Source organism: Panulirus ornatus, chromosome 27, assembly GCF_036320965.1.
Source record: "Panulirus ornatus isolate Po-2019 chromosome 27, ASM3632096v1, whole genome shotgun sequence".
Taxonomy (NCBI): Eukaryota; Metazoa; Arthropoda; class Malacostraca; order Decapoda; family Palinuridae; genus Panulirus; species Panulirus ornatus.
The window spans coordinates 3878879-3950967 of record NC_092250.1 but is presented as its reverse complement, the minus strand read 5'-3'; the positions used below and the strand labels follow the sequence as shown (position 1 = coordinate 3950967).

General features: G+C 42.7%; 1 protein-coding gene across 1 annotated transcript; it reads right to left on the bottom strand.

Moving 5' to 3' along the window:
• Nucleotides 1–22551: 22551 nt before the first annotated feature.
• Nucleotides 22552–64064, bottom strand: LOC139757552 (putative neural-cadherin 2). The gene is made up of 26 exons (XM_071678143.1): nt 63727–64064; nt 51021–51149; nt 46705–46820; nt 45527–45691; nt 42230–42367; nt 39914–41465; nt 36971–37204; nt 36029–36204; nt 35637–35783; nt 35300–35476; nt 34623–35025; nt 34140–34342; nt 33625–33788; nt 31222–31390; nt 30523–30792; nt 30172–30336; nt 28795–28934; nt 28113–28458; nt 27686–27931; nt 27057–27395; nt 26641–26953; nt 25807–25996; nt 25415–25647; nt 24754–24990; nt 23954–24181; nt 22552–23439 (listed from the first exon to the last, which is right to left on the bottom strand). Exons 1-26 carry the CDS (start codon nt 63938–63940, stop codon nt 23216–23218), a joined length of 6918 nt encoding a protein of 2305 aa, XP_071534244.1. The 5' UTR covers nt 63941–64064; the 3' UTR covers nt 22552–23215.
• Between the last annotated feature and the right edge of the window lie 8025 nt (nt 64065–72089).

Sequence of the window (72089 nt, the reverse complement as noted above, 5' to 3'; positions counted from 1 at the left end):
GCGTTCTGGCATCATTCAACCCATCACTATCACACGTCTGAGCCTCTGATATCTCCACCATCCTACCCCCGTCCTGCTGCCCCCATCCAACTACCCACATTCTTCTGTAATAATCAGTCTACCTCCTGTTAATACCTACCTCCCTCTCGCCTCGCTTCAACAACCTCCGCACTCATCTTTACAAACACGCTATAACCCAGACTATGTCACCCATATCCCCACGACCCTCTCCTCTCCATCTTCCCTCTACTCCGGTTGCACAAGACTCCTTTGGTAGTAGCGTAGGTCTCAACACGACGCAAGATGAATACAATAAATCACATATAAACAAAGTGCTAGACCTGCACACGGTACTTTGTCTTGAGTTGAGCATCAGAACCATTACTCGCAACGTGTGTAGTCTCCCCTGGGAAGCAGAGAAATGTTTAACTTTACACTATTGAGTATCGGGCACTTTTTCCGATACTACACAATGAAGTCCAGAAAATCCGATGTCGATTCAACGAGCGAGCTCCTCTGAGTTATTGTCGAAGTGAACGTGACACACAGCCACACAACCAAAAACCACACGGAATTGGAGGTAAATCTCACAGTTAGAGCGAAGGAGTTATTTCTATCTTTCATTAAAGTGAACATTGGGATTTAAAGATGAGTATCTGGGAGGATTATTGTTTACCTACAACTTCACACATTGATCGTGAGTCTTTTGGTTCCTTTTGTCTCGTATGCAATGGACGCCTGAGGCTAACCTAAACATAACAGTGACAGTTTGTTGCCATCCTGTTTTCCCTCTTAGGGTAGCACAAACTTCCTATTCAGCTTCTTGGATATGAGAAATAATAGCCTTCGCATGCCCCCGCTACCCATATCATTCTGAGAGGATCTTCTATTGCGAACTGAAGCAATAGATACCGACCTCTCTTGTCCGACGATGTGACCACACTCCGCTGGTAGGAGACAAGAACATCCGTCTAGTATATGCTAATGAGTCAGTAGGAGTAACCTTCTAGTTACTAAATCAGGTGTCAGGTCAAGGTGGCAGGAGAGACGAAATATTAATTAAACACGCACACAAAAGAAAAAACGCTATAAAGAGAGAAAATGTTTTTACAGTGCGTTGTTTTTCCACCCGAGATTTGCTAGTAGTTGAATATTTTGATACTAAGCCTGCATTTGAACGAAACATAGACGTCACTGTAATATTGGATGTAGCAAAATCCAAAGAAAAGATTTGTGATGCTGGGTAGATGGAATAAACTGCACCAGGAAGTGGTACAAGTGGACAACATACAGGAGTTGAACAGGCTGTAAGATAATACTGTTCAGGAGATGGATCTCCACGGGTGTAAGACACCCCCTCCCCTCCTAGTACTGTACCAGGTAATCACTTAACAGGTAGTTATATGACATGGTATGCCAGCCTCGACCTTTTGATCTCTAGGTCATCCTTCACTTGAGATTGGGAACAGCCTATGAAGCCCCACCTGCTTGCTGCTCCTCCTGCTTGCTGCTCCGCCTGCTTGTGTTGTGTATTATTCTGTGCCATAATAAAGCATTTCAGTTTTCTTGGAACTTTGTATTATCAGCCATTTTTCATACTAAGCTCAAACTTGCTAACATTGAGTCATCATGTTATAAAAACAGACAAGCAGACGGACAGACAAACTAGACAGGAGCCATATCTTGGGTGTGCTCTGTGTATGTACCGGGTAAATCAAATTATTGATGGGTAATTAGTAGTGTAAATTCTCATCAGCTTCACTAGATTACCTTATATTTACTCTTGCCCTCCAAGAGGTAAGGATCGATTGCTGATGCTGTTGACACAAGGTAGCGTGCGAGACACGTACCCTGGAATGTGAACCAAGGAATAGAATAGATGGAGGTATACACACACACACACACACACAGACACACACACACACACACACACACACACACACACACACATGATATTCTTATATGGGCTGGAAAGATTAAGAAGACCCATTGATTGGCCGCACCTTACAGTGACCACCATAGAGGACCGGAACTGATCATGAGTAATGAAACGTACGTGGACACCGGTTGCTCTCAGGTCATCCTACCCCTAGCAGAGAGAATTTGGCTTCATGTAGTATTATCACAAGAACCATATACGCACTGAGAGTGTTGTGTGGAGATGTTGCCTTACATACAGATTCTTACCAGTAATCTTTCTGTATTGTTAGAGACGTTTATGGTAAACTGGAAATTACATGGTTCGTATTCTTTGCAACAAAACACATTCTCCTCACCAATCATTCTTTTCTAGTAAAAATATTTCTATCTACGAAAGGATGCACGGACCACAGTAAACCATCTTACAAACCATTTTCAGTTTCAAGTCAGTGTTTCCATTCTCTATAGAGAGAAAAAATAGTGATATTCTTATCATTTAACTAAAGTTATTTTCCTTATGACATCTAATACATTACGGAAATATGTGGAGGAAGAAGATGCTAAAAGACATCATAGAAACATGACTTGGGATTTCGTCTCCTCCATCTTTCCTTCACAGGTCGTGTGTGTGTGTGTGTGTGTGTGTGTGTGTGTGTGTGTGTGTGTGTGTGTGTGTGAGTGTGTGTGGTGTGTGTGTGTGTGTGAGTGTGTGTGTGTGTGTGTGTGTGTGTGTGTGTGTGTGTGTGCGTTTTTTTGTGTGTGTTTGTGTGTGTGTGTAAGTTATATATCCATTCATCTATATTACAAAGTACTTTGTATATATATATATATATATATATATATATATATATATATATATATATATATATATATATATATATATATATATATATATATATATATATATATATATATATATATATATATATATATATATGCATATATATATATATGCATATATATATATATATATATATATATATATATATATATATATATATATATATATATATATATATATATATATATATATATATATATATATATATATATATATATATATATATATATATATATATATATATGTATATATATATATATATATATATATATATATATATATATATATATATATATATATATATATATATATATATATATATATATATATATATATATATATATATATATATACATATATATATATATATATATATATATATATATATATATATATATATATATATATATATATATATATATATATATATATATATATATATATATATATGTATTCCTATGAGTCCATGGGGATAATGAAACACGAAAATGGGAACTTTCGTGTTTCATTATCCCCGTGGACTCATAGGAATATATATATATATATATATGCATTTGTAGCTTATTTACTTACATATACAGGAAAGAGAAGGTGACAACATCGAAGCCGACATATTATCAACAAACAGGAAATATAATCAGAGATTTGGAGAATCAAGAGACTGAAGACAGGCCATCCTGCGCGGCAGCAGCCTCGTGGAAATTGAGAGGAAATGACCGCATGATTGCATGGCAGAGTTTGTTCCAGTCGTCTTGAATCTGCCGCTCATGAAGCTCGAAAATTCTCTTGTTTCTTATGACATTATCTGTTTCCATTTGACGTCAAATAGTTTATGTTTACATATATATATATATATATATATATATATATATATATATATATATATATATATATATATATATATATATATATATATAAACCAGTTCAAAATGATGGACTTAAAGTGAATGAAACTTGGAGATGCAGCAATAAGAGCAAGCGGATGCAGGAATAATGAGCAGCACACAATGTTAGGTCACACACCTACAACATGAAGAGGCTCATAATACACACACATGAGCTCACAACCAGGGAAAAAACTCCCGTTATTCAATGATACAAATAATGAAAAGCTCTCATCCTGTGATTGAAATTTCCTGTTTCTCCATTTTACCTACCCTGTCCGGCCCTCTCCCATTTCCATTCACAACAGCTTCATAAAAATGGGGAGGGGTGCTGTATGCCAATAGCACTAGCCCATCCTTCATCATCTCCAACACCAGCATCCCCATCACTAGCGAGCCTCTAGCACCACCTACTCTACTTCCAGTGAGTCTTCACCACCAGCTATTCCACCACTAGCCAGTTTCCAAAGCCAGGAACCCACCTTCCTCTCTCCTACCCCACAACACCAGCATCCCCGCCACCAGCGCCGCTCCCCAGCTGAATCCATGTCTCCCTGGTAGCTCCTACTCTCCTCCCACACCCAAAAGGACCAGCCAAAATCTCCATATCTTGCTAACACTAGTTTAGACAATCACCCTCTGCACCAGCCTCACGGCAAATCCCACTCGATACCAGAAGGATTACAAGCTTGCTTCTCCAGCGAGGAGGTGATCACAGACCGCTTCCATAAACCATTTCCTGCTGGATTAAGAGATGCAAAGAATTTACCTCAGCTAAGTGTATTGATTCCGATCTCCTCCTCTGAAGTAGTATTTCTTTGTGTCTTCTCACAGTCATGTGATACGACCTTCCTTACTAAGCTAAACTCACATAGCCTTACCTTCACCTAACCTGATTCTATTTCTCCTACCTCTGCTTGACCTGGACTCTGCTTTCCTCGCTTGATTTCCTCCCTTCTTTCCTTTAAAGACACATTGTCTCACAGTAAGGGAAGACAAAAATTCTTTAAACTGACTTGACACCCGAACGTGGTTAAATATGTGTGGTAGAGGAAGCCAGGGAAAAGTGTGAAAGTTTTTGGTGAACGAGATGACACGTCGTATTACCTAATGCAGGAGCAAGATTAGGACCTTGGTGACCTCTGTACCAGACCTCATGTGACGTGTTACCTCTCTATAGTACCTAACTCCACCCTACCTGCCTGATGTCCTAAGACGTAACCACTTACTATGCAAATTGGAATTACAGTGCACAGCAGTAGGCCCTGGGGAAGCTAGTGAGGTAATTTGGAAGCAGCAGATCGTAGACAGGCCACGGAAGAGAAACTTGGTCCACGCTCAACGAACTCCCGCTATTCCACCCGTTCTTCAACGAAGCAAACTTTCCTGAGGCAGAGGAACGCTTGCTGCTCCTTCACAGTCCTCTGCCAACCATGTCGCTGCTGCCAGGCACTCGGCCGCGCCACTGTAGCACAGTGAGACAACAATGCTGCACCTCCCCTAACGGAGTCGTGTCTTCTCTGACGGCGACGCTCTTGTGACCAGCAAGGTACAAGAATGAGATAGAAGACGTAGAGCAGACAGCTGACATACAAGGAAATGACGTAGCTAAGACGCCATTGGCAAACAAGCGTTACCTGTAAGCATTAAATCCTGTAACCGAGTAATCTTAAACATCTTCATCAGGTGTTGAGAATAATCATTAGATTACATACAATCTTACTATGTATATGGCCCGTTGTACGAAGAAATCTTCCCCTGGCCTTCCTCACGATAAGTTTACAAATTATATAACAGCGTTTTTCCATGCAAAATGTATAACACCGAAACCTTACACACAAAGTATATAGAATTTTCAGTTCATTTTACACATGAACAAATGTATGCATAACAAAAAATTCCCCTGACTTGCATGACAAGTTGTTCAAAATTATTCATAAATCGTGGTGGTGATAGTGGTAGTGCATGGAGATGCTGGTGATGGTGATGGTAGTGATTCTGACGTCGGTAAATTGTAGCAGTGGTTGTGTTGTGGTTGTTATCGTGAAGGTGATCTACACATGCTTGAAAATTTCTGCAGCAGACAAAGCAGGCACCAGTTTGAATCATTTTCACCAAAAAGAAGAGAAATTGATCACAAAATCACATTTTTAATTTCTTGTATTATTCAGTCGCCCCTGGACGGCAGGCTCCAGGTGATGGAGGAATAGAATTATTCACCGTAGGCGAGATACACAACCGTCCCCTCCCTGATCCCAGGGATGTCGCTGCCGGGATATAACCGTATTAGTCCCCTCGTGGCTGCAGGGTGAGGCGGGCTTTTGATGGTAGTAGTGGCTGTTGTTATGGGTCGCATCGCTGCTGCTTTATGGCAATAAATGGCAACGCCTGATAACACATGACCTGATGACACATGACCTGATGACACATGACCTGATGACACATGACCTGATGACACATGACCTTTTGGCTTATGACGACGTTACCTGCTCCAGACGAGTAGTACTCTCCGATCCTCTTTGTATATATATATATATATATATATATATATATATATAGAGAGAGAGAGAGAGAGAGAGAGAGAGAGAGAGAGAGAGAGAGAGAGAGAGAGAGAGAGAGAGAGAGAGAGAGAGAGAGAGAGAGAGAGGCCAACCAGATACGAGGATTACCTTGATGTTAACAACGGTGCTGGACAGTAGGTAGGGATGTGTGGGTGGTGGAGGGGAGGTGGTGTTGGACAGTGGGTAGGGATGTGTGGGTGGTGGAAGGGAGGTGGTGTTGGACAGTAGGTAGGGATGTGTGGGTGGTGGAAGGGAGGTGGTGTTGGACAGTAGGTAGGGATGTGTGGGTGGTGGAGGGGAGGTGGTGTTGGACAGTGGGTAGGGATGTGTGGGTGGTGGAAGGGAGGTGGTGTTGGACAGTAGGTAGGGATGTGTGGGTGGTGGAGGGGAGGTGGTGTTGGACAGTGAGTAGGGATGTGTGGGTGGTGGAAGGGAGGTGGTGTTGGACAGTAGGTAGGGATGTGTGGGTGGTGGAAGGGAGGTAAGGGTGAGGCGGGCGGGCGAACACGGAACGTTCCCTTCCCGGGTGGTCCGCTATTCTGCCGGAAGGGATGGCTAAAACTGGTTTTGGGACGCGACTCTCATCCCTATGGGCGGCCCAGAAGGTCGACTATCGCCTGATGTACAGGCTTCCCGCTGGGTTTACAAGCTATTAATCGGTCGACAACAAAGGAAAGGCGCTAGACCATGAAATTATAATTATAGGTTAGGGACCACTTAACGCCCAGGGCCAGGGTTGTCATCACCTGTCCCTCTAGTGCCCACGTATGGCATGCAAGCAGGAAGGAATCAAGGTAAGAAAGATGTCTTTATATATATATATATATATATATATATATATATATATATATATATATATATATATATATATATATATATATATATATATATATATATATATATATATATATATATACATATATATTCAGTATTCTTTTCTTTCTTAGTTTAGTTCTCTCTCTCTCTCTCTCTCTCTCTCTCTCTCTCTCTCTCTCTCTCTCTCTCTCTCTCTCTCTCTCTCTCTCTCTCTCTCTCTCTCTCTCTCTCTCTCTCTCTCTCTCTCTCTCTCTCTCTCTCTCTCCCTCTGTTTTTGTTTTCCAGACACTTTGAATTATCTACTGAGGTTTGCTAAACATAAAACATACATAGAGAGATTCTTATTATTCTTTCATTCAATCTATATCCTTCTCTAAAATGAGGAGACTTCCATGTCAACACTGATCTGTGGTGTGACAAAAGAATCCCTCCAGCAAACTGCAAAGGGAGACCTCCTCTTACTTAGCTGTCTTCTGTACTGAAACATTACTGAATCTCATATGAAAAGTTTGCATAAGTCTTTGGTATGTGTACAAAGTATGCTGCTGACATACTCCGGTAATATACAATGGAAACGCTTAAAGGAGTGTTCTAAACGAGAGGTACAGAACAAATGTTTTTCATGAATAACTTATGATTTGAACTGATCGTAAAATTTTCCCTCAAATGTAAACCAGTTGATGTACGAGACCTAACTGTGATCAGGTAAATTCACTTTTCTTTCTTTCCCAGTTCGTTCATGAACTATATTTCAGAAATAATTCGTCTGATGTGTGTTATTTAAGATGATAATCGGTGAATTATTCACTGCCATCAAAGTTACCGATAGACTCTACTAAGTCTAAAGGTAACTTTCAAAGAACTTAGTATAATGTAGCCACAAATCTGAAATATCATAGTTACGGAGAGAACCCGAGAGAATAGCACAGTAAAATCAACAGAGAAAATGAAAACTCTACTGGACAGACTACTATAAACTGCGTGGTTGAAATGTTTAAGGAAAAGGTAACTGATTTGTATCATTTAACAAAATGTCGATATATAAAGTACATAAAACTGCTGGAAATAGAAAGTCCTTGTTTTCCTTTTTCTCCTTGAATCTATAAGTTGAATAACCATTCTATTGTGATCTATGTCAGTTCTAAACCCTTTACTATCCAAGAGAAAACTATAGCATGGTTGATAGAAAACAAGTAAAATTCTGAGGGGTAAACCTGTGCATTATGTAAAGCTTAATCAAGATACCAACTGAATAAAGTAAAGCAACATTAAGCACGGCAGAAGTGCTCCTGCATTCATGTAAATATTACTTCATCTATGAGAGATAAGTAATACGTGACATGACATACAATATATAATACATTCATAAAGTTTCTGACTATATGAGAAGTGTTGTAGATATATTAGTTGACCTGACCATGGCTGATCAGAATGGTAAAAATCAATGGTTGAATTATGATATAGAATTAGTTTGGTGAGCAAAACCAGCAGTACTCTCCTTAATCACTTGTAATTAGGCCAATGTTCCCCCTAAACTATAGTAATTAGGCCAACAAAAACCAAAGATTAAGATACATACATCATGATTAAACTCGCTATCATAGAACCTTTTTTATTTGAAATCTTAACGACCATAGACATTGCAGCGTGGCACAACATAAGGGCCAGTAGTTCCTGCAGAAAAAACAATCTAAGTTTCCAGTAATGCCCGTGAAGTTTTACTTCAATGATCCACAAACTGTTCCACAAATCATCAACCTAAACTTCTGAGATCAATGATCATCACTTCATTATACCTAAAAATAGGAAGATCGTAGACTAAGAGAGGTTGCAGCACAAGTTGGAAGACAATAACACTGCCTTATAATTCAGCCGATAGTTCTACGTTTTATGCTACGCGGGAGAGGAGGATACAACACACATCTGTCTACTCTGCAGACTCTTTAAGGGAAGACATTAATCAGGAAGGACATTCCTCTGACAGGGAGTTCGTGAATTAATCAATGAGTGAGACGATGATGTTGGTAACATTAACCACGGTAACGAGTAATGTATTTGATAAAGACAATCATAACTGAGTAGTACTTCCTTGGTTGTCTGCTGTCTACAGCCTGATCCATGATAATGACTAAACCATGAATAGATTTTCCACATAAGGGAAAGATTGATTAGCTTCAAATTTTCCTTCTGTTGAAGGAAATATGACTGAACAAACTGGATGTATCAGGATGCATCAAGAAGTATGAGGATGTATAAGGATGTATCAGGATGCATCAAGAAGTATAAGGATGTATAAGGATGTATCAGGATGGATTAGGATGTATAAGGGTGTATTAGGATGTATCAGGATGCATCAGGAAGTATGAGAATTTATAAGGATGTATCAGGATGAATCACAATGCTTTAGGATGTATCAGGGTGTATCAGGATGTATTAGGAAGCCAAACAAACGCCATATAACTGTTAACATCAGATAATATTTAGTTATGGAAAACACTACATTTATATTGTGTCGTGCCTAAAAGGTGGTTTCGCATGTTATAAAAAAAGCCATGAAAAAGCTGTCACGGAAACACTGAATTTTGTTTCAAAAATGTCATGGAAACGGCGCCGAATATACATCTATATTTTTCTCTTATTTTCAGTGGGAACTCTTGAGTTGAGGTGTGGTGGTATAGTGAAGGGTGGAGGATGGCAATGTGGTGAAAGGAAGTGGTGGTGGTGGTGGTGTGTGTGTGTGTGTGCGCGCATGAATGGGGTAAGGGAGGGAGTTTGGAGGGATCGATGAAGCGATGGTGGTATGGAGGGAAGATGAAAGCAAAAGGAAGCGGAAAAACGAAAAAGGAGGAAAAAGGAAGAACGGAGGAGAGGAAGGCTGGTGGTGGTTTATTTGAGGGAGTCAGAACGTTTGGTGACGTAAGTAAAAAGTGTTGCCACGGAGGCTGTGGTGATGCTCTGTGAGGCCGGAGGGAGGAGGGAGTGTGGTGTCCTGGGAAGCTGGAGGCAGGAAGCAGTGTGGCTGTGAGCTGTGGTATGCGGCAAAGTACAGCACGAGGGTATGGAGGGACAGCGGGTGTGGTGCGGGCTGGGACATGTATGTTCAGTGTCTACGGGGAAACATAGCGAGACAATAACCCTCATCGTGGACGTCGCGCAGGTCTTCTCTTCCCTCCTTAACTTAGACTAAGCTTCAGCACCTGGTCAGACACTCACGCCATCTCCTAAGTTACGGTTCATTCATTACAACACCACATCACTGGATGTACGTTTGGTCAAGTTCCCTCATCAGGTTTGCATATCATTAGTTGCTTCATCATAGTAATTTTGGTTCTCACATATAACTTGTCTCGCCCCGAAAGTTAATGTTGGCACGGTATATGATGAACTACTTTTCCTGTATGGATCAGAGCTGCAGTTTTAATTCTATACATCTGAATTCATGGATGATAAACATCTCCCAACAAATGAGATTCATTTTACATCGGACGTAGAAAATAAAGCTGTAGTCAGAGATACACGTTCTCATATGTAATATTTTCCTTCATACCTCACTCACACACAACACTATCACCACCTTTCCTAATATCACTTTGTTACCCTTTAGGAATATTGGGAAAATTAGGATAATAGTTGCAATGACTACTATCTGAATGATTAATACTGAGTCATGGTAATATTGCTATTGAACATATAACAGTGGTAAACATTTGGCTACATTTACATTTTCAACAGGAGAGATTTTCGATGTTTCTTTTTTTCTTATAATTAATCACAATTTCACCTTCATTCTCGTTCTGCAGTCATGTTCTTCTCTATAGGTATGATAGTTCTGCAGTCATGTTCTTCTCTATAGGTATGATAGTTCTGCAGTCATGTTCTTCTCTATAGGTATGATAGTTCTGCAGTCATGTTCTTCTCTATAGGTATGATAGTTCTGCAGTCATGTTCTTCTCTATAGGTATGATAGTTCTGCAGTCATGTTCTTCTCTATAGGTATGATAGTTCTGCAGTCATGTTCTTCTCTATAGGTATGATAGTCTCACAAAAGATTCTCGAAACGATTTATAAGGATTAATGTAAGGCATCCTAGATCAGGGAGCCTTATTGTGCCACAGGATTAATGTAAGGCATCCTAGATCAGGGAGCCTTATTGTGCCACAGCATTTATCACCACAATGATCGTTCCCTCCCTCCAGCCTCGACCAACACCAGATGTTTCGCCAGGAGAGCTGGCAGCTGGTACCTTGTAGCTGGCAGCTGGCCTGCTACGTCAACACTTTAAATTTTCCCCTGATCTTTTGATTTTTTGTTTTGCACTGAAGCTTCGTATCTAGAACTCTTGTTTTGGCAAATCTCTTTCTCTTTACATCAGCCTAAAGAGGAAATTCATAATGCCTCGCACACACTCTGTGTGGAAAGTAATGGACATCATGATGTCCGTGGAGGTGAGAGAGATGCAGAAAAACAGATAGAGGAAAAGAGAGAAAGAGACCGATTCACAGAGACAGGAAGACAGACATATGGAACAGAGGCGAAAACAGAGGAGAGAAAATGGGTGGAGCAAGGCAGTAACGTATCCTCTGTTCGGCAGGTGAACAATTTTCCCACCAGCTACTCGCCATGGTTCACAGATGACCTTGTCCACAAAACATGTGACTCATCAATCACAGTCTCTCCTGCCTGCATAATGAACTGGTAGTTGATATATTATCCACGTATTTATGGATACAGACTACGTAAATACCTCTACAAGAGACGTTTCGTCAAGTGGGTCAAAATGTGTCATGTCAGTTGCTGTAAAGAAAGATAGATACAAGAATCAACCTCGTCTTGTGTTTATGGTTTTGTAAGACTTTCCATTCTTCCTCCTCCTCTGATTATCATTTATCGTTGTGTCATATTTATTACCATATCTTGTTCAATACACATACTCACCTCTGAGATATTAATGTTTTATTCCAACAGGTACTTTTTTCATTACAAAAGCTCAATTCGCATTATATGGAATGTTCTAATGTATGAATTATCAATGTGTCTAAGTAATATATTGTTGTGTAAACCATAAATTTTCCCGCACATCACTTTGCTTTTTATCGTTTTCAGTATCCTTGCAGTATACATGTGTCGGTAAATATTTTGTAAATACCAAGAATACATAGATAAGTGTCGTTAACAGTATACTTATACCTATTTATTGTATGGGAATACATATCGTATGGGAATGTAGGTATGGGAGTAAATAGAGAACGGCCTGATGGTTTAGGTTAGAGACGGCCACAGTAGCTCACCCAGGCTAGAGCTGCGAACGCTTGAGCTGAGGGTCTGTCATCTCTGCCTCCCGCGGGACTTTCCCTGCCAGCTCACCTCACAACACCACACGTCTTGCCCAGTGTGTTATGCATATACTGCTCATTTTGATCTTGTTTTTTTCTTCTTCCATAGTGTACATATATCAAAGCTAGTTTTTTCTGAAACTTTTTAGTAATCCTTCTTTTCTTTACCATTAGATTAAACTGAATTTCTTTGACAAAACGTATGAATAGAACCTGTCAACAGAGTGCGACTTTAAAGCTGAAGCGGAGAACTGTATGTGTTCTAGTGACCCAGGAGCGTGCACCGTCCACCTGGTGGACAGAGTACAGAGGGACTGTGTACATGACTCGGGAAATGTGGACAGACTCACTTGACACATTGGTGGACACGCCCTCGGGGACGTTTCACCTTCGGTGGTGACAGGGTGCGACCCTGGCGATGTGTAAGAGGTTATCTCAAGTCTGTATTTGTCTTCCTGTGAGACTTGTGGTATAACTGATGTTCATGTTACAGCGAGAATGTAGATGATCAATAGATATAGTGCATACCAGAATGGCGATCCCACAATTCATCACGAAACCTCTTAATACCTTCATACGTCCTATGTATCGGCCGAAAATAAGATTAACATCCTAAATATAATACATTTATGAAATACAACTTTGTCATGAATTCAGAGGAAATTTTTTCATTCACAAAAGATGAAAATCTGGAGACTAGCAACAGGTCTATGAATTGCGTTAGAAAAAGTCTGACGTTGATTACATGAGAGAGTAGAGCCGGAGCCTATGCATACCAACTGAAATTCATTCTATTACGAGACACATAATCCAGGAAAGTATTGCAGACTCTCTGTACAAACCATCTCTGGAACCGGGTCTTGAATACCTCACAAATACCATAATATGTGACAAATAAAACTCAAGATAATTTCAATATTTCTTCTCTATGGTTCATCCTTTGCTACACCAGAACTATACAAGGAAGAGAATTCTCTCCAAGTTTCATTACACAGAAGAAAATTGGATGCGCGCTTTGACCCGTCATTTCTATGCGGGTTATCACTTATGCTTATACCAGGGACCCACGAGCTCGACCTTGAAGATCCTCAAGTCGCTGTGGCTGTGCCTCGCGAAGACTTCAGGAGCTTAGATCCCGCCTCTCTCTATCCGGTGGGGGATGTGAGTGCGTTCGTCTCACTGCGAGATGACTAAGATGACTTCCACGACGAGATAACAGTAAGGATTACCCTTGCCTATGACTACACTGCAGGCGGCCTCACATATATGAACAGGAAGAGTATCATGAGTACACTGATGTGAATAAGGAGGCATCATTCGTCAGGTTACAGGGTTCGTCTGAACACTGACTTCAAGTTTAAGCAGAAGAATCAAATCCAGTGGTGACTGTGTTATGAACTGACTGACGTGTACTACCAGCAGCTGGAGAGTTTCAGTAAAGGGCGAGACAACACAATAACCTGATGAATGTCTTCCACTATAACTGACAGAAATGATCTATCCTTGATGTGTATTAGCATACTCATCTAAGCATATAATGGTAACGCACACACACACACACACACACACACACACACACACACACACACACACACACACATACACACACACACACACACACACACACACACACACACACACACGGGCCGCATAGGTTCGATTCCTCGATGCGGCAGTCGGTCCACCGTCGTAATCTTTGGAACATACTCTACCATCATACATGTAATTTATCATTTGTGTGCTGTCCACATCCATAACTTCATCGTTCTATGAATTTCATTCTTCAACTACACTTAGACTACATGAGTTTTTCCTTATATCTTTTCTAATCAATTTCTTGATTAGTTTCATGTTATGGCTTCTGGTCGTTGTATCCGTACATCATGTGAAGAATTCGTCATTATTGATTTCATCAAACTCGTTACAAACTTAAGGTCACCCTTTGATCCTGCCTTCGTCAGGGTAGGCAGCTCTAACACCTCAAAACGTTCCGTCACCCATTTCTCTTAGATCTGGTCTTATTCAACGAGACTCTTAACAACAGCAGCCCAAGTGCATGTTTAATGGTTGATGAGACCTTTGACTCCATAAGATAAGAAGTAAACGAGAGAACAAGTAAGAGTGAGTGTGGCGTATTGTACCAAGGTACGTGCGTGTTTACCAGTTGTGAAGATAATCAACCCAGATATCAAGGAATGACACAAAACCTTGATGGTTGGTTTAACTGAAGAAGAAAAGACACAGAAACAAGAGAGAAATACCAAAAATGATATATCTTCCACAGTCAGGGGAATATAAACATATCTTACATAGTGAAGGGAATATAAACATGTCTTCCACAGTGAGGAGAATGCAACATAACAGAAACTTACATTAATCATAAGTTTATGAGACACCTGAGGTCTTGAAGATTGTACACAGAAAGGGATACAGACGAGGACACAACACTTTCTTCTTTTTAACTAATTTTGTGTCTTATGCTGGTACAAAGTTAAACAAGGCTAACTTTTCCAATCTTAGAAATTAAGGCGGGACTGTTGTCAAGTTTTGGTCCAGGAGTTGGTATTGTCTGTCTGGTTCAAAACTTCGCTCCTTTGTGGTCTGGAAGCTATAGAGGGACAGTAGTATGCTGTTGTGATATTTGGAAGGCAATTCTTATTACGGGAAACTGGTGTATATGTCCATGAAAATTAAATTCACACAAACCATAATGAAGGTACTGACTTACCAAGTAATCATCACAGAAAATGGTGGAATATTTAGGAAGAATGCACAGGGCAAGTGACTGAACGAGAGAAGCAAACATGATATGTGGGACTTAGAAAAAAAGATAAAAAAGTAGTAGAATTACAAGCTAATAACCATTCACTAAACGTCTTATGTGGCGTCGTGGTAAGCTGAAGGGAGACGTGAGGGCGTTACATATACTCCCACCAATCTGTCTACAACCGTCTTGTTGATAGATATATGGAGGACGAGAGTACAATGTTCGTGGGCCTCAAAACTCATTCATTCAGTAGCATTTGCATGCTCTTAAAACATGCCCGGACACACACACACACACACACACATACACACACACACACACACACACAGACGCACACACAAAAAAAAAGAAAAGAAAAAAAAAGGAATGGTTGACTTGGTTACTTTTAAGTTAGTTTGATGACGCTGACAGTGAACGATGCCAAGACAGAGGAACAAGAGACTATAGCAGGATGCTTAGCAAGAAGCTATATAGAACAGGTTCTAAGAAGTACACTTCCACCATCATGGTATTGAATGAATGAAATAAGTCAAATGATGATATGTGAATTCTAACAGTATGCAAGATTTTAAATGTTTCAATAATGGAGAAACTTCAAGAGATGAAGCCCCACAAATATCACACAAATATTACTTACATAAATACACACAGGCGCTCAAAAATACATGCATATATTTATGAAGTAATTCACATATACACATAGAAATTGTACACGTATGTATTAGAATATCATAATATCTTTATTCTCTCATACACAAGAGCAAAGCGATTACAAAATTTATAGCACTTCAAAAAATCATCATGAAGAAAACACAATGCTTTAACTTCATTCTTGTCACGATGAAGCCGACGCAACTGTGAAACAGCCTACCAACCGTGATGAAGTCTGCCACAATAATATCATCAACATGACATGTTTACCGTCGAGGCTGAGGACCGTGTGTGGGGGAGAGGAGGATGTTGCTCAGTTGATTGCTGAAGGTTCCTGCCCCCTGGCGCCATTCCAGCTCCACTCATATTTGCACCACTGGAAGGGAAGGGGAGGACTGGAGAAGACACATGAACAATATCTCGCTGCTGATGTTGCTGCTATTGTTGCCTTTCACACAGGCTGCTGTGTTTATTGGAAAACAGCTGAGACATTTACACGCTCAGCGGGGAAGTTATGAAGGTATGTGTGCGGCGGAAACAAATGGCTGTGATGAGTTGAAGGCGGTGGGAGGAAGCCCGTAAACCTGGACAAGTTGTGGTCACGGGTGTACTTCTATAGCCAGTTGGACGAACGAGTCAGTAAAGTGCCATGCAACCTTAAAAGTCTGCTACCTATGCAGCAGCAATGGTTCATACTTATTCAGAGAAGAAACGCCAAGAATACTTTAGATGTGTCCTGAACTCACCTCACTGGAAAAGTTTTATGACTTGGGTGAAAGTTTAAGATCGGGTTGACTAAAACGGATGATTCCAGACCGGAGTTTGACTGTTTTGAGCAGTTACCGGGGCCGGTGTTTACGAAGACTTCCTTGAACCGTTATCGACCAGATGTTTTTGTTGAAAGTGATTGAGTCGGAGAACTGAGAAAGCGACAGAAGTTTGTTTACTCATCTTTGTTTGGACTGACTTAACTTCTCTGAATTCCGATCTCGTCTGGCTGAAGTCTGCTTAATGAAGACAGTGTCTGTTTAGCGAGGAAATTGCTCTATACTAAGACGTGCTGAACGCCATGTTTTACTTATATGTTCCCATGATATTTTATGCCAGTTTTGTGTTGACATTAAAGAGCATTTCCTTTCAGTGAAGTATTTCCTGTGCAACACAAGTATGATAGTTTACGACAGGGAAAGTGGCTGGGGTGAGAGTGAGATACAAAGTAGGAAAAGGGTTAGAAAAAGAATGGAGCGAGTATATGGTTGAGAAGGGTGATGGCCTGTGTGTGGGGAAACAATGTGTCTTAACAACACAGGAGATGAAGAGCGTAATGGACCGAAGGAAGGAGTGAAGGGGAGGTGTAGGGATGAGGTCTCGAGGAGAGTGTAGGAAAAGGGATGAGGCCAAGAGAAGTGGTGACCGTCTGAGGGAAGGGATGAGTTTGAATGAGATAATAAGGTGAGGAATTAACTGGGGGAGAGGGAAATTGTGAGGCAAGAAATGGAACTGAGTTACAGGGAGGATGGGATGAGAAAGAAGTTCGTGTTGAGGATGGATTGTGGGGAGGAGCAGGGTATTATCAAGGAGTTGAGTGAGGTGGGCGATGGCACGTATGGTACTAAGGAAGGATATGGAGCAATGCATGGACACGGGGAACATCGGAAGTGAGTCAGAAGTACAAGGGAGTGAATGAAGAAAAGGAGACGAGGAAATGAGATAACTGAGAGGAAGATGGAGGAAGGAAAGATGTATGTTAGATAAAAAGGTATCCATGGCCAGGGGAAGTAACAGTAAACTAGGTGCTGGCTTATATGTTGCCGTGTCGGAAACATACGGGAGCAATAAAGTCAAGGAGTTTGTTAGGCAGTGCGGCTCCCTCGCGTGGCTGAGTACTCATACACGAATGGGAAACTTATGTGGGCAACAGGGCCCAGTCAGTGGTGAGGTTAGTGGAGCACATTTTATAGATACTAAAAATGCACTTTGTTAAATCCAGTATCTTACAACAATAGATGAAAAGGGATTAACAAAGCACAAAAACCCTCGAATATTGTGAGAGTTAGGCAATGGAATCAAACCGATCACATTCCATGGTTTTATGTTTAGTTTGTTGTGGCTAACATCAACAGCCTCACTGAGTACAAACTGAGGCCATACTTGATCGTATTCGACTGAACTCTACGGAATCAGAACCAAAGCACTGTGTGGTAGCGGGAGCAGGCACAGGTGAAGACAGATCACGAGATCAGTTTACATAACAAATATGGTTACAGCAGACCATTCCCATGCAGCATACAGATCCTTCAATGCCGGTTATGATGAAATCCTTAACATGTAAACAACTAGAAGATAATGCAAACATTTTGAGGCCGAGTGGGCGCCTCTCCTTCACCAGAATGAGCAGGTAACAGAGATATCTACGTCAAATGACAAGCCTGTGGCGGAGAATAGAGAGGTCGCAGAAGAGCAGCAAAATGGAGCAAAATTCATTCAAAATTGATGTGTTATCAGCTCATTACTGTGACGTACGACCACACCCTCTAATGTATTTGGCTTGTCGTAAACAAAAGCTGACTAGAAGTAAACTAGTATTTGATACCTCCTGTGTAGATATTCGGCCTAGTAATGGTACCTGACCTACTAACGGTACACGACCTAGCATGTTGGCAGTAATGGTGAACGGTATATCCTACGTATATAGCTACTGCTTGTTAGTTTTTTTTTATTGTGTGATATACAATTAGCGATGATAGGCGGTACGATTATTTCAGAAAGTCAATTCACATACATGTTGACTGTTGGTATCTGTAATGCCTTCCAAACATGGGGTCATGTGTGAGATATCTTGTAAAGTCTTTATCTTAAAGATATGTAATATTCAGGAGAGAATTTTTAATATGCATATCTAATGGAGTGTTGGTTAAGACGTAGATACAAGTGAGGACTAACTGATACCTTGGCTAACATTGTTGTGTTACACTTCAGAGACTTGATAACAAACTACCATATTTCTAACATACCATGTTACACCACATCATCCATTTGTAACGCTAACTGTCATTCTGCTCTGAAGTTCTCAGGTGCTATTTGCTAATACTAGATCATACTAGCAATTGTTAACTAGTGATCTTATTCACCAGCATTGGCAACAGACCTAATTTGCTCCATTGGTAAAAGATGCTTTAGTTGTGTGCATGTAAAGCGATAATTCTCACACTGCATTGTCATCTAACGACAACTAGAAATGGGAGAAGTATATATGAAATACTTTCAGTCAGACATCACAGTATGCTATAACGTATCAGAGTCAAGGGAAACAGTACCCATCATCATTTCTTTCACAAGAGTTTTTATGTACATGATTTTCCAGTTAAGTAAAAGCAGACTGTGTCTAGTTTCGTCTAGTGGAAAATGCTAGAAAAAATTGGTATGAAGATAGATAGATAAATATATATATATATATACATATATATATATATATATATATATATATATATATATATAGATAGATAGATAGATAGATAGATAGATAGATAGATAGATAGATAGATAGATAGATGGGCAGATCCTTAAGTGGATATGGATTAACTTGTTTATTTACCTATTTACCGATTTATCATTCATTCAGTTACAAACGCTGTTCCATCTCCTAGCAATGATACACAGCAATAAATCAGTGTGGGACACTCAGAAACCCCACACCTAAGCAAAGGTGTGGCCTAGGCTGGCCTCGTTCTGTCCCGAGATTTAGTGACCAATCCCGCTACCGTGTTAATGTGGCTTGTATCTCGCAGTGGAATGTGTGAAAAATGATGTAGACAGCAAACACAACACGGCAATAGTTTTAACGGTTCAGGTCTGGAGTAGAGTAGGAGATGTAAAAGTGATTGTTGGAGGATGATAAGTGTTCTGCTGGAGGAGAACCTTAGGTCTTCATGATTGGGAAGTGGCATTATAAGAGTGATGAGAGTACAGACCTCAACCTGGATTCTTTGGTACAAAGTTTAAGTTTTATAGGAGAAGTTACAACATAAGGTCGGTCTTACTGACACAGTATGAAAACACACGAGGATCATGATGAAATATATATTGAACAACGGAACAGGAATTAGTTTTTGTCGTCAACACTATTTTTTCATTATAGGGTTAGTCCATATAGGTAAACACACACACACACACACACACACACACACACACATATGAGGCATGTTATGTGGTTATCAAGCATATTACAGCCACGGGAAGAGCCTTTCCAGCCGTGCAAAGAGAATATTCCCACCGGCATCCTGGCTGCCTCCCTCATTGTTCCTCCAGCCATATATCTTAGGCGATCTTCTCCACGTGGAATCTCGCCTTATCCAGGGCGTCCTTCTTCCTCGTCCATCCATCACTTAGCCTCGTTACTCAGCACTTAGCATGGGTTCCCCATGTGTCTCTAGACATACTGTTACCGCCTGGTAAACACTCAGTGTCGAACCCTTACATGTTCATAGGACTCACAGAGGTGTTCCTTGTGACCTAAGCTGTTAGTGATTGTATCTTACGCCGCACTGAAACAAGGGTGGTTGTTATCTTAATTACCAAGTGAGAAGGAGTAATTGGAAGTCTTGTATTAGTGGCACTATCGCAAGTAACTACGGCAAGCATTTAGCTTAATGTGAGGTACGCATGCGTCTCTCATATTTAAGATCATGAATATTCTGGCATTAAGGTCTTGAGGTGCGCTATAGCTGGAAGTTTCTTATCATTCTTCATGCTCTGTGTTGTTGCATGTAAATACTGTTTTCCTTCTGTGTCATACTGTTTCTCCATTTAGTTCCTGATGACGTCAATTAACGATATGCTTTGTCCAAATCTTCACCACTACCTAACCCTACAATATCGCTGTTAGCTCAGAGGCATCAGACAAGGTTCCTAAGTATATGTGTTTCACATCTGGATGAACTCATCTGTCTTGGTTAACGTAAAGAATGAGAAGCATCGAATCAGAAATACGAACTAAGAACGTTATGTTTGATAACGACAATGTTCTTTTTACTTTCACAACGTAGTTTGAGAATTATTGTTTGGATATTTGAATGTTTACTAGTAGCACAGTTTACTGGCAACATTACTGGCAGTATTATCTGCAACATTAATGACAAACTAAAACAAGTTTGACTATGTGTTAGGGCAGCTAGGGGTCAAAGTTTATGTCATAGGGGACGCGGGGACATAGATATATGTGATCCCTGATTGATTATATAAGTAAGAGATTCCCACTTCGCTTACTAAATCTGTTATGAAATATTTATTGTAGCCTATGTTAAAAGCACGTACGTTAATTCTGGTCTCAATATACTAAACTTTCGTCCATGCAGGATTTTTTTCCGAGCTGGAGGTTATAAATTTGAGCAAATTGGGTTTGTTGCCTCTAGCTTGCGTGGCTCTAGTATTATCCAATATTTGTAGTTTATTCTTCCATGGTCTGGAGGCTTCTTGATAAATGGGCCACGGGTGTGGCTGCACTGGGATCCAGACTAGATTGAGATTTTGACCGAATGTGAGAGGATGTGGTTGAAGGGAAGGTTAAGATAGATTTACAGAGTAAGAGAGAGAAATGAAGACATATCGTGAGAGAGTCATAGAGAAAAATGGAAAAGAGAAAGAGAAAAGATGATGAAAACATAAATAAAGTTAGAAAAACAGAAAAAGAGTAGCAGACAGGGAGGAAGAACAGTGGCAGAGACGCAAAGAAATCTCTCGGGAGGAGACAGTGCAGGTGCTGCTTTGTTCTAGACATCAACAAAAGTTTTCTGTTGACAACAGTGTACCCAGACTCCCAGACCTCACCAACAGTACACAACACCCTCACTGCCACAGAGAAGCACACCGCTCACTCAGTGACACAGGAAAAGGCTCCTCTCTCTCTCTCTCTCTCTCTCTCTCTCTCTCTCTCTCTCTCTCTCTCTCTCTCTCTCTCTCTCTCTCTCTCTCTCTCTCTCTCTCTCTCTCTCTCTCTCTCTCTCTCTCTCTCTCTACAACATGGGGAAGCACAAAACGCTTACTGAGAAGTAAAGTAGGAACTCTCCATACCACGTCATGCACGATCGTTTTAGGGTAGGGGAATACACACGCCAAGCTCAGCACAATATCTGCACCCGTTTGTGAACAATCATGATTGGTTGACCGAGCCAGATATTGAATCATACTATTTTGTGATTTCCTACCTATATTTGTAGCTGTATCATGTATGTTGTCATTTTCGCTACTCTAAGCACAACAGATGAAAAAACTTTTTATCGACATGCAAGTCCAAGAGGATAATTTGTTCAAAAAAACATAAATATTTCACTTGTCTAAAGCAGAGAAAATCCTGCTAAGAAGGATGAATTTTACCATTTGTTTATGTAAGTATTAACTAAATGTTTAATATGTTCCTCCTGTAAGATGGAAAATCGATCAAGATATGACAAAACCTCATCAGGCATGTGTCTGATGATGGGAGGTTGTACGTAGTAACACCTGATGATGGGAGGTTGTACGTAGTAACACCTGATGATGGGAGGTTGTACGTAGTGACACCTGATGATGGAAGGTTGTACGTAGTAACACCTGATGATGGGAGGTTGTACGTAGTAACACCTGATGATGGGAGGTTGTACGTAGTAACACCTGATGATGGAAGGTTGTACGTAGTAACACCTGATGATGGAAGGTTGTACGTAGTAACAACATAGGTTAATGATGAACAGCTAATCATAAAGTACATTTTAAGTATTCTATAAATGTGGAAAGTATTCGAAATTACATCTCTCTTCCTTATGACAAAAATGTGGTAATATAAATTGGAAGAAATGAAATAGAAAGTAATATCACAGCCTTTGGGTCTTTGTGTCGTGGCTACAAGTCGAATCCATTCACGCGCGATCATGATTCATGTCTGTTAGCCATGGTGTATCACTCTAACACCTGAACAAAACAAAGATTGCCGTTTATAGAACCGTAATAGTCTTTAGCTCAGACAAAGAAATGTGTACATGTTTAACGCGTATTTCAAGAATCATGCGATTTTGAATTCATACTTCACTGAAAAGTCTTGAACACAGTCAAAGAACATTTTACTCTGTCCCCCGTTTCCTTATCTGACGTTCACTTTGTCACTGGACGTAAAAAAAAAAACTGGAAAAATTCTCTCTTGGTCTCGGGGAAGTCTACAACCTAGGACGATCTTGTTCCTCATTTGTTCCAACTTGACCTGCGCACGTTACTGACGCCTGGTAGCGCACTGTGTGTGATAACCGATCCTTCCTGCTACACCCATACTATCATTTGCGTCACTTTTATAAGAACATTTTTCTTAGCAAACTGTTGCTGTTCTTCTTCACCAAGAACAATCGGAATTTGTCCTGGAGAGACTTTCTGAATTGCCTTGCCACCAGTGGGAGGTGAACCAACAGTCTTGCACACTAGGGGGTGATCCTGCCTCTTGTACAGTGTGGGCTTCCTGACTGCTCTCGAGTCGTACTCGTAAGAAACTCTTCTACGTTCTGTACCGCCTCCGCCCTGGGTTTGGAAGTCAATGAGGGAGACTTGGTGGCCTCAGGAAGGTTTCTTAGTAGGTCCATAACCTCGAGGAACTCAGGAACTAACGATTTTAAGTTTTCTTTTTCAGATGCTTCCTCACGCAGACCTGGTGAGAGAATGGCACAGTGATCTGCTACAAGAAACCACAAGTTAAAGACCAGTGTTGTCTGACATGATGGAGGCACGTGAAGACAGGTTGAGACTACAATTATGATTTTATCAAATGAAATGACTAAAACCAAACCTGATAGAAAAAAACAACTTGCAAAGAAGGAACACGGCAAACACAATGAAGACAAGAGACTAGACTATTCTAGTGAATAAAAGGAATAAACTCTGACATAATTCTGATATGGCCCAATGAACATCAAACACTGGCATCCTCTTCTCGAGAATTTGACGATTCCATTTACCTTTATATGATATATAATTCCGATTTGTGTAATTAGGATCACATCTGAATGTTATGATTTTTTCTCAACATCTCATAAAGTGAATATGACCCATATCTCTTACCTGGCTCTTTAGTCAGAGCTCCTTCATCTAACAACTGACTCTCTTAGATATAACAGTTGAAGTCCATTGCTTGGAGCACATCAGTGACCCTTTCAGTAACAAACCTGCTAATGCAGACGTCAGAGATCCGGCAGACGACCCTTCTCCTTCGTAGGCATAAGCTCGGAGATCATCCTTTGCTGGCTGAGGATCTGTTTTCACCGCGACCTTGGCTTTGAGGGCTGGAGCTGTGGTATCGCGACCTTCAGATACGCCAGAGCCAACCTGTACAATGGCACTGGCCAGAGCACCACGCGTGCACAAATTCCCCTCACTCTCTCTAATTCTTTTTTCTGATTGAAAAAATAAAAAATTGCCTTTGGAAATGGAAATGAAACGGTACATATTCTGACTAATGGCTAAACACAGCATGTGACTAATCAAAAGCAACAAATGAATAGATCTGAGACGGAGGTGCACATGTCTACCACCATACATCTCTTACTGATGTGATCTAATTCATCCCTACGAGGATTTACTCCAGAAAAACTCCCAATTATATCAATCATCATCTGACAAGGTATAACAAGAGTACCAACCTAAGTTCAAAAGGTGTACAAGAAGTAAGCTCATTACTTGAAGGTGAATCATAGGCTATATTTCATGCGGATCTCTCCAGGAATACCATAACGACCTGTAGTTTGTTGCCTTTGAAGAGAGAAAAGAAATCATATTGGAAAATCATTATATCTTCCTTTCTGTAGAGCCAGAGGAATAGTTGTAGATGAAGTACCTATTCCTGGCTGTAGAGCCAGAGGAATAGTAGTAGATGAAATACCTACTCCTTGCTATACAGTGAGAGGAATAGTAGTAGATGAAGTACCTACTTGCTGTAGAGTGAGAGGAATAGTAGTAGATGAAGTACCTATTCCTTGCAGACTTGAGTGGGAGTGCGGCGGGGCAAGCTTCAAGCACTCAATAAAAGTCTTATGGTCTTCGTCTCCTCGCAGACACGATCTTCCTCCATCCTCCGTGCCACCCTCCTCCTCCGCCTTGACCTTCCCCTCCACGACAGCGACCTCTTGATCGGCCTGCCGCCCAGCCAAGCCCTGAGTGAACCATCGCCGTCGTAGCCGTAACGACACGACAACACCTGCCACCACTGAAAGAACAACTCCAAACAATTGTCGGAGGAAAAATAGTTCCTATCAAATACAAAAATCTCATTTTCTATATATAACTAATTCTGGTTTGGTATCTTGGATAAGATTTCTAAGCATGTGTTTTGGTTTACTGGATAAATATACATGCGAACATGAATGCTAGGTAGCCGGTACCTGTTATGGTATTTACATGATTACATTTTTTAATCATCCTTTATTTTCTATTTATCTTCAGCTATTTTCCTTTTAGGTGGAAGGGAGAGATTTTTGCATGCATATTTGTGTTATTCATATGAAGTATCTTGACTATCCCTACAAGCACAGACTATCGACAACAATGATAGCTCTAAATCTTGGTGTTGTTTCTGTGTTGTTATGCAGTGACGACGAGAGTATGAACTTTAGTAGTATTTATATGCTGACCCAAGAGGAGGAGAGACACGGTGAGGGCTGCAATGGCCACAGGGGCAGCGAGTGGGTGGCCCTTGGTGGCCAAATCGGTCCACTGACAGTGTTGGCCCGTGTGGCCCGGGCCGCACACACACTGGAACCCGGGCCGCAGGTTGTAGCAGGAGCCGCCGTGTAAACAGGGCCTCCATAGGCATTCGTCCACGTCCTGACAGGCGCGGCCCACCAGCTGGCTTCCTGACCCACAGCTGAGGCAGGAGACGGGCAGGATAATGCTGGCGGTATTACTACTAAATGTAAAGTTGCTATGGACCAGATCATAAGTTTATATTGTGAGAAACAACGTAACATATTGATCTGCAGACGCCCAGCTGAGTCTGAGATATAGTCAGAGGTGAAGGACTGACCTGCAGGAGGCGCGGCCCCAGGTGGAAACACAGGAGAGGGGCGCGGCGCAGGTGGTGTTGAGGCAGGAGTCCGGGGCAGAGCAGCCTGGCTCCAGACCCTGCAAGGTGGTCACCTGGCCCCAGCTGGTGCCATTCACGGCGGGAGGCAGCGGCATCGGCCGACCCGACACACGCACGTCGTCAATACAACCTGGACACAACAGATCAAAGAAGGGCGCATGAGAGACATGACGCAAACGTGGATGAAGGCATCAGCAGTATCAAGACCATAATTCCAGGGGTCAGGGATTGCGTGAGGTCGTCAACAGGATTACAAATGCAATGTCATTACAAATCCTCAGAGATCAAAGAAGTGATAAGATTGTAACTGGGATTAAAATGTTATTTTCATGTAAAACTTGAAAATATGCTTTAAACCCTGATATGAAATTGCAAAAATATGTTTCCCTTTTGGTCATGTGGACCTGCGTATTATAGTTTCCTTTGGTTTGGGAGGGAATTCCTGAGACAAAGTAACACACGAAAAATACTGCGAACACCATCAACAGCGTGAGGTAACAGTTACTGAATGCGATTTGTACTGACACAAATGTTTGGATACAGAGTAAAGATGTTCTTGTAGCGACATTAAAGTAAATAGGAGCTAGCTGAGTAAAGAAAGATAATGGCAATATGATGGCTGCACAAACTAGTCTTAGATATATTACTTTGTAAATGGATGTTGTTTTGCTGATTATTTTTTGTCTAAGACTCTTATGCAATGTGAAGTGAAGCTGTTTGGAAACATTATATAACGAAGAGACCACTACACTTCTGCCACAGGTCTGCACTCACTGTCTCTAAGGTCGTCCAGCACGTTGACCAGACTGATGCCGATGAATTCTGGTAACCCACCCAGAGTCATCGCTTCATTTCCATCAAAGGGCGTTGGCGACTCTGTAGGGCCCCCTTCTTCGTCAGGTGTCACCAGCGACTCGTTGCGTCGCCAACCGTCGCCGTCGTCGACGCTGATCACCAGGTTGTGGCCGTGACGCTCAGCTGTCACGGTGTGCCAGGCGCCGTCACCCACAGGCCGGCCCTCCACGCAGGCCTCCCGCGCCGCCCTCCCCGACCCAGACAACGACGCACACGCCACACCTCCTCGGAGCTGCAGACAATTGTACAACCAATGTAGAAGTACGTTAGATGCTTCATGCTACATCAGGTAAATTCACAGTAACATTTTGTCCACAGAACAAAGGGAGTCATACGTATATAGTGAAGGCGGGAGCACGTTGGTGTGAGGCCAGGTGCAGCAGGAGGCCATGGCGTGCGCCGCGGGTCCTCAGCCGCAGATGTGCCCTCACCACCTGCGGCCCCGGCGTGAAGGACAGCGTTAACTTCATGTAGGACGACGACCCAAAGGTGGCAGGAACGGTGGGCGTGGTGCACCCGGGACCCGCCCACCCAGACTCACACTCACACTCCGGGTGTCTCAAGCCGCCCACACACTGGCCACGGAGTCCACACCCGCCCGGGCAGGCCGCGTTCTGAGGGCGGCAGCCACCCTCACTGCCCCTGCTGTAAGCCGGCTCCCCCAGGTCCACCAGCTGCAACAAAGCTGCAGGACAGTCAGCTGACGGCGTCATCGTCTGCCCACCAGTAGCTACGTCACTGCTGATGATGGCAGTTTATCAGTCAAGTAGCAGCAACATTGGTCATAACCCACGTCACAACCAGTCATGTAGCAGCAACATTGGTCATAACCCACGTCACAACCCAGTCATGTAGCAGCAACATTGGTCATAACCCACGTCACAACCCAGTCATGTAGCAACAGCATTGGTCACAACCCACGTCACAACCAGTCATGTAGCAGCAACACTGGTCACAACCTCACCTGACCGTTGAGTGTGAGATGTGAGACACAGCCGTCCAGTGGGCGTGGTGTGGGCGCCTCTTGCCAGCCGTGGTGGGAGGGGCTGGGAGGAGTGTGTGCCAGCCCACCCACCTGCAGGGGTCCAGATCCCGCCCACGCCTTCACGCCCCTGGGGTCGGTCCAGGACCCCCTCGCCGCGCAGTGGGAGTCGTCCAGGGTCGTGTTGTCCCACCCTCGACCACACAGGTCCACCATCAACGCCACTCGCTACACACAAGATCACGTGAAAACATTGGTCATTCATCCATAAGACAATCAAGCACATGCTGTAGCAAGAGATTATGTTAGATGTATTCAATTCTTACTGGAAACATATCGCGCGCGCGCACACACACACACACACACACACACACACACACACACCTCAAAAGTAGTACTACTGACCTACCTGAGAGGTGATTCGCAGGTGGATGGTGTGCCAGTCACCATCGTTAACTGTAGCGTTGACCTCCAACTTGAGCGCTCCAGCACTACCCTCCAGCAGCAGCTGTGGACGCCCACGCCACAGCTGTAGAGCCAGCATGGGCGTGGGCGGGGAGTGTGGGTGTGGCGGAAGGGGCGCCAGAGGGCCGGAGTAGAGGATGAGGGTGTGCGGGCGGCGGGTGAGGAGCCGCAGAGATATAGTGGTGGGGAGGCAGGGTGGGAGGGGCTTGACCCAGGCCCACCCATCGCCAGAGAAGGTTCGAGCCAGCACCTTGCACCGCGCCCCCCACGACCCGCCAGGGCACACGCACCTGCCGCAAGAAAACAAAGATGGCAACATGGTAGGCCAAGATATTTCCTTGTGTGCCTCCTGCACAGATGTTCGTGTGTTCTTTCACAAGTGCTGTCGCTACTCACACATTTTGAGCCAATGCGTTTTAGACAACTTACTTACATGTGCACCGGTCCCCTGCCATGATGTGGACTAGCAAGAATTACTTCTTGCTTGTAAAACTTGTTCAAGGTTATGAGTGGATTGTGCAATTGGTGATGTGTTCCTCGAAGTCAACAATATGTAGATACATATAAGGTTTGTCTTTCTCTCATGATCTCTCTATTTTCAGCAGATATTGAAGGCCGTATACTACCTGTTACCATCGGATGAGTCGAGGCATCGTCCGCCGTTGAGACAGGAGATGGGCACGCAGGTTTCTGGCTCGTGGGCGTGACAGGAGTAGACGCTGGTGAGACGTGGCGTCACCAGAGAGGTCGAGTTGGTGTCCACGACCTGTGAAATAAAGTCTTAGTCCTCAGGTTGCCAGTAGAGGTGACATGCACACCAGCGGTAGAGGGTGTATATCACTAGTATATACCAGCACCAGTAAGTTCGATGACACTAACTGATGCCTAACTACTCATGTGATGTACGTAGTAGGTCTAGTTGGATAGGAGTCAGTTTGACGCAGTTTAAGGAAAAATGAATAAGTCTGCAATCGTTTGAACTTTCATTGTTAAGTTGACCTGAATGTATTAAGCAACAAGGCTCAGCACGTGTTTGATAGTGACTTTATGGACGAACTTATTAATGAGTAAGAAAGAACCTTTATTATGATCGATTAACAACATGTATGTGTGTGTGTGTGTGTGTGTGTGTGTGTGTGTGTGTGTGTGTGTGTGTGTTATTGTCTCTGCTCCTATTCAAAAGAATTAGTAGATTTCTAATATCCTGCTGGGCAGGTATGAGATTAGTACGTGTGAATTTTGACTGAGTTCAACACGTACCTTTCTACACAGGTACGTGTCAAGTTCTCTTTAGGTAGGATGTAGATACGTATAGCTCTTCAATGAATCTCGGTGGAGACGTTACTTTCTTTCGTTACTCATCCACTGTAGATGTATATCATGTGTGTATCATTATGTTTACAGAGTAAGGTCATAACATTCTTCAGTACAGACAGAAGTGTCATTTGGGTTTCTTGGCGATGTCAGGGTATTTCATGTGTGTATTTGTAAATTGATGAATTTTCAACATGCATTTTCGAGTCTTAGATGTTTATTATGGTAACGATATGTGTACTTGCAACTTAATAGTTATGTATCTTTTACTTTCCCTCTTCAGTTGTATAAGATTATTTCTCAGTCTGTTTGTAAGAACATGACTTCGATTGATGATGCCCACATCTAGGAATAAAGTTCCTGGAAATCATTCCAATTTTCGAGGAAAATTTTCATTCTTTTCACTCTTTCTTTCGTTCGCTTTTGCTTCGTCTGAAGTGATAATGCAGCCACGTGACTTCCTCTGAATGAACAAACGCAACTCTTCCTTTTATGAGATGCAGGTGACCTTCCCTTCATATACCGTGGTTGGTCTTGCCTGAGGTGAGTTGGAATCTCCTTCGCATGAACTGACTAATCTGTCCTTCACATAATAACTGATCTTTCTTCTGCATCACCTTAGCAGTTCTTATTATATGAGCTACGTGCTCTTCCCTCTATTTGAACTAACCGATCCTCTTCTCCATTACCTGCAACGGAAGTGAGGCGCGGGAAGCAGCGGAGGAAGGATCAGGAGGGCCAGTGTGGTGTAGCGAGGGCAGGGCGGGGTCGTTGTGAGGTCCCCGAGTCCTGGTACCTCCTGGTCCAGTAGCTGGGGCCGCCATCACCACCGTCAGGTTGGTCGCCTCCCCAAGCTGTGTACACCAGGGGGTCAAAGCACTTACTGACACTGTACGCATAGCGTTTCACTGTGAGCTGGTCTGAGGTAACGCAATATACATCATAAGAAACTATTAAGTATATTATCATACATTTTTCATGATGTAAAAACAGCAGACTGTTAAAACATTTGTCTGTCCAGTTGTATTTCCATCACCGACCTGATGTGAGTGTAGCGCTAGCAGTCCCTGTAGTTTCACTGGATCCATAAAGCTTCCCCGCGGTGCCTCTCGCACGCTTACCCACACGCGCGCTGAGGACGCGTGGGTAAACAGAGGGTGGGAGCGTGTGGGCGTGCCTGTGAGTCTTGTGTTGGAGTGATACATCTGCTCCTGGTGGGTGTGGACGCTTACTACCTCGACCCTGTGAGTAGCCTCACCCACCACCCGCAGTACAGCCTCCAGCAAACGCCCTAGGCTACCCCCGCCCTTCTGATCAACACAGCCGAAAGAAACATAGATAAGGTTACATGCAATATTGGCAGGAGATGAACGGACGGACCGAGGGAGACAACTGTAAATGAGTACTATGATAATTTTACCAATGGTCCCATCAGAACATATACAACAGTTACCGGAGCTTAAATTTCATTCCAGGTCGAGAAAAACATGAAATATAAACAAAGACTTTGTCAGCATTTCCCCTTGCCGATCAGTCAGTCCTCTTGGTGACAGTGTCCTTTGTGACAGTGTCCTTAGCGACAGTGTCCTCAATGTCAAATCCTTTGGTGTCATTTCCCTTGGGTTCAGTTTCCTTCGTGTCAGTCCTAGTAAAACTGAAATTCTTTAAAGCAAATCTTGTAAATCCTTACTATGATCACCAACAATTGCATCAACTACTTAAAGTAAAAAGGATATCACCTCTGGCGTCCATCCCGTGGTGAGGTGTGCGGGGGTGGTGGGCGTGAGGGTGATGGGGGCGGCGTGGGCGAGGGCGTCAGGCGGCAGCACCCGCACTGCCACAGTCACGTTGGCCGCCACGTCCCTCTGACCCCACACCAGGTCATCCACCGCGAACTGCAGCTCGTACCTGCAGGGTCAACCAACAACAATGCAAGCTTGTTATATAGGCGGGAAGACTGGAGCGGTCATAACAGACATTCTGTTACTGAGGATAATTACTGTACTATCTACAAGTTGTTCCACAATAACTTCCTGGTCTGCGTGAAGTCTTCTCTTTCCTGAAATGGTTAAGACAGAATTTCTTTTGTCAGATGAAACTGTTTTCACAGAATCTATTCTGCTGACCACGACGGTTTCTCTTGAAACACTGGAAGTTTACTTATACATTCTGTACACTGGACTCATAAGAGATCAAAGCTACATTTTAACTCTTCATAAATGCTTTTACCATTGTGCGAATTACTTGTAGAATCATTTTCTTGAAATATGACTAAAAATCTTAACATTAACTAGATACTTAAGATATGGACAATAGGCTAATTCAGAACATCAAACATTTTGTATCACATTCTTGTAAAGCCTCGGTGGGTGTGCCATGTAATGTGCATCAAACATCAGCATCATAAATCGTTCTTCCTAAAGCTTCCCTTCCTCACTTTCCATTAGGCAAGGGTTATCTTTAACCTCGTAAACAAAAGTTCCATCACCCAACTTCCGCGATGCTGAAAGGATTCGTAAGATACATCCCCGGCCTAAACGCTGCGGGATATTGCGGCAAAATATTCAAATATGCTACGGGAAGTATTCTGCAAGGAGAAAAATGCACTCAAAATGTTCATCTTCTTTGCGGCAGCATTACTGACAAACGGTGTCGGTTAATTGGATATTCCTAAAATACTCGTTTGTGCACAAAATCACCTGATATGTATAACATCCAGATAACACAATCCCACAACACTTCTTATAACGCTCAATAGATCAGCCACGTTCACCGGCTGGGACAACCGGCCAGGAAGTGTGGTCATGTATTTTTGTCTAGGTCGGGTAAGCGAAGGTTAGGTTAGGAGTGGGTTATCGAGGTCTTCATTTTAGAAGCTGTGTCTCGAGCACGAGAGTCATTGTCTGTGATGATGATGATGGGTTGGGTTAAAGTATGGGTGACTTGGTATGAGAGGGTCATTCAGTGTGGAACCGATATATTGTTTGAATTGGAGGCTTATGGATTCTTCTTACACGAAAGAAATGAGAGTAATTGATCAGAGGATTTTTGGTTGTTTGTTGATTTGGTGATATTTACAATAAGAAAATGAATGTCAATTGTGTGTCGTAAGTAATGTCTAGTATAACTGATGGTTTGTTACGTGGGAGTGTCAATTGTGTGTCGTAAGTAATGTCTAGTATAACTGATGGTTTGTTACGTGGGAGTAGATGATCATTCAGGCTGATGTGAGGATACAGTTGTCTTCATAGCTACCAAAGGTTAAACCGGTGACGACGGATGTCAATGGACGTCAGTGTTCTAACTGCATAATGTAATGTTGTATGTTTATGTTATCTGTGATTTGTTGGATAACTGTTATGTAATTGTGAGATCGTAGGTATATGACAGGATGTGTACATTTTGGTTTGCGGGGGCTGGATGAAGGTCGTATAAAAATGGGTTGAAGGAAGTTGGAGAAAAACAGATCTCTGGAGGACTTTATCAAAGACCTTAGGAGTCTTAGAAGTATATACATTACGGTGAACCAGGAGGCCAGCTATGAAGTTGGCCAACAATTCATTTTCTTATGATGGGGAAGTTGAAGTGTCTTTTTTATGAAAATGTGTTGAGGGACGGTGTGAATTGCTTGCTGATGTGTTTTGCCACTGGCACTAAGCGGGAAGGGTTTTGAGAGTGGTTGAAGCCATACAAAATGTGTTGTTGGACGTTTGTGTAGCAGTAGAATGATTGGGTAAGAGTGAGAAGTTCTGTTTGATTATATTTTAGATTATTTTCTCAAGGGGTTTGGCTATTCATGATACTAGCGATGTTGGGTGACTGTAGAGAGTTGGCGGGTTTTCAGGAGTGGTTGAAGATGTCACTGAGTGCTTGAATCATTACTAAGCCAAAGTGCTTTATCTGGAGGTTGTGTGTTGTTAGGACTTTTTGATAGAGTTTGTTGCAGGGAAACTTTTCAGTTTTAAGTTATGAGTGTCAGTAGGAGTAAATAGTGAGATGGCAGGTGTTACCTGAGACTAGCCTAAATTGTGAGTTAGGAAGTGTGGGAGAGTAATAATCATCCATGTACTCTATCTCCCTGGTTCGTCCGACAATGAAGGGGTTAGGATGTGAAGATACTGACGTAAGACGAACTTGCTTACCTTCCCTCCCTGACCTGGCTGGAGGCGAAGATATCACCAGTGTGGGTGTTGAGGGAGAAGAGCGGGTGTGGGGAGCCTCGCCAGCGGAAGGTCTTGTCTCCCAGGTCCCAGTCGTCGGGGTCGTCCACGAACACCCGGCCCAGCGGTGCGTCCGACCCTCCTCCCTGCGTCCAATAGGATTTTAAACATCTTTAGTAATATTGTGTCTCTTTTATTGACGAACAATGACCGCATTTGCACGCGTCATTTCTATAGTTGTCAAGTATGATTTGCAGAAACAAAAGTCTACTATCTTCGACCATGACCCAAAACCAACCCGTGGTGTACCATGACCACTCCCTAAAACTCAGTCTATCGACAGTACGTCGTCCCTCATATACCACAACGACCCAATTTATTCCATTCCATATTATTTTACCTGCATATAAGCATGTAGGGAGAGTGGTCCTACCTATGTCTTCCAGAGGTAGACGGTCTTGGCTGCGGGCATCTACCTGCAGGTAGAGCGGACCTACCTGAGTCTTCCAGAGGTAGACGGTCTTGGCTGCTGGCTTCATGGGGTTGTCGTTGACGTCATCGATGACCACTGTGACGGTGTGGGTGGCGGCCAACCCCCCAGCGTCAGCCACCAGCACCCCCACCAGCAGCTGACGGTGTTCCTCGCGGTCCACGGCGTCCACCGTCCACAGCTCCGCCCCGCCCCGACCACTGTCAAGATCTGTCAGCGAAGTTATGAGATGATTTGATTAATGAAAATGATAAACTTCCGAGTGTAAGACGTAATGGGTGTCTGTCATTATACTTTGTAGCTGTATGTGTAACAGGAGAGGGAAAAGTGGCATCAGCTGGCGATACTAAGTTCTGAAAGTAAGTTCACATCAGCTTCGAGGAATGCTCCCTTACAGCATTCTCAAAACTACTTGCAGTCTGAAAACATTTGATGTTATCACCTTCTACAAAGAGGAATTACTTTGAAACGCAAAGTATCAAGTGCTCACGAGGGTCGAACTTAAGTCTGATGTAGGCGAAGACGTGGGTGGGATTGCTGGGTGCCAGGGAGAGGTTGAAGGGCGGTCCGTGTCCCAGCGCCCACACGTCGTGATCAGTGGCAGTGAGGGCGCCCAGGCGGGTTGGGGCAGCGCCCTCGGTCACGTGGAAGAGTGTGGGAGGGAGGAGGACGGGTGGGCTGTCGTTGACGTCTGTTACGGTGATGGTGAGGGTGGCGGTGGCCGTGAGGGGCGGCTGGCCACGGTCCACGCCCAGGATCTTGGCCACACCTATAGCGCCGTCAGGAGGAGCCTCGCGGTCCAGGACCCCACGCAGGCTTACCTCCCCTTCAGAGTCCACGGTGAGGGCTCCCCAGCCTCCCTCCACACGGTAATCCACCTTCTGCTGTCCACCCTGTAGGAGGACGTGTTGACAATACTGAAGCTTCGTTTATGAAAAAGCTTTTTAATCCCAGAAACAATAACACGAATCATAACCTTCGGTCAATATTCTGGACACCCTCCAACGTTGTAAACATCATTTCAGCATATCACAAGACCCCTCATGTCTATGATGCAATTTCCGCATTGAAAACACGAACACCTAAAAAACTTAACCACACTTCGTGACCTGTGATCCCGGCCCGTTGTGCTCGCTGTATAGGTTGTGACTGGGCGGGTGTACTCACCATGTCTGGGTCGTGGGCGGGGAGGGCAGCCAGGAGGGTACCGGGGGCGGCGTCCTCCCTGACGGTGACGTGGGCGTGCGGGCGGTGGAACTGTGGTGGGTTGTCGTTGACGTCCCTCAGGAGGACGGACACCCAGGCGGAGTCCAGGTGGCGCGAGTCCTCCCACCCCCCGCGGCCCTGGGGGAGAGACAGGTGGTACTGGGGTAACCAGCTGGTCATGACTGGTTGAGTCAATACTCATGATGTATATTTACTGGTTGAGTCAATGCTCATGCTGTATGTTTACTGGTTGAGTCAATACTCATGCTGTATGTTTACTGGTTGAGTACCTACTCACCCTGTCAGTCACCTGAACCATAAACTTGAAGCCCCGACGATGGGTGTCGTCTTCGTAGTCCAGCGTCTTTAGTGCGTACAGCTGTCCCACATACCCGGCCGTCCTCATGCCGAAGTGCTCCCAGCCCCACCCGCTCGCCTCCACCACCTGACACACGGGGGGAAGAAAAAGTCTCATTTTCAGTAGAATATATGTCTAAACCTGATCTAAGAGTTCCTTATCGTGTATCATGAAACCCTCACCTGTAAGATAAGAGCCCCACCTGCTAGAAGTGCCTCTTCTTGTAGAAGTGACTAACCCCGTAAAAGTGATTTACCCTGTAGAAGCAACTTACCCTGTAGATATGACTCTTTCTGTAGAAGTGACTCACCGTGTAGAAGTGACTCACTCACCCTGTAGAAGAAGTAGTTGGCAGTGTCAGGGTCGAGGACGGAGATGTGAAGCAGCGTGGAGTTGTCGGGAGGACCAGCGCCCCAGGTCTCGTCCATCTCCACATGCCACAGTGTTCGCTCCAGTCTTGGTGGGTTGTCGTTCACGTCCACCAGACGCACCACCACCACGCCCGTCCCTACGGCAGTGAGGCACACCGCTGGTCTTACACACACACACACACACACACACACACACACACACACATCTGCGAGCAAAATCTGTCACAATGCACATATAAACAGATACACAAACATACACACCCAGGCACACTCCGACGCAGAAACAGACACAGCACATATATACATAAACCAAACCAGAACAGTTTCTTCTTAATCGAGATGTTTCCTGGAGGGGCTTGAGATTTCTGGATCAGAGTTTACCCACAGACTTAAAAGTTAATTACCAAATAAACCAATATTTACAATGGCTGTTTGCTAATTCTCTTGAAGAAAATTTATTGCATGGAATTCGTATAATATGAATGCTGACAACCTAATTTACATCCCCTACATTTTCCCAGAGGAAATTGTTTACAAGGCATTTCTGTATAGTGCATGCGTTTAAAACAGTAATCTTTTAATATACGAAAAGAATGTACAAGATTACTTAGTAACAAGAATGTCTTTGCCTTTGGGTACTTTCGGAGGAAATTAGAGATGTGAGCTTGTAAGTTTTGGATGTGTTATGTGAGGTTTTGTGACATTTCTGAAAAAAGCAATGGACTAACAACATATCTTGTAGTATACATTTGTTTTTAGAAACTATGGTCATATATATACATACATACATGGCAGGTGGGTACAGACCAAGATTCATACCACCTTGCCGGGTCTTTGTATGTCTTCTGAAGTGGTCTTTCAGGCCAGACAAGAGCTGACGTTGGTTACAAAGTCGGTACTCACCCCTGAGACCCCCACCATCTGTGGCCACCACCTGGATCTCGTACTCGGGTGTGGTCTCTCGGTCCAGACAACAGATGGCCGTCCGCACCACGCCGGTGTCAGGATGAACGGAGAAGATGGCCTCACCCGTACGTTCCTGGATGACGTTCTTCTCGATGGAGTAGGTGATCCTGGCGTTGGTGCCCTCAGAAGTGTCGTCCGCGTCCCACGCGCTGATAACAGCCACTGACAGATCTGGTGAGGGAGGACATCACATGAGTCAGCCTTGTGACGAGAAATGATTGTGTACTACCCTCAGTACTCGCACTTACTACGCCACATGACACGGAAAATCCCTCGTATTCATTCGCTACTAACAAGTAGTCTAGTTGCCCATATCTGGGTAGTTGGTCATTTGGCTATAGACTATCAACTGCCAGAGTTATCAAGGCCGTCGCCGTCAAACTATAACCAATGCCTAGAGGAATCTTTGACTCCTCCTTCAGGTGTTAATGATAACATATGTACACGAATGTATTGAGATGAGCGAATACTTTCATGGAACACATAAAGCCCTCCTAACAGAAGGATCAGACCTGCACCCATATGTGTGGGAGATGTGGAGGCAGATTTACCAGTCGAGTTCCTTTAAGCGATCTGATGATGTTTCTCAACACTTCTTATGAAAAAAAACAGGAGGAGTGATGGAACGAGAAATGGGAAAATGCGGGATTTTACCCCGAAACATATTTACACATGGGTAGCAGGGAATCACTCCTGCTTAAAGTTTGCTATAGACATGAATATCATTACGTCACTCGCTATCATTCCGATGCTCGTACGTGCCTGTAACTCGTGAATGTTCAACATGCACTTACCACCACCAATCATACAAACATAATCACGGGAACATTACCAGTTATGACGTCCTTCGTGCGAGGGTTATACAACTACAAAAGGCTTGAGACTTGATCATCAGGGTATTGCCTGTTGGTTTCTTGCAATGCATAGCCAGAGTTCTCGAGAGGTACGTTCTACTATTTCAATGCTTGTATCAGCGCATCTTCTTTCCATCATCTGAGCTTCATCTCCATATCTTTCACTGCTCCCTCACGCGGCCATCTGAGCCTCTCCTTGTCTCTCCTAGCATCGTGTGAGGCTCATAGCAGTCATCAGTACCCGCTCCTGGCGCCACATGAACCTCATCCCACCCAACGCTTCTCGTTCCCGGTACCATGTGAGGCTCACATGCTTAACTTTGCCTTGAGCTTTCCTAGCCTATCTGATGCATTCCTCCTCATCCATCACAGCTGGCACCAGACACCATCTGAATCTCAACTTCTTGCCTTTTATCGTTGAGAAGCTTCTCGACGAGAGATGAGAAAATGAAATCGAAAGTATTCTATATTACGAGTTGGTCCAGCACCTAAGTACAAAATGACATTGTCTTTAGAAATATAAATCTAGAAGTAAATACCTTAAGAAATTAATTTTCAATTGATGCAGAATGAAAATAGCAGTTTTCAACGGTAAGTTAGACAAATATAGATATATATTGCAAACTTTCTCATTCCAAAGGATATAAAATTCTGAAAAACTATGAAAGTATCGTTGAAATTTCAAATTTCATTTTTCTTTTCCCATCCAGAGTATAATAATATGATACAGAGTATCATAAGATAATACTGAATACGTTGTAAAGCAATGCTTAGAGAATGTGTTCTATGCTCTATTGTCACCATCTTGAAGGAGGCGGCCACAAGATTTTACCTGGTTCACTAATGTGGGTCATGCGATCATGTCTTGATCACATGTAGGTCGTGTGCCATATGTGTGTGTGTGTGTGTGTGTGTGTGTGTGTGTGTGTGTGTGTTATCTGTCCTGTGTATCTATAATAAGTCAGTGTTCATTTTTCTTTTCTTTGGAGCATTAAGTTTACTACTCCGGTATAGTGGATGAGCAGAGTCCTCTGTAAGATGTGTACATCGTGATGACGAACTCCCTAACTTCCGACTGTGCTAACAAAACCAATTTCATTTTCTTCTTCGACAAATTGGTTTTTCACTCAGAAGATTCCTTTGCATCAAACGACAAAATTCCAGTTTCTATTTCACGAGGACTGATTTCTTCTGCTACAAGATCTGCTTCTTGTTTCCTTAATTACTTTCTTGATGCAATAATTCCTCATCCAACCAGCCTTTCCCTCAGAGTTTTCTCGTCCCTAAGATTAATTTCTCCAAGCCAGCTTTTCATCCCTTTCATGTGCGATACTTATTGTTTCTCAGACATTTTCGTCTCCTCTAGAATTGTAAGACTGTAACCACAACACAATTTTTCACATAATCTAATATCATATGAGAAAAAAATTTTGATCTTAAGCCAGAGGTCAATATTCGACCACACACACGGTGCCAGTGATGATGTGATGATGAACATTTTCATGATTAAGAGACAGTTTTACCCTCACTTGTTAACATAAGTAAAGAGGGACAGAGGACGTGTGATGCTTTGTATCTTGACTATTTGGTCTGGGCAGCAAGTTAGATTATTAGACTTTCTCCTGTTATCTGGAATTTGTCAAACATAATTTCTTTTTTACCATATTTGTGTAATGTATATCCTTATAGGAAAATATTCCCTCCGCGAAGAATGATTTGAATTGTTGTTTTCCTTTTGAACTTGAGACTAAATATAGACTTGACTAAGTTCGTAGGTGAATACTCAACGAATATGATATCCAATATACGAACTAAAGCTACTCAGGGAGTGAAAATAAGAAAATCTGGCAGATCAAGATAAAGGAAAACCATGTGAGAAATGCCATCCAACTGATCGGAGTGCTGAACCTAACCATACGTATCCCAGATCTGTGTAACATATTGTCTATGTCTGGTCCAAATTGCATTGTTGTTTCTCATGAAAACTTTCCATATCTTTTATCACAACAGAAGTAGTTGTACTTACCGATGGGACCATTCTCCTGGACGTGGCCGAACATGGTGGCGTTGGGGAAGACTGGCGGGTTATCGTTGATGTCCTTCACCAGCAGTGTGACCACCGTCTCCGACACATGTACTCTGGATCCCCCCAGACCGTGTAAGCTGCCGCCATCCAGACGACGCCCCGCTGGCTCAGACCTGTTGTTGCCGCTGGCTCCCTCCTCACCATCGTCACACCCGCTGTCAGAACTGAAGCTGCCCAGCTCGTAGTGCTCATCTGCTGCTGACTCGGCGGCACGCCAGACTCTAGACCTCACCAGGTGGCCTTCAGGAACTGCACTAAGGGAGAGAGACTCCTTTATATTGATCCCAGACTTATCACGGTAAATAGTTCCAGACTTAGCGAAACAATCACGAGTTCTAATTGTCTTTGTGATGTGAGGTCTGAGTGTTGGTTCTGAGTCATTAGTATGGGGTGATGATGTCTGCTTCCGGGGTACGATGGCATCTCTGTCTGTTGATCCAATGACGTCTAATGCCTTATCCTTCTCTTCTGATGCAGAAGGAACTGTATTTCCCGATCTTCGTTCTGATGACTGTGGTGAGGCCTTGGGTATGACGCGAGTGTTGGAGGACAGTAAATTTTCACTGTAACTGAAGGTTTTGTGCATCGCATGGCTAAATAATGCTGACCTCGAATCTAATTCAGTCATGATTTGTCGAGGAGACAGCAAATTACGATCGTACTGTTCTGTATGAATCACTTTGCTGCCGTATTCTGTGATACCTCTCGACCTTCTGGTGTGTGGGGTCACATACTTTGCTTCTACTACACCACTCTCCATCTTGTCTTTATCACATGCCTTGCATCTATATTCTACGTTTTCCATATTTTCGTGAATACGAGGATTGAATATCATTTCTTGAGGGATGATCTCACCAGAGCCCTTGAAATCTAGTTTGTTTGTTTTTCTTGATCTTTTTTCATCATTATTCCGATATTCCTGTTGACCGAAGCCCAGCTCTTGGTTTGCACTTAGCGATCTCCCAGACAGCTTACTGCTGCCATCTGCTTTCGAGGTTTTTAATCTGGGAATAGCACTTGTCTGCCCAAGCATCAGGTACTTATAGCTATGCTCTTGAGATGGACTTTCTTCCTTCGATTTTGTTGTCTGCACTGTGGTGGTCTGTGCCCCACTCTCAATATGTCTGCTAATTTCTTTCTTAAAGAAAACAAAATGCTTATCTCTGACTCTTTCTCTCATTGACTTACTAATATTATCTGGTTTAATCTTTCTGATTTTCGTGTTTTTGCTTCCATTCTCCCTGGGAGTCACATCTTCGAGTGATGAAAAAGAAATGCCTTTGACCTTCTGGCTCATGATCTTCCCTGACTGAAATGTACCATTTCTGTTTCTTGATCTGTTTCCTCTCCTTTCCCGAGTCTTGTCTAACGTCCTGGAGTTCCTGGCTAGGTGACGATCCATGGCCTGGCGGCTCCAGAGGGCCTGTCCGTCCCTCACCTGCACCCTCACCCTCCACACCCCCTTTCCTCTGGGCGGGTCGCGGTCCACCGCCTGCAAGGAAAGCATGATCACCAGAGGTTATTATTGTTGTGGTCCACAAGCTGCAGAGAAAGCATGATCAGCAGAGGATGTTATTGCTGTGGTCCACAACCTGCAGGGAGAGCATGATCACCAGAGGTTATTATTGTTGTGGTCCACAACCTGCTTTGTTCTTACAATGGTTCATGATAATGCCTACATGGACACTAACAATATTGGAACCTGTGGCAGCAGTATTTACACTTCACTTGATGTAAATCTTGGCCTTTTATACCTCGAACTCATTTTTATTGTCAAGATGGAAATCATTTTTCTGTAAGAAAAGTTGGAACCATCAAACAAAAAATGAATGTGAGGGCGAAAGAGAGAGAAAAAGCAGAGGTTTCGTTCACTTATGCCCAAGTTGTGTGTTTTAAACTTACATGTATTAAATACATAGTTTGAGTGGATGCGGTAAGAATAAAACAGCCAACAATATAATTAATGAAAGAAAAAGTTGCTGTTGGACAAGTGAACTTGCATGGAATCTAACAGAATAGAACGCAAGTAAAATCCTACTATAAAAACTTACTGTATTATCCTTCCCTCCGCTGCGCTAAGATTCATTCTTAAGGTCAGACATGAGCAAGAAAAGGGAGATGGGAGGCGCAAGGGACAGTGAAAGATAAGGTGAAAGACAAAGTACAGAAGAATAGAGTTCGAGAGGGTGATGGCTAGAAGGGAGTGTAGTGAGGGAGTTGATGGCGAAGAAGGCATCACTCGTGGTAAAGACTTACCCTACGCTGGATCAGTTCCCCTGTGAGGGAGTTGATGGTGAAGAAGGCATCACTCGGGTCGTAACCATCGACACCGTCGCCTCGCACTGTGTAGAGCAGCCCGTGGTGATCCAGACGGTCCGCGTCCTGCGCCTCAACCTGCCACAGAAAACATCAGAGGCCGTCGTAAGGAAGTTACTGACGAAAGGAAATGGCAAAAGGCAGAGAGGAAGATTTCTGAAAATGAAAGTCAACAAGAGAAGGTTCTTGCCCAAGATAAAGTTCCTTTGTAGGTTTGATCCTTCAATATTATACTTACATCGTACGATGACTTACCCTCAAGAATCATCATAACGACCAGTGGTCTATAATACAAACTATCAACAAACATCCAACAAATATCTGAGGAGTCTTCTACGATAATGAATATTCTTTTTGATGAAGGCGTTTTGTGTTTTCTCTAGTAAAGCCAGCCTCAATAAAACAGTCAGAGGTGTATATACAGCTTCCATGTTGAATAACTGTTCTCTCTCTCTCTCTCTCTCTCTCTCTCTCTCTCTCTCTCTCTCTCTCTCTCTCTCTCTCTCTCTCTCTCTCTCTCTCTCTCTCTCTCTCTCTCTCTCTCTCTCTCTCTCTGCATGCGCTTAAAGGCTTCTCGTGCTGGAACAGATTCAAATTTGAATTCCCTGTGTGTGTGTGTGTGTGTGTGTGTGTGTGTGTGTGTGTGTGTGTGTGTGTGTAGTTTGTTTTCCTCCTCGTGCCTTTGTGGTAAGGGAAGGTAGGTATGTGGAGGCGGTGATGGTTGTTGTTATAAAGGTGTGGTGCGCTGGTGGTGACGCTGTAGTGATCATGATATGGTCACTAGGGAAGATGTTGTGAGTGTGGTTGAAGAAAGTCAGGTGTTGTGAGACGGTGTTGTAAAGAACGTGATGGTGAGTGTGGGAGCAAGTGTGTGCAATAGTCACGATGCAATACGGTAATAAAGGTATTGTGGTGAAATTAGCTATGATATCTTAGTTGAAGTCTTATGGTGAAAGTGTAAGTGGTGAAGGTGAAAATATAATGGAGTTTTGTCGTGTTATACAATCCAGGTGGGAGTAAGAATTGTGCTTTAGGATTGAAAACTTCCGTTTGACTTGGCTCGAAAAATTGTGAAACTGGTTTTGAATTTTGTGTTTGGCTTTGGAAAAGTGAGGTCAGAAATGGAGATCAGAGTTAGGGATTCAAAGTTTTGATTGGAAATAGTGATTCAGGGTTTAAGGCTCCATCTTCCAGTCCTGCTGGACCTGTAGTTATTTCATTATTTTCCTCATTCCTTTTTATGTTTTATTTTCCTGTGTCGTTCATCTATTTTATAATTTTCCTGTAATTCATCTGTTTTCTATCTGTGCTCATATTCTTATAAACTATCGTCAAATGATTCATCTTTTGGTCACATTAGTGACTGTTGATAATTATGAAACTACCTAAACTTAAATATTCACAAGATTACTTCTATCAAAATATCAAAATAATTACCTACACACACACACACACACACACACACACACACACACACACACACACACACACACACACACCGCAGGAGGGTAACAAAGATTTTTCATTAAATTGAGAAAGGTGAATTAACAAGGAAAGGTAAAGGCTATAAATCTTCCTACCATGGAAGAGAGTAGGGTAAGAGGTAACCTGATCACAGCAGATAAGGTTTTATAACTAGTGTGATGACGTCAGTGGTGAACGTTCTTCGACAGATACCAGTATAGAACAAGAACACGTAACATGAATTTACGAGAGAAATTTGTTACAGAAGATGAAAAGAAATACTTTCAGAGTAACAATTGATGGATGATATGATTAAACCAAGTAAAGAAACCGAGAATACGGAGAAGTTTTGAAACATCCCATAAAAGAACAAAATATCATCTTCAATAGATAATGTCAGTAGTAGATAAAGTCGTCTGAGAGCCATTACTGGAATACTTCTGTGAGTGAAGCCTCCACGTAGCTCATTAAGACATTATCTATAAACATATCCACACAAACTTCTCACATAAAGAACGCGAGAAGAGACCTCGTGATGGTCTACGACAGACGGGGTTGAAGACCAGGATTCACTCTAGTCTTGCCTCATCAGCTCTCTAATGAAGCTAACGCCGCGCTCTCCTCACACGCATTAACACTGACAGTTTTCTCTAATTTGGTTAAGTTGCTGGCAGTTCTCAGCTCCTCCGCTGGGGACAAGGAGTGTTGGCGCTGAGGAGATATTACGATATCCTCAGCTTCAACATGAAGACCTGGGTCATAGATAATACGCAGAACAAATGTGTTATTCGGCTTAGCAAGACAAAGAACATGGAATGAATTATAGCAAGGATGCGGGGAATCAGAGAGATATGCCCGACTTTTTGCGTATAGCATAAAGGATCAAAACGTGAGGCGTCACAGGACTGCAAGTTTCCAGGTACATAATCAATCAGTTGTCGAAAAAGAGAAGATCAAGGTGTCAAATCCTCTTCGTGTTCAGACGATATTTGATGCATCATACACAGCAGAAATTATCGGATCCCCTTCATAAATTAGAGACAGAATATTTCGCAGTAGGTTTGTCTCAGTTGTAAATGTGGATTTTACATTTCGTCATCAGAAAAAATATATATATGTTACAATAATCTGATATAAATCACTTGAGTTGTATCAGTCACCTCAGAAATATAAGGATGATATCTATACGTAAATGAAAAATATCGTGTATTGTATTTCTTCCTGGCAGCGATAAATGTTGAGATGACGATGTTTTCTGGCTAATGAAGACCAATTATACCTTCCAGTTGTCTTGATTATAAGTACAGTCCTGTATGTAATCTAGTTATGTTATTTTCTGTAATCTTATTCATGTGCCCGCGCAGACACAGCATATGTATACTTTCAAACTCAGACACGAAAATAAATCTGACACACACACACACAGTTTACCAAAGCTGCAGCTTGCAAGAAGGTAACCCAGAGTGCCGGTCTGTTGGTCGGATTTCTAATCTCCCCTTCACTGACCTGGCCAATGGTGGCTGATAAGTGTGGCTCGCCCTTTTCTTTGTTGCCTTTAACACTATCTTGCCCGTTCCTTTCATACTTCTCTCCCCTCCAACCACTTTCCAGCACAACCTCACAACATTGACCTTATCGATGGTGGCTGGGAGGTGTCGGTCGTCCTCCAACCATTCTCCAACACAGTATCACCAACACTGACCTTAGCGATGGTGGCTGGGAGGTGTCGGTCATCCTCCAACCATTCTCCAACACAGTATCACCAACACTGACCTTAGCGATGGTGGCTGGGAGGTGTCGGTCGTCCTCCTCGACGACGGTGAGGTGGGGCTGCGGGTTGAGGAAGTAGGGCGGGTTGTCGTTGACGTCATTCACCCTCACCTGCACCATGGCGTGCACTGTGTGGCCGCCTCCCTCCGCCGCCACCACCAGCTCGTGCTGATGACACACACACACAGTATCAAGGTACATTAGAATTAGGTAAAGAAGAACACCACAACTGGCCAAGTTATATCATTCTGATTACATCTTATGGCAATGGGCTACAGGAATCATTGCACTCATGCAGATGTTATTGTAATCAAAAGGCTTCAGTTCTGTTACTTCATGGACTTTAAACGTTTAGTTTACCATACTTAGATGGTTTCAGTTAGCGTGTTTCAGTTATTGTACTCAGAAGACTTTAGTCAGTATACTCTCGAGGCTTCACTCGTCGTAATCTAAGGATTCCAGTTAGTGTACATGGACTGTTTTAGGTGAATCATTCTAGACGTCTGTGATACAATAATGGCAAAGTAAATCATCATTTCGAGTCTGGCATTTGTACTCATACGTTCAGCTCACACAAGAGTTGAGCATTGACAATCACAGGATGTGGATATACTCGAAGGCTAGAATCATGATGGTTGGGTCGCTGCTGCACTTCATGGTCTAGAGCAGTGTGCTCGTGAACACATGGTGTGACTAAGTGTTGAGTTAGTGTATTTAGGTCAAGAATCGTGTCCCATATTGTCTCCCACACTTGTAGGGCTCAGTTATCATAAGTATTATTAGTTATTGTATCCGTGGGGATCAAACTATCATACTGCCTAGTTTAGTTATCGTGGTCAAGAGGAAGCATTCATTCCACTCAGGGTCACTGTGTTCACGTTGTCTTATGAGCATTATGATGTAATACTGAAGCTATACTCGATGAATCTGGTCACAGTACTTAAGGTTATGCTTAGTGAACTTTATGATCGTAGTCAAATTACCGCACGAGGAGTTCTGTGTTCATACACAGTTCTTATACTCGAGGTGTTTGTCATCGTCTGGATACAGTTTGCGTCACTGACAGTCATATTCACCGTCACAGTCTCCTCGTCACAGCTCCTGTCACCGTCACTGCCTCCGTCACGTCACATTCCCTGTCACTGTCACCGTCACAGCCTCCGTCACTGTCATAGACTCACCTTGTCTTGGATCTCGTAGTCTAGAGCGGCGGCCAAGGTGATGACCCCAGAGTGTTGGTCGATGGTGAAGAGTCCGTCCTTGTTGCCCCCAGTGATACTGTAGCGCACTGCTTGGCCTGAGGGAGGACAGGAATACAAGGTACACTAAGAAACGGTACGTTGGTGTACCACACAATCTGGAGGAGAGGTACGCAAGTTACACGCGGACATTGTGCAGTAATGTACTGCATATCATCTGATCAAAAGACAGTAAGAAAATGTTAATATGTAGAATACAACTTGATGATTTTCTGAATCCAAAAAGGGTCTTGGCAGTCACATGAGCAATACCTGTGTTTGATATCTAATGAAGCACATCCCTGAATGGAAGTAAACTTTGGTTAATAATCAATTAAAGATACAGGGAAAGCATGAAAGTGTTAGCATGCAAAATTATAAAGTTCTATCTGAATACCAAATGTGGTCGCGACTACTTGGGTAAATCCTGATTCATATTGATGGAGTAATACATCTTGGGATACAGACAGAGAAGAAAGAGAATCAAAGGTAAAATGGATCTAACATAAATCGACCTCCACAGTCGACAAAGAATATTGTTGCAACTTTCTTTCACATATTTCTTATGGCTCGGCAGCAGTAATGACGGAGGGAATATCAGTAAAGATGGAAGAGGCAATAAAAAGCCTCACACCAAAACGGATTACATGGACTTGAGTCCGGAAGCCCGTCTTTGAATCAGGGAAGTTTCAATATGGTTTTAAATGTGATGGTAAAGAAAATGGAAACATTTCTTGTGTGACACCAGAACTGCTGCATACCTCCGTCATGTTTAATCTATCTCCTCTATAATGTCACTGAGACGTGATGCTTATTGCTTAAGAAAGCAGGATAAGGACAGTGAAAAAACTAAAGCTAAAAGAAAATAAAAGCACAAGAAAATTCTTACGTAAATAGATAGATAGATATATAGCTAGATTGGTTAGTAGTTAGATAAATATACAAACAGAATAAAAACAAGGAGGGGAGATAGAGGGAGGGATAAGAAGATGGAAAGGGAGAAAGAGAGGGAGAGAAAGTGCAGGTTAAGCATAAAAGTAGAGAGACTTGTAGAGAGAAGGATATGTATACATCAAGCCATAATTCTATCACATAATCTTTGATCGGCCAACAGTGTACGGTATGTATGATTTGCCCTGCCTCATCAGTGGCTTAATGAGGGTGGAGCTGGGAAGATATGGGAGGAAAATGGCCATGATGGGGACTCAAGGTTCGTGGGAAAGGAGGAGGGAAGAAAGGAAGTGTGAGAGAGGTCAGTAACTTCCAGCTTTACCACAAGATCTTTACCACAAGATTCTCAGAGATTCTCCAGTGCTATTTCTCACGTAAGTCATTACTGAATAATTCATTCATGCTGATTAATATTGACATATGATGGATGATAAATAATGATAATTGATCATCACTGTTGCATCCATCATTTACCCTGATCAAGAGGGAAAGACTAATATCAAAATCGATTCATTAATTTACGTAATGAATTTATAGCACGAAGCTCGCTGATGAAGCCAGAGCAACTTGCCTTACACTTCACCTCCTCCCTCGTCATATATCCCTCCACATCGTCAGTTTTTAAAGAGGATGGATATCATTCTTTGAATTGATCCCAAGTCCAGCCCAAACTCTTTCTGTGAAAAATATTATCCCATTATTCTCCAAGAACCGAAAGATTGGGAAGAGTTGCAGGGTTGAAGGTAGAGGCACAGTCGTGCGTGGCTGATCCAGGGAGAAAGGATAAGGCAGCAATTGAGATGCTTCCTTCCCGCCTGACGTCAGTAAACAATGTGTATAAGGAAATTGCTGGAGGCTGACCTACGCAGATATGTTCACCGAAGCACACGTACAGACACTCAAGAAAACAACCCAGTATACCTATACTGACTGACAAACGCACATACACATGGTTGTTTACATCATCATGATGCGTGTCCGGAAACAAACACTACCATCTTAGTACAATAATAATAACTGTCACTTTGTAGATGTCTTTTTGCTGATGTAAAACAACTAATCTTTCTAACTTACTGGAATCATCCTCAAAGATAAAGGCTTTGAACTTTTTTCTTTCACTGCGTGAAACCTCCTGGCAAATTAGATTTACTAAATTTCTTTACGAGTATCAAAAATAGATATTAACATTATGGGCAGAAGGAGCGACTGTGTCGTAGAATAACTGAAGACAAGTGATGGAAATTACTAGAGGTGATGGGAAACAAAAAACGTTACCGCTGTGGCTGATGGGTATCACAGCGTATTATTCCAGTACCTGACTCTCCAAATATAACCAAATTTTACCGACTGTAAGCAGATAATAGTAGACCTTCTGTGGCTAATCCTGCCTGGCTAGTTTTGACAATGTAGTTTCAAGGTGTCAGCAATTTGTTCAACAAATACTCTGCTTTGTTCAGTTTAGGTAAGATAAGTTTAGCTCATATCTTCCCTAAGACCTACGACCTGACCCGTCTTTATAAGGCAGGTTTCCAACTTTTTCCTAAACCTTTCTGTAATCATTAGTTTTCTTCGTGTACTCTTTATCATCATTTTGTCACGTTTTGTGTTTCCTCTGTGTGTGTCGTCGTCCTCACATAACAGGCAAATCTCCTCAGCTGATAAAGCCACTGTAGCTATCGTGAGCCAACTGTGCTCTGTCTCTGGTGTCTACATCATCGTGTGGACGTGTGAGGAGACAAGTCCGCTGGAATATGTATTGATTTGTTATGTTTAATGATAATTTGTTGTGGTTAATTTCGATAGGCGTTGACTTATCGGATCCCATGTGTTTCCCTACTGCCATCTCCACCATATCCATCCATACTGATCACTGAGACGAGTTTACCATATCCCATCACTATGATGACTGTACGTAACCAAAGTCCCAGCAAAATGGTGCTAGACATCCCACGTCCCAGCACCGTACCAGCTGTACACATTCCATGTCCCAACATCATGTTGACCACATACATCTCATATCCCAGCACCATGGAACTCCACACATCCCATGTTCCAGCACCAAGGTGGCTGTCTACATCCCATGTCCCAGAAACGTGGGACTACATGGTGGCTTCATCTGTCATCACGATGCTCTACACCCCACCAACAATTCCCATTCACTTTTCCCTTTGAATTACGTTAGTTTCCTGACCATCCAGCACTCTGCTGCTGCTGCTGCTGCTGCTGCCGCTCCAGTCTTGCCCTCCCTATCCGTCCAAAACTTTTTACGTAACAACAGTAACATAAGGTATCCTCAACAAATTCTACATTCAGAAATATCTTACACTCCGTCATCCATCTTTCAATAGAATTTTCCTGATCAAATTATTGGTGTTCCAAGTTTAGTTTCATTTTCTTTCACATCTTTCAGCATGCACCAGTCGCCTCAGGAATTTAGAGATACAAAGGTAATTCATTTTCAACTTTGCAGGGAGAGGGTTGAAAGTTTTGGTCGTAAGCAATGGAGACTACATGATAGACTTCCATCCTTCAGCCCGCCAGGGGGTGCTTGGGGATAGATTAGAAGCAAGCAACAACGGGGAAGTTTGTCAGGTTTGGATAAGAAAAGCTTTATCTAGGAGGCTCTTCCGTGTAAATATGAGGGCAGTATATCTGACCAAGAGAATATATAACACTGCAAGGAGCATTTACGTCAGCAGTGAGAGACAGTAATAGAAGAAAATAGAGAACAGAACGAAAGGTAGTGAAGATAGGATAGTCCAAGACAGATTCATGTTATGTAAGACTGACTATGGCTGAGTTAGTACAGATGTCTTCAGTGGATAATGAAAGAAATTTCAATCCAATATACTGCAAGTGAGGATAAAGTATATCTTGAGGAAAACTGATATGATGACGACATAACAAGTGAAGGACAGGACTCTGACGACGGAGAACATAGTTGGTCTGGTGGAACAAAAGTAGACCTTCAAGTACAGAATGTTATGTGAAAGGAGGTGACAGAGAGACACACGGTGCCTCTGTATGGTAGGTTGTTGGGGAGAATAATGCATCACTGTGTAGTAGGTTACTGGGGAGGGAAGAGAGCCGCCGTATGATGGGTGACAAGTGAGAGCAGGGTGTCGCTGGACAACAGGAAGCCGACAATGGTGTACAGTGTGACGAGAGAGGTGAGGAAGTACACAAGGGAGGAGGGAAGAACAATGTGATAATAAGAGGATGAAGTACAGGAAGGAGACACCAGAGAGCTACAGAGGAACATGAAAGTGACATGAGAGAGCAGAGTGTCGGCGGAGGTCATGACTGACTGTGCTTGTGTGTGGCGTTGACGGCCAGGACGGTAGTGGCAATCTGGGCATCTTCAGGTAGCACGGCGCAGTAGCGAGACTCAGAGAACTCCAGCGGCCCAACACCAGACCCAGACAGCAGCCGCGTCGCTGGAGACAAAACAGAATAACATTAGAGGAGAAAATGAAGAAAATATCATAGATGAAAAATGAACACAAGATTAAAATTCATCATATTTCATATAACCACGATAACTTTATCAAAATATTCAGATGTTCATTATTTTGATATTCTATTTATCTTGCGATAACCAGAGACGTTTAAGATCTAATTCAACTGTGTAAAATAAAATAAAATTATTTTCTTTGAACCGGGATTGTCTGTACAGAGGCTCCGCACTCACGCTTCACCAGTACTGGTCAGATGACTTAAATTGTTCTTGTGTTTTATGTACAGGACAGGGACCGCCAGATATATTACCGTTACCAGGTGATGGTACGTCACTTCGAAGTATGAAATATCGTATATCTTAAAAGCTACAAGCTATAATACTACAAGCACGTGTGTTCAGTCGTTGCTAAAGATTAAGCTGTTCTTTAAGTCAACGGAAATCTATAAGTGAAATTATGAAGAGAACTTGATACCCTTGTGATGGAAGTTATACTGCATTAAGAGTAATGAGATAATTGGATCCGGCTGAGGATCAACTCCACACAAGACAGCAAACAATAAACAGTGAAGATTTATGAGGTTGTGGCGTCCCCTCGTGTTGATGCTAACCATGCAAGGCTCCTTCCAGACACTCTTATCCTTACTATGGGTAACCATCCCCTCATCAACCCATCTCCATACGCAGTATAATACAGAAACACACACACACACACACACACACACACACACACACACACACACAGAGTCTTCCAAGACCCTGTTACTCTGCTGACTCTCCTCCATCCCTCACAAGCTACGCTCCATTTATCATTTTCAGGTTGCAGAAGAATTTCGACTTCAAGTCACATTTGCAGTCTTCAAGTTCCATGTTAACAGATCTTCACTTGTCTAACTCTAATTTTCTTAGGAATTTGGTAACTACACATTAATAGATATGTATGTATGCATGTTCAATAATGTTCCTTCTCTTATCCTCGTCACTTTAAGAGAGACAGTATCCCTCCGTCAATATCTTTTGAGTTCTTGGGATTTGCAATTTTAAGTTCCTGGTCCGTGAAATTTGATTCCTCTGCATATCCTTCACTTGATTTCACTTGACAGTTTACCCTTATTTTGACATCAAATAATTTTCTTTCCCCCTTCATTTTCTACTTCTTAACAAGGCTAGTACTTCATATTTAAAGCAGTAACCACCTCATATGTTTTAACTACACTGTGTTAGCGACATTTTCCGATATCTTCACCTTCACTGTCAGTGTTTTCCCCGGTAATCCTGACCCCTATGTCTACTCTGGTGTAGCAGAATGTATTCTAGATTATCTCATTCGACAGTATAGAGAAGATTTAACTCCCCTTCAAGTTCCGGCTAGTCCATATTCTGCCGTGCCCACAATCAGTGGTCTCCCTCACCGTCTCCACGTAAACCTCGAGACGTCCCCAGCACCAACACCGTCATCAGGGTCCTTGTGTCTGTGCTGGCCCAGTACAGTGTCATGCAAACACTCAGGTACATTGTAGAGGGAGGAAACACCAGCTCCAACGAATGAAATAAAAAAAATTAATGATAGTTTGTAGGAGAGACACAGTGAGACATAGTTGACCAAGTCCGAGAAGAATAATAACTCTATTTCCTCAGTAAATGTAAATGATGTTTCCATGAAATAGTGAAGTATAAGTGGTGAGTTCCGTACAGTGTAATGTAAAATAAGAAAGAAAATACCAGTAAAAGTTGTCAAAATCTCAACGTATTATAGAACATTTGTATTGAGATAGTGAAACGCGGCATGTGATGTCCGTAGAGTTTTTTGCAATTTTTTTTCTTCGTCCGCATAACCTAGTCCTCAAGATTTATCTCGTTTTTCGTAAAGCCTCTAATATGATCATATTCAGAGTATGGCGGCTTTTATGTACATGATTAACATCTCTAAAAAACTCACATATTTCACAGAGAAAGTTCCCAAAACGTTAAACCAGACTTGATGTTCCCCATTTTTTTACATAACCAATTTGTTTCTCTACCGTAATTTACATATATATATATATATATCTTTGTACGTCTTATTTGTTTCCTGGTGTATTACATGAGACGTTGGAGCACAGTACGGAGCTCCTGGTGTTCATCTTTAAAATTTTTTCCTGTTGAGTCATTAGGAAGGACCAGCCTCGGGAACATAACATGAACGCGTCCTCAGTGTGGGTCCATGTGGTAATGTCCGAGTGATGGAGGCAGGAGACGTCTAGTGTCCCAGAGATCTTTCTCCTTATTCTACACTCACATACACACACACACACACACACACACACACACACACACACACACACACACACACACACACACACACACACACACACACACACACACACACACACACACACACACACACACACGGGAAGAAAGAAGCAGAAGGAAGAGAAAAACATGTGACCGAGTACATATTTACTTATAGCCCTTCGTACCTGGCGAGAATTAACCAACTGTTAACATATGTTCTAGCATCAGTGATGATAATTTAATGTTTCTATAAACAAATTAACATGTGTATTTCCTATGGCCATAAGATAGGTGGAGACAAGAGGTACATAATGTGGCGTTTGTGTCACTAATCAATTGTCATTCTCTACCACAAGTCCATCACCCAGCAGAACTTCACGCCCGTGGCATCATTTTACCCACGACCCGCTACACAATACGAAGCTACACAACCAATAACGAGCTACAAAATCAGAATAAAATTTTTTATATTCCACTGAGGTCGAGTTTATGAATCTGTCTTTTGATTATACCAACGTGACTATATTGACTTAAACGATCGTCACCGATCACTACCCCTAGTAAAACAGTGTTCACTGCCTAGTTGATCATAAACAAGGAATACGATATTGTACTGGGAAATGTTAGTATCTTCTTTAGTGATTCACGTGCGAAAACATGTGAAGTAAGCTAACTTAGGTCAGGTCACAAATTTCACACTTCGTTCTCACTGCTTCATATATACAGCAATAAGATAAGATGAAAAAAAATATCAAACTGATGATTATTCTTAACGAGACTGATCAGTGTTCAGTGTAGCTATGTGAGTACAGAATACCAGACTGTTGTATACATATGAAAATTTATCAGCGTTACACCAGAAACACCAGGACGTCACAGCTGTGGCCCAGTGAGAGCCGTCACCATTCGTCACACCCACATCACCTGCATCACCACACGTCCTTCCTTCAGGAAGAAGTGGTCCCGATAACAACTGCCTCTCAAAAGGCGTTACTCTTGACCTAGTTTTATACCGGAGTTCAAGAAGTCAGACTGGTGGTGGCGGTGATGATGGTAGTGACTGAGATGAGAGAGAGAGAGAGAGAGAGAGAGAGAGAGAGAGAGAGAGAGAGAGAGAGAGAGAGAGAGAGAGAGAGAGAGAGAGAGAGAGAGAGAGAGAGAGAGACAGGTGTTAGGAAACATGAACAGAGGAGAAGAGACCTGGCAGCCTTCCAGGTCACTTGACCCGCCATCTGGGGCACGACTGCTCAATTCCGACACCAGAATTACTTTCAGAGGAGAGAGTTCCACAAATTATGGTTCCTCCCTCCCCTTAACGTTGCTCTCCAGCATTATAAATGCACCTATCGTCCCTTACCTTAGCTCTACTTTCTACTACTGTAATTCTCAGTGGTTTCTCTCCCTTAACTTTGCCTTCTCTCAATATAATTTCATATGTTCTGCTTCCCCTTAACTGTGATCTTCTTTACTTCCTTACTGGTATATAGTTATATCATACAATTCATAGCACAGAATTACAGGAAAAACTTGAAAGATGAGTAAATTTCGTTAGATGAAAAAGAATCTATATAGAAAACAAGATGATTATATATATATATATATATATATATATATATATATATATATATATATATATATATATATATATATATATATATATATATATATATATATATATATATATATATATATATATAAATATATATATACCAGTCAAAAAAGTGGATACATCGGTCGCTGATGACAAGTAGGCATGTCTAGATTTTTCTGAGAAGCCAATGTTATAGGTTTTATTGAAGTGGGTGAGTGGAGATAGAAGGGATATAGTTCTACGGGCTACGAAAACAATTCTGAATTAGTTGAACATTAGTTACTGTAAAATGTAAACAATGTTCATCTGTTATCTAAGGAGGAAAACAGGTTGAGGTTAGGATGGGTTAAGTTAAGTGATGGGACAGGTCAGGTTAAGGGTACGTTGGCTTTGATTGGGGTTATAGGACACCCTGACCTTTTTCTCCATTTCTGAAAAGCAAATATCGAATAAGGAATATCTGTCCAACATTTCACGGTAGTTGAAGAGCCAGCTGTCAATCAGGTTAAAAAGTGTTCACTCTCTGACGATAAGAAGTGAGGGAGGGTTGACCATGGATGTTTATGTGAGTTGAGTGAATGGAAGGAGGTCCGTAAGGGGACACCCGGGATAGAAAGCGAGGATAGAGTAGGGAGGAACGTTGCCATCAGAAGGGTGTAAGTCTGGAGGAATGAGTCGTGGTTACGATCTTTACTGGTCTGGACGATGAAGCCTCTGAGGGAAGAAGGCAACGCGACCCCGAGGTAAGTGCAGGTAAACACAATTTTTCTTTATTTCTGCCCTGATTCATTCCTGAAAAACTTGGGTTCTTTAGATGGCTATGAAATAAAAAACGTTTTCTTGTGATGTGCCTAGATCGTGCCAAACAAGAGGACGTTGTAACTATCATCAATTGTTCGACGCAATAATTAGATAGTGCGAGGAATGAAGACCAAAGCATACAGTGATATAACTTTTCTCTAAGAAAATTAGAATAAGTCATAGTGGCTATTTGGAGTGCAGGGACACTAAAACCTTTACCCTACACTCCCACCATTGCTGCATAAAGATTATCTAAACATGAATGATTAGCATCGGTAATACAGTATGGCTCTGACGACGCACTGTACATCTTCACATGGGAACGTTCACCCTGAGGTGCAAGTTAGCCTAAAAATGTGAACCCATGATTTTCTAGGCTAAGACTATTTTTCATATTTGTAAAGCAATCATTTTCCTCACGTTGACCGACGGTGGAAACTACATACGAGTTTGTTTACCTCCTGTAGACACAGAGACAGAGACACACAGAGACCCAGACCAACTAACTACTCGCTAAAACTGTTACTGTTTTCATGCAACGTCACTACATTAACTACCAAGGTACAGAATCCAGCAAGAGTTCCCCAGAAAAAGAAAATGCGTCATGGTACAAATCACGAGCTGACTTGTATGAACACACTAGTGATTCCTCCCTACTGAAGCGGGTACGTGGCTGCTCTTCTAACTTCACAGAAGAGAGAAAAAAGTAAAGTTCAATCCGCAGCGTTGACCTGACCTGTCGATTATTCCCTGGTTGACCCATGTCAAGAATTTAGTTTAGTTTGGTGATTGTATCAACGTCAGATCTGCATGTGATTATTCATCGCGCAATCAGCCATCTTTTTGCTATATGTGATGTGAAGTGTCCCAAATAGTCAACAAAAGAAAAGAAATCCAACACAAACGAAGAAGAAAATATAATCAAATCACATTACCACTATCGCTTCCAGCTTCATCCATCCTGAACCCACAGTAATCGATGCAAGAGTTTACGCAAAGTTTATTACAGTTCTGCTCAAAGGAAGGACAGTAACTTTTCAAGAACAGTTAACGAAAAACACAAAAACTTGTAAATTCTCAGTGAAGCGAAGCCCGCGAGGATCTCGGTAGCCTGTATACTGCCAGCCTGGCGAGGAATCCAGAGAGGTTTAGGCTGCAGGTCATGAGGTAAGACTCGAGGCCACAGACAGTGAGGTGGGGATCAAGGCTACAGACCTTGAGGTGGGGTTTGTGACCACATACCATGAGGTGAGGTCCATAACTGGGTCAGTATGTGATACCTCAAGTGCGACATCACAATCAAGAGATCGTAACAACGGGACTTGTTAAAAGATCTTAAGACATGACAGTACTCCTGATGCTGACTCTGTAACCAGATGATACTAGATACTATACAGTACTATTCTAAGTACAGTATTGCACCATGATGGAGACAGCATCTAGTTAGAAAAAGGTGAGGATCTAAAGTTCAGCATTTAGGTGTACATATGTACGTCAGAGGCTCTGTGCATAAAGTTAAAATGGAGATATATCAGTGAGTTAGCAAAGACAAATGTGCAATTCGAAATTTCTCATACAAACTTCCCACATTAATCTCACAGATGAAATGCATTTTTACAGACTTTTAAGAAGTTTCTTCATGAGTAAGAAGAATGTCATTCGTCATGGATTCTTTGCACCGTTATCTTTATTTACTGGTCTTGAATCAATCAATTACACATAATGTGGCATTTCTATTTTGATAATATTGTCAAAATCATACACTTGTCGCATATGTATGAGAAGAAGTACATTCTCCAACACCACATCCTCCACACACCATACTTGCCACATATAACACTAACCTGCAGTTACATGAGTCAAAATTCCTCGCATTCAAGTATTTATGATACCGTAAAGTTAGGAAAGGTAGCCTGTAATGACGTGTGTAGATATCAAAGTTATCATACGAGATGAATTAGAATGGTTGTTGGGAGAAATGACGTTGTATATATAGAAATAAATACTTGTAAGAGAACACGAGGCAACGTAAAGTTGTACAACTGAGAGGAAGTGGTAAGTTGCTAAATATCAGTAGTTGTGAGAATATGTCTATATCTGCAGGCTCCCAGCACATCAGGCCAGCGAGCTTCCCTCGTCTCCGGAGCCTCTTGCCTGGGAGGGAGATACGCTTATCCTTCCGACCACCAGACACTCCACGGTGTCCCATGTGTCCTGGGTAGGAGTGAGACATGCTGATCCTTCCACATCCTCTGGGATGTCTCGTTTCCTGCCTGGTACTAGTGCCGCTGATCCTGCCACAGCCCTCAGGGCGTCCCTCATATCTTGCGTAGGAGGGGGTGAGACGGAGACCCTGGCCCAGTTGTTCTCCTGAACCAGTCATGTATATCGCCTACCACTTTTGGTATTGCGATCTCCCAAGATAACAAACACTGCCTAAGATAACACACAATGTCTGAACTTACCCTAATAAATACTGTCTGCATCTTACGTAACAGACATTGTTTGTACCTAACATAACAGACACGCCTTCAGCTAAGATAATACACGTTGCCTGTACACCAACACTGCAAGATTCAAATCTATCAACCTACTGGTGTGTCTGTCATCGTTCCACATCGTTGCACAGCTCGCTAGGGCCTCCTCGTCAGTGCAGATACGTGCGACCATAAACCATAACTAGTTTAATCAACTTCTGATGGCATTAATGTCATCTGATCTCTACTGCCAATGACGTTAAACCTTTCAATGAACTGCGTTGGTAAATGGAGTAAAAAACCATTTTTCTTTATATTACAAGATGACGACTTAAATTGTGTGGAATAATCAGAGAGGAAGAAACACCCAGCCTAAGTTACAAGAACTGCTGCGTCATCAAAGGAGATTTTCCATGCAAATTAGACAAATCTCGGGCCCAGGCTATGCATATAATTTCACTTTTTCTGCAGCAAGGTCTGTCTTTTACAATACTATTTACTTTTACAAATCTCGCTCTTTACTTTCATATTTTCTGACGATTTCTATTTCTTCTAGCATTCTCCAAATGTATATGTTGCCAGAGGTATAGGTAAAAATTAACATGACACCAAGAGCAACAGAATGTTATATCCCAACACAGTGCAAAGCCATCCACATTCCTGGGCGAGGGATCACTATGAAAGACACTTCAATGATGGTTCGTAGCTTCTCTTTATCAAGTCACAGGCATGCCAGGAGTAAATAAAGAAGACAAGCTCTTCCCCTGGATATCTGAAGCACACACCACTTTATAGAGTCATATTGTTAAGGTTATTTTGCATTCGTTCACACAATCAGATACCATAAATGCAGAGATAAGGATGAGGATTGGTCCATTGAATCTTTGTTTCTTATGTAAATCTGAGGTAAACAACACAGCACTAGAAGCTGTGATATAACACACATCCATTCATATCATCTATCTATCTATGTATCTATCTATTTCTCTATTTATCTGTAATATCGGAGTTACTGCACTGGTCCAGATTAAGAGGAAATGTGATCAGGGCGAGAAAACATAAGGAGTATCGGAGTGAAGAGAAAAGAAACGTAAACTGAAGAATATAAAGTAGAATTGTCGGTGGGAGAGGGATCAGGGTTTGAGGCTGCAGGCTTCACATTATCATCTGAGTGAGCAAGCTTCACCACTACGTATTAAGACAGACTTTCAACATCAATTTCTGAGGCAGTAAGTTTCGGCATTACTTATCTGGCAATAAGTTTCGGTACTGATTTCTGAGTTGAGCCAAGAGTCTGCGGGGCTGTCATATGTCAGGGTAACTTCTTAACCTTATATTGATTTGCTTTTTATATCTGCAACCACGTGATGTTTGATGTTGGTACCTGATCTATGTCTTGTATGGAAAGACAAAACGTCACACCTATGAAAGAGGAAATATATGAACCTCTTCCTAAAAGTACTTGTCATCTCTCTCTCTCTCTCTCTCTCTCTCTCTCTCTCTCTCTCTCTCTCTCTCTCTCTCTCTCTCTCTCTCTCTCTCTCTCTCTCTCTCTCTCTCTCTCTCTCTCTCTCTCTCTCTCTCTCTCTCTCTCTCTCTCTCTCTCTCTCTCTCTCTCTCTCTCTCTCTCTCTCATTTTCTTAGTTTCCTTTTACTTCTTTTTCATTTCCGGACCCGCCGGCTGCCGTACTCGAGGCACTTAACAGTATTTCATGAGGTGGTCGGGCAGCGCTCGCCTGTAGGTCAATATCTTCCGGCGGTGCACGATGAGCGCACCTCCCCCACCTTCCTCCTCAGTGTTACATGCTCAGTATACCTCCGTCTTGGTAGGCTGCCTTCATGATAATGGCTGGTGAATGAGAGTATTCTTTCATCCACCAGTGATTTACGTACACATAAGATCTGCGTTTGTCTTCTTCTTTTGTTTGACGTCGCTCAATAGACTGCCATGTTGTGGCTTTCAAAGCTGGACGCCCGGGAGTATTATGGGACGCTGACGTCACCAAGTGTTGTGGTTGGCAGCTACTGTGGTGTGCACACAGCTGGTGTGATGCCATTATCCAAGGGGTAGTGCCGGTGTCCTGGGGGCAGTGCCGGTGTCCTGGGGGTAGTGCCGGTGTCCTGGGGGCAGTGCCGGTGTCCTGGGGGCAGTGCCGGTGTCCTGGGGGTAGTGCCGGTGTCCTGGGGGCAGTGCCGGTGTCCTGGGGGCAGTGCCGGTGTCCTGGGGGCAGTGCCGGTGTCCTGGGGGCAGTGCCGGTGTCCTGGGGGCAGTGCCGGTGTCCTGGGGGTAGTGCCGGTGAGATATTTAATACTATACGTTTCTGCAAGCAAAGCCGCCGCTATTCCCCTCCCTCCTTCCTCTTTTAAAAAATAAAAAGGAGACAGGAGTATGAGCAGTAATGAGGCTGCCTCACTGGCAACAATAAGACGATGACAACACCACCAGTAATGAAGCCGCAGCAGCAGCAGTAGTCCAGACACTATACCTGCATCATTACCAACGAGAAGTAAGTTGACAGCAGATTCTTCGGACGCTCGCAGATGTGCTCTCTCACCAACCTGTTGCCATAACTGAACAAGAATACCCGTTGCACAAAGGACTGTGATCAGGTCGATCTGGCACAGTTAATTGCTTTTGTAAGACATAATCTTGAACTCTGTTGCACAACAGACACCAGAATCTGGCTTCGCCATCTTGTAAGCGACGTTCAGATACATAATACAACATCAGTATATAGATTATCTATGTCACAGACAGTAAACAGCAAAAGCCCTAAAGCTCGAATGATTCTCTATTGATATTGAGTCTTAGAACATTTTGTATGTAATCTTTATATCATTTCTTCATCCACATCTTGTCTAGATGGTGACACTATACGTATGAGGTGAGGTAGAGATCTCCTTTCTCCACGTCATTATGCTTGAACTTTCCACTAAACCTAGTGTGAACTGAGATGCTTTTGAGAAGGTAAGAAAATGAGATCAAATTTGTGGGAGGAGTATCCTGGAGAAATACGTCTGTTACGATCATTTATCTTCCATAGTCTCGCAAGCCCAGCCAGCGTTCACCTCCTCCATTATAAAGTCTTCTCCATTATCACTCTTTCTTCTACTTCTTCTTCCTCTCTCTCTCTCTCTCTCTCTCTCTCTCTCTCTCTCTCTCTCTCTCTCTCTCTCTCTCTCTCTCTCTCTCTCTCTCTCTCTCTCTCTCTCTCTCTCTCTCTCTCTCTCTCTCTCTCTCTCTCTCTCTCTCCTTGAGCCCTTCCTCTCAGATCCAACTCACCCTTCCTCTTCTCCGGGCCTAATCCTCCCCACCTCTAATGCACAGGGAATCAAAGCGGACACAGCACTGAAACCTTTGAATCCTTTTCCGAACTTTCTGTCCACAAGGTACTTCACACACACACACACACACACACACACACACACACACACACACACACACACACACACACACACACACACACACACAGAGGGGCACTCATACTCTACACCGCCTCTCGTAAAGTGGGATATGTGAGGTAACAATTTGTGTTGGCCGCTTCCAGTTGCCGAGTGAACGCTCCGACCTCGGGGTGGCTCCGACCACAGTGATGGGGTGGAGAGGAGAGTGCTTGTTGCAGTAGGCTTCACGAGGAAGTTCTGTGGAGAGCTGTGTTATAGAGGCTGTGCTGGAATTGCTGTGATAAGGGGAATGACACTACAAGGGGTAGGTTGTGTTGAAGGGTGAGAACGTAGCTGAATCAGAGGTTTGAGTTTCCAGAGAAAAGTTGTGTTGGACATGTAACCATGGCTCTCCTGGGGCTGGGGCTCGGGGCTGTTCATGTGACTGTGGTGGCAGGAGGCAGCTTTACTGGGTTATAGTACAAGTGACGTTGATCCATGACTCCGTCAGATGATGAAGAATGGCAGTTGTGGCTGGACTGTGCCTCATCTTCACAGTCAGGTCCACGTCAATATCCACCTGCCATATTACCTACTCCATCCAGTCTTCACAATTACAGGTAAAAATGATCCAGGAATAAAGCAAATGCGAGTAAGGGCACAACGGGTGTCTATCCCCCCTGACACCAAGGTCAAGAACGAGAAAGTGATGATTTAGCGTAGGCGGTCTGCCACACCACATACTGTTATCATGCGGTCTGCCTCACCACATACTGTTATCATGCGGTCTGCCACACCACATACTGTTATCATGCGGTCTGCCTCACCACATACTGTTATCATGCGGTCTGCCTCACCACATACTGTTATCATGCGGTCTGCCACACCACATACTGTTATCATGCGGTCTGCCTCACCACATACTGTTATCATCACTGTATTCATATATGGTCTAAAACGCCATTTAACTCACTTTTAGAAATAGGACCCTTTTCTATGGTTCCAGCACAGACATCTCACAGAACACACACACACACACACACACACACACACACACACACACACACACACACACACACATGAGCATATAAGGTTAAAAAGAATATTTCTATATTTCTTACTAAGAACAAAATAGATGTTTTAGTTGATGTTGTTTGGCATACAGACAGACAAGTACATTTAGTGAAGAGGTAATGAATAAACAGAAAACCGAATCAATGGATGAAAAACAGGTTATAGATTACAACCAAACCTTCAAGTTGTGAAATAATTTGAAATTGAAAATGATAACATCATTACAGAAGGCAAATCCTATTTAATTTTTCTTGCATATATTATCATTTATGGCCATCTGTGATGCTCATCTCATACGAGGAATCGGTCAGTAAATATATCTGACTATATTATCTTTTTCCTTCATCGGTTAAACTATTCCATGAACGGATCATCGAAAAGGAATTTTCCTCATCCACTCCAGCCTGCCGACCATTTTGCTTGGCATTTGTGAACCAGAGAGCCGGCAGAGTAAACTAATTTTGAACTCTACAAAATTTACTCTGCTTCAAGAGTGAGTTCAAATGGATATTGGAAGAGTTGGGATACTGGCTCTGTTAGCACAACTGAGGCGCTCTGCCTCCTCATACATGATTTTCTTTTTACCTACTATACAAACAAACACACACACACACACACACACACGGAATGTGTGTGTCTGTGTGTGTGTGTGTGTGTGTGTGTGTGTGTGTGTGTGTGTGTGTGTGTGTGTGTGTGCATTCCGACAAAGAAATATACACACAAACCAATATTAATAGTGCGCATACAGCTCGGATGGACATCATTAACCTGAGCATAAGTTTACCAGTTTATACAGAATTTCATTTCTTCAGCAGTGAAATGCATCTGGAATTTCCTAAATGATGAAATACATAATTCATGAATGCATGTGATTCACGATAGATTTTAGTAATTATTGTCTATCTAACATTCACATTAATATGCAGGTCAGTATGGTCAGTAGAGAGGGTACTTACCCAGCAGCGTACTGTTGGTGATAATGTGAAAGATCTGGCCCGGGTCCATACTGTCGACCAGCTTCACTTGACTCGCTGGGAAAAACAGCGACCCTTCCTGCTGTAGCCTCACACACTTGCCTCGGGTCGAGGACTTGAAGAAGATATGAGGAAAAGTGGAATATCTAGATATGTGTAGTTCAAGTGGAGTTGACGTTAGTTTGCTCAGGGTCATAGATTCCTCAGTTCCTGTCTTTGTTTTTGCCACAGTGGTTGATATATGTGGCGTGAACCTGCAACTGTCTACATATTGTGACGCACTACACCTTGCCTCAGGGTGCTGGTCATGAGGAGCTTAAGTTACTTGTGTTTCTAATGTTTATTCATGAGAGAAAATCTTATATTAAGACTGACTAGGTAATGTGTCGAATTTTACGTATACCATTTCATGGATCTATGATACAGACGTTCACTCATATAGTCACACAACATGTAAAACAAGACATATGTAAACACACATACAAACTGATACAAAAATACGGGATGTATGTATATGAACGCATGCATGTGTCGCCCGGGTTCGAGTCCTTCTCGCGGCAGCCGGTCCACAGTTGACCCAGCTGTTCATCCTCCCCTAAGAGCTGGTGGATAGATATATATATATATATATATATATATATATATATATATATATATATATATATATATATATATAGATAGATAGATAGATAGATAGATAGATAGATAGATAGATAGATAGATAGATATAGATATAGATATATATCGCGAAAAACATGAACAAAAAAATTTCGTTTATCAAAGTAAGTTTTAAGATAATCCTAGATGTGTGTACTGCACTTGGTATGCCGTCTATGGCTTAACTGTAATGAGTGTAATAAAGAAACAGATATATTCTTCATAAGTGAAATAGATTATTATCATTGTAATCAACATTCCCGGCTCAACTATATCTTTCTTTTCCATTATTTCCGGAGTCCTCCAGTGTCACTATATACATCAATGTATTTCCACTTCACATACTTCACAGACGGACGTCCGTTCTGGTGAACAACCTTCACTTCCTCTATAACACACCAGCAGTTGTGGCCTGTGAGTGGCAGGGTCAGCACGGCGCAGCCCGGCGGTGTCGGCTTGAGCGAGGTCAGCGCGTGACTGAGAGCCTGGCGGCGTTGGCGCTCCCCGTCTTGTTCATCCGCTTCTCTTCCCGCGGAGTTGCGCCCGGGTCTGCCCCCGGTGTTACACGCTCCCACCCACCAGCTGTGCACGTCTGGCCCTGAAGGCTATCCTGTATTAGGTCAGGGAAACCTTATAAAGGTCTCTATGGCCTGACTGGGGTTAGCTTGAGTGCCCTGGTCCATTAGTGAGTAGATGTAAACAAATGAAGCCATTCTTCATTCGTTCATAGCGCTACCTTGTAACAAGGGAAACGGTGAACAAGTATGTATATAGTTATATAATGTCAATGATCTTCATTTCCTCTGTAATGATAGCTGTCTAGCAGAAAGATTAATGAGGTTAATGCGACTAAGAGTATGGTCTGAGATGTGGTAATTGTATCCACCTGCAGAAGCAGACACCACTACGGGTACGTAGCTCCATCCCGCCACACATCACTGGCTGAGGAACTGATGATCGACATAAGGACGGAGAGGAACTCTGCTCATCCAGAGGCGTCAAGAACACCGTCAGTAGCAGCTGTGCCAGAGTAACTTACATCATGGGCCAGCACAAAGAAGGGGGAGGGGGGGAGCAACGACCTCCTGTCTCCACTGACGAAGAATGAGTCTCTCTCTCTCTCTCTCTCTCTCTCTCTCTCTCTCTCTCTCTCTCTCTCTCTCTCTCTCTCTCTCTCTCTCTCTCTCTCTCTCTCTCTTTCTCTCTCTCTCTCTCTCTCTCTCTCTCTCTCTCTCTCTCTCTCTCTCTCTCTCTCTCTCTCTCTCTCTCTCTCTCTCTCTCTCTCTCTCTCTCTCTCTCTCTCTCTCTCTCTCTCTCTCTCTCTCTCTCTCTCTCTCTCTCTCATTATAGAGGAACAGTACGAGTCAGCACGTGTGTATACCTTGCTTTCTTTGTCTGGCACAAGACACAAGTTTAAGATGGTAACAACAGGAGGTTTTAATCAGTTCGTCCCAGTGGTTGAACAGGTTATGCTCCCATCTTGAGGGACAAATAGCTGGCAGCGAGGGAGTCAAGATATCACGTAATTCATGAATGAACGAACCTTTCCCTTTCATCCAGAAATCTCTTGGTCGGTAAGAAAAAAATACTGATTTATGTAGTTTTAAGTTTTCTTCAACTCCAAACGCCTCCAAGATTATACTTCACCATTCCCCTTCATTTTTCACAATAATTCAAAAATCAGAATAATAATCTTGGGATGAAAACGCTGCGTCTCTATGTTGAGGAAGTTGAAGAGAATGACGTTTGTAGAGTCGATTTCCTCAGCAATATCTCGAGCATCTGTGGCAACTGATGTTATGACAGTTATCGAGGTTGTGTAATATTTCTTCTGGTTATAACCTGTGGCACGTTTGTCTCTTATAGGTTCAACAATGTTGTTGTCAGACGAGGAGTATAATGTTAGGTCTTATACATTCATAATGTCCAGTAGTTTTTCCTCTCAAAAAAATCATGATCACTGTTACAAAGACTCATAGTTTTAATATAAGCCAAGGATCAGCTACGTATATATTAACTATACTTATATCAAGATCATATATCTCACATATATTAACTATACTTATATCAAGATCATATATCTCACATATATTAACTATACTTATATCAAGATCATATATCTCACATATATTAACTATACTTATATCAAGATCATATATCTCACATATATTAACTATACTTATATCAAGATCATATATCTCACATATATTAACTATACTTATATCAAGATCATATATCTCACAGAGCTGGTAACTATCGAACAGATTTTTGACGATGATTCTTATAAATCATCAGTCACTTGCCTTTCTATTTTCTAACACAAAGTAGCTTACACTTGGGTCACTCAGAAGGTTATCATATCTCATCTAAACCTATGATTTAAACGACAGGTGGTGCATGTTCACAGGTGGTGCATCTTTACAGGTACTGCATGTTCACAGGTAGTGTATGTTCACAGGTAGTGTATGTTCAAAGGAATAATGAAATTAATGAAATGTGAGTTAGGATATTGAAAACTTTGTTGATCTGGCGAGTTATGAACGGAGCAAAACACACACACACACACACACACACACACACACACACACACACACACACACACTACAGCAAGTCATGAAGATGACTGTAAGAGTGGGTCAGGTCATGTCCAGGGGACAAAAGAGTTGGCTCTCACAGGACGCTGGCTGGGGAGGAGAGCGGACGTGAGGGAGTGGTGTTCCGGGAGACGGAAGACACAGAGGCAGAGTGTACTGTGAGCAGTGGCACGAGGAGAGAGAGAAAGAGAGGGAGGGAAGAGAAGCAGAGGAAGTGGTGACCAGGGAAGAAAGAGGGGTGAAGTATTGGCAGGGACGGAGAAAAGGAAGAAGAATTGGTCAGGGAGAGAAAAGGGTGAAGCGGTAACAAGGGAGGGGAAAACGTAAGTGAAATGTTGGAAGGTTGAGGGAGAAGGTGGACGAAGTGTTGGCAGCGGCAGGGGATCCACGGGGACCCAGCGTTGCAGATCGCTGACCAGCAACACGGGCGCTGCAGGAAACTGACGCAAACAAATAATCTTTTCTTCTTTGTAAACGGTTGTTCAGTAGTTACCGACCGTCCACTGTGGTGAGGTTACCAAGAATACATCTAAAAATCAATATTCCTCTGTATATAATCCACTAAATACATTAATCAGCGTATGTATAAACTATCAGCTTTCTTCCATTTCCCATTTATGATATTGTGTTTTATCTACATTGTTTCACTCAGTTTGGAATTTTCTTTTCATAACAAAAACACTGTATTTGTCATTGTCCTGGAGTAAATAGAGTGGGTATCAGCAACTTGTTCAGAAGGTCAGCATCAGGATCCTGTAAAGGACGGGCATCCTGAGGCTCCAAGAGTCCTACACTCACTCCTTCCCAAAGAGCTCCTTCCTCACTCGTGTTCTTTCAATCTCCACTACCGTCTACCCTTACCTCTCTCCCTCACTCATCCTTTCCACTTCACACAGCTGAGAATCCGTTCCTCCGTCCTCCTCTTCCTCTCCATCCCAGGTCTCCCCTACAGCACTCCCTGCTTACACTCCCATCACCCCTCCCTTCCCCATCACCTCCGTTCAACACTTCCTCCAGCCTTCTTCTCCCACCATCCTGATTCCTCTCACTCCCCCCTCCTTGATCACCCTTAAGTCCAATCCTCCTTCAGTACGCATCCATTTCTCCCCCTCTGTTCTCTGTAACTTACTGTCACCCCTACGCTCTTTCTTTCTTCCCTATCTCCCTCCCACTTCTTTCTCTCTCCTTCATCTTCTTATCCTCTCATCATGCTCTTTTGATGAATCCTCTCTGCACTCTCCCCCCCCTCCTCCCCCTTTCCCTTCCCATCCTCCTCCTCCTCTTCCCAGGCCTCCCCAGCTCTACTCGCTAACGCAACCAAATTCACATAATATAACGTCATCCTCTCCCGAATTTCCGAGACTCAGTTCATTACGGGATGTTTTGAAGCGCCTAGATCCTTGACCAACCATCCACCTGCAGGATACCCACCAGCATCCTGATCCTCCTTCTATCAGTCATGGCAAATGATCCTTCCTGTGATAAGCCTTTCCCAACATCCTTCCTGAAAATCGTCTTGCCTTCTTGATGAAGCGATCGAATCGTTCTATCCCTTAAATTGCAAGAACTTTCCGTATATTCTATAAAAACATTAGGACTACGAAGGCTGTTTTGTGATGGCATAGCTATCACTCGATGACCTGAAGTGAGACTCGGTTAAGTTTATTGGACAGTAAGGAGGAAATTCACAGTGAACCGTTCCTACTGATGAGGCTTACTTAATACAGCTCTTGAGTGTTTCTAGTATACTTACATTTTCAGGGATGAGAGAGGGAGAAAGATAGAAAAGTGAGTAAAGGATGAGACAATCAAGCAGATCTGAGCAATGACAAATTACACAGTTTCATCATCCGCCATGTTGAGATAGAACTTGTAACTAATGTATTAATGTGTACAATGCGACCTTTACACCCACACACCAAGCCTCAGTATCATATGGTAATTGGGTCGTGTGGCTTACAGTTCTGAGTGCAGATCAGGGACCTGGTATTGTCTGTGGTCGTTTACCTTTTATTAATTGCTATGGAAATCGTTGGCAAGGGTCAGGTCATATAAATGTTATTGCTGGATCGCTTTAATTGCTTCTGAGGCTCTGAGACTACGTCTTTCCTGAATTCCTTCTTGGAGAAACTGGGCTGTTCCTGACGTACGTGTCAGACGTGCAATGATTACGGCGGCCTGGTTCAGCTGTGAGGATCATACTAATGAAGGTTTTAATGAGACCCACTCGCGCGTCAAACTTCCAGGGAAACCTTCATATCATCTGGTTTTCTGCGTGTATGGGACTGAGGGATTTTTTCCCCTCTCTGATATATAATAACCATCATGGCACGCCATAATTATGCCTTAGTCAAAGCCCTGACGTTTGAAAAAATAAATCATCGTTTATGAAAAGGAGAAAATTCAGCAGAGATCATTTTGAGATCGTCAGGTGTTTGCAAACCTAATTCTTGAAAGTGGAGTGTTTAGAGAAAGAGAAAAAGGCGAAAAAAGAAACATCTTTCCACAGTTTCGCTCTGCGAGGAAGGAAATATCATTACACTCAGTCCTCGTGTGGCTGGTCTCTCCTAAGAAACTACTGGAATGAGCAGACATTTGCGTGCTGGAGGTACAGGCCTTACAATCTGGAAGACAAGCAAACACCTCAAGTAAGCAGTGGCCGAAACATACTGGCAGAACAGAGAGAGGGAGGCAACCTCAGGGCAAACAGAGACCAGTAACTAAAGTGAGGTGGAGGCAGGAGAGCTGAGGAGGCGGAATACATCATAATCATCTTTAAATGATAGAAAAGTGGAAGAATTTCTGTGCTAGATATACGAAGAATACCTCAAAGTAGAGGGAATGTGACCTCTATACATATGAAGTGACTGCTCTGAAGAACCAGAGTCGCACCTCATGTACAACTCCCTTGGCGTCTGTGAAACAGATTTCGTAGTGTTCATTTCATGGGATTTCTGGTATAAAATGGAAGACAGGTACTTTTAAAATGACTATGTACTGGACGGGAAAACTATAACGTTTTTGAAAATGACGACAGGTCACCGCTTATCCAGGTTCATATTAAGAGACGATTACGTTCATTGCTGGAAAATGAACAAGCACGAGGGTGGGGAGGGGAAGGAGAGCGAGTTGAAGGTACGTAGAGAGGGATGGTCGACGTAAGGGTAAATAGGGTCAGAGACTCACGAAGAGAGATCGTCTGTGGGGAGGAGACTGAGCCAACCTGAGGTACATCACTGGTGACGTACGTGGTGAGGAGGAGAGGCAGGTCCATCATGACGACTGCAGTGGAACAACTGTAGACGTGGATATGCGTCACACTACAGACATAAACACAAAACCAAGGGAAACAAATTAAGCATGTGAAGACTTCTGCCACACTCTGTCAAAAGCTTTATAAATGTCTGGGACCACGAAAAAAGATTAACCAAAATTCCTTCAGAGAGAAGAAACAAAGGTGGGCTTCCTATAAGAGATCACAAGTAGATCTTGCACCACAAAAGCCATGTTGGTACTACGAAAGAAGGGAATCAAGGTCAAGTTGTTTAAGAAAATGGTAGTTAAGGAGAGTTCCGGAAATTTTGGGAAGAGCAGAAGTGAGCGACTTCATTCCTTAACGCTATGTGGGACGAACTCATGCCTCTAAGAAGGGATGGCTTGAGCTTTAGAGTTGACACAGGCGAGCAAAACATCGGGTAATGAAACTGATTTCAATTATACAAGTAGTGATATTTTCCTAAGACCAGATTATGGAACATGTTCATGAAAGGATGTCCATTGACCAACGATCGAACTTAAGATGAGGAAAAAGATATTGTATAAATCAGGTGGAAAAAAGTCCACAGCAACAGTGGAGACAGCGGGATAGAAATGAAATCAATTTTCAGTCAGGATGGGGCGGGAGGCTGCCAGTGAAGGCTGGCACTGATCAAAGTCCAATTCTATATTTTGGTATTTGGAAAGGTCGAGAGGAAACAGGATGCCTCACTCATGGGAAGCAGCAGCAACGTTCCATGTCAGGAGGGGGTCAGGCAGTTGCCAAGGGTGCAATTAGAGTGATGATAAAGAAGTGAACTGATGGAAAATCACATTGCTTCCCGAAGGCATCTGAATTTCTAACTTTAATTAATGTTCCTCCAGCGTATATGGACCAAGAGCAAGGAGTAATGATCTAATCCACTACCAATACGTTCTTTTCATTATCACCTCAACAGTGAACTGACTTACTTCGTCATGCACAACGAATACTGAAAACTACGACTTTTTGCTGGTAAATAAATGAGACTCAACACTTCTGGTACCACTTGAAAGAAAATATCTCTCTGTGCTCAGCCATCGAGTATAGAAACTGGCTAAAGGAAAAACGTGATATCACTTGTGTTGATGTGCAGCACAATACCATATAACCGACTGTTCCAAAAGAAAAAATAATCTTTTATGAAGAATATAACATCTCATTCAACATTTGGGATTAATCTTCATTACACGATAACTTGATTCCCCTGGTTACTTAACTGCCCATTACGGTGGTGAAATATGTGCAGGTATGATCGTTTACCTTGTTATCCTACACTGTGTGTGTGTGTGTGTGTGTGTGTGTGTGTGTGTGTGTGTGTGTGTGTGTGTGTGTGTGTGTGTGTGTGTGCGTAAGTGTCTACGTATTTACGGATGTCCATATTTATGGTGTTCGCACACAGTCAGCAGTAAACCATACCCTACCATGACAACATTAAGCAAAAATCTTATTACAAAACATAGGAAATAAATGTTTTGTATGAGAGTAGTGAATGACTGGAATAAAGCGAATGATGACACTGTAAGCGAGCAGAAGTTTGAAAAAGATGCACCATAGTAGAGAAAGTTCGGGAGATGGAGCCCCGCCAACGTACAATTACCACGCTGCACTGTACATACAGGTGATGACACACACTCGAGTGTGCAAAACTCTCTCCATGTAGCACGTAGTCAACACACTCCAGTACCCACCAGTACCCACCAGTGCCCACCAGTACCCACCTGAGGAGGACAAACGCTCTAGTCTGTTGTAGTTACCGCTTGATATGGATCCTACCAGGCCACTCTGAGGGTAGAGAG

Coding starts and splice junctions, on each gene's coding strand:
- LOC139757552 (XM_071678143.1), bottom strand. CDS start 63,940: ATGACCCTGAGCAAACTAACGTCAACTCCACTTGAACTACACATATCT. Junction 28,459..28,794: donor GACTCATCCGATGGTAACAG/GTAGTATACGGC, acceptor TTCTTGCGGCAG/GTGCGTGTGCCCTGGCGGGT. Junction 24,991..25,414: donor CGTGTCTCTCCTCCTCTTGG/GTCAGCATATAA, acceptor TTGTTCTTTCAG/TGGTGGCAGGTGTTGTCGTG.